Source organism: Salvelinus fontinalis, chromosome 19 (assembly GCF_029448725.1).
Source record: "Salvelinus fontinalis isolate EN_2023a chromosome 19, ASM2944872v1, whole genome shotgun sequence".
Taxonomy (NCBI): Eukaryota; Metazoa; Chordata; class Actinopteri; order Salmoniformes; family Salmonidae; genus Salvelinus; species Salvelinus fontinalis.
The window spans coordinates 23,327,546-23,399,634 of NC_074683.1; the positions used below are offsets into that span (position 1 = coordinate 23,327,546).

Consider the following 72,089-nt stretch of genomic DNA (forward strand, 5'->3'; position numbering starts at 1 on the left):
AATTAAATATATGGCAACTTTCAGGATGAATCAACAAATATATTTAGTGTGTAAAGCTCTCCAAATGTTATTTTATTATTCATAAATACTTTCCTAACCCTAAATAATATACAAGAGTATTTTTTTATTTACTAATTGGTGCTGAAAAGGAGACGAATGCATTTAGGCCTACATAGCTTTCTTCTATTGATCCCTAATATACTGAACCATTCTCTCCATATATTCTAGTGAGCATATTGAGAGAAAAAAAACACATTTAAAAGAATGTCTTTAGATAAATGTACTGAAACCCCTATGAAAACACCACGAGAAATTCTGTTGGCCAGCAATTGAGATATTTTTCAGCAGTTTAATTATATTTATTCAGCAGGTGCAAGGGAACCACACCTGCAAAGCATGTTACACACCTTCATACGGTAATTTGTTCTTAACTGACTTGCCTAGTTAAATAAAGGTAAAATAAAACATAATAAAAAATGTTTAAAAAAAGTCTGAAAGGCGTGCGTAAGAAAGGCGTACACTTCCTATGTTGGAATGAGTCCCTAGGAGACTGGGAGGGTAAACTAAAGGAAGGTTACACACAGAGTCTGTAGTTATACCCTGTCCTGATATACTAGTCTCTGTGGGAATGTGTGTGTCATATAGGAAGCTAGTTTGATATAAGCCAGTAAATCAGAGCACTGTTGGTAGATACATCACAGTGGGTATGGTTTGGCCATGAGCAGGGGCAAACTGGCTGGTCCGTTTTTAGCACATTTGGCTAACTTGGGTTTTTTGGGCAAAATGATCATTATCTGGCTAAGAATGGGGGCCTCAATTAATAAAATTGGTAATTTTGTTTGATGTGCCAGGGCCGATTTCTGGTCCCAGTCCGCCCCTGGCCATGAGAGTGTGTGTTGATTGTTTCGATAAGTCTGTGCTCTAGTTGAACAGGTGGTCATTTTTGTGTGTGTGCGTCTGTTTGTCTTTGTCTTCACTTTGCATAATTTCCACTGGGAAATCTACCTCCCACATGCACTGGGAGCAAGGGAAAACGAGGTAGCAGCAGCGAGAGAAGATGAAACACCACAGAGGAAGAATCTCTCTCACTCTCTGTCTCTCTTACCCGCTCTCACCGCCACATTCATCAGTATTGGTTTCAGTTGTACAGCCGTTTTATTGATGCATACCAGTGGGGGATTTAGGTATAAGTGACATGGGCAGCCGCCCAGGGTGGCATCTTGCCGAGGGCGGCACGGGGCGCCGCACAAAAAAACTAAACGGAATGGTGACATTTGTGCGATCGGTTTTCTATCGCTCATTTGCACGTCACGTCAATGATATCATGTCACCGTGTAGGACAATTAACCTTGTCGGAGTGTCCGCCCTGATTCTAGTTTGTGAGTCAGGCAGGCTACTGCCTGGGAAGGTCTCCCACTCAGAAGTACGAGATGGGGAGGGGGTGGGGGTAGGTTGACCTCAGCTCTCCTCACTGGAATCCTGAGGTAGGGGGAGCAGGGAATCTATCAAATAGCGCACCTCTAACTCTGTACAGTAGTAATGCAATTAGTAAAATCAGTCACACTACGGAATTATACCAAATAAACCACCATAAATAACCATAGTTTCACAGACATATTGTTGCATTTGTTTCTGGTTTGTGCGAAATCGTTAAGAATAATATAAAACCAGTCTGCACACCACCAAGGTGAATTGGTTTAGTCTTGACTCTTGGTTAACTGTGTTGAGGAATGGGTAATGCATTGATGCTCAAGTGCCAAATCAACACACATTTCTTTCTATTTGTCTTTGTTACTTCTTTTTGAAAGTCTTATTTTTGTATATATTTTTTATATTTATATAGTTTTAAATGTTATGATTATTTATTTGTTTTGTTCCAAATGTCTGATTAAAAAGTACAGTTAGTGCAGAATTGTGCTTTTTCTTTTTTTTTGGGGGGGGGGGGTGCTGAAGGGGGGGTTCGCCCAGGGAGCCATACAAGCTAGAACCGCCACTGATGCATACAAACCAATGACTGTAAGAAACACACAAACAGCGCACACTGAAAGACACACACACACATACTGTGCCCAGAAACACATACAGCAACGTGACGTATTGAGAGAGGTGATATATATGTATTGATAAAACATCACTCACCTCTAACAGTAACAAAGGCGGACAAACACCGTGAAATAGTGTGTGACTCACAGCCCAGCAGGTGGGACACAATCTAAAAGCACAATCTCTCTCAGATGGTGTCTGCTCCCTGGGGAAGTAACCCACAGCGTTGGGGAGAATTCCACAAAATACCTTCTGCTTGCTTTCACAAGAACTGAAAAGATCAGTTTCAGGCTGTGATTTACTGATGTTATTACCATGCAGGCTTTTTCCTTGGTCCTGGACCATCCAGTCAGGCAGGGATCAGGATATGTTTCACAGACACAGGATGCTACTCGATGCCACATGTCAAAATCACTCACACACACTGATAACTGATACGGACACATACACACACTGATGACACTTGTTTATGATTAAATAAAGTTTCCCATGGAGGGAAGGTTCTTTCTGTTCTGATCTGTGTACCAACCGGCATAAGGTTGCTATACATTTTCAAGAGGTCACTATGAACACTCATAGCGGTGCTACAGACACTCATAGCAGCACTATAAACACTCATAACACAGTGTGTGTGGGTTCACAGTGCCAGAGGGAGGAGGTTGGTTCATTTTCATCAGCCCATTCATCTGAAGAGTATGCAACAGGTCTAACCGCTTCACTAACCAATCACAGTCCAGCCTTGGTCATCAGTCTTTATCCAATCACAGTCTGGCGGTGAGGAGATTGTGAAAACAAAGATAATGGCAGGATGACAGATGAAGTGTTGGGTCTCAGCCATACAGGGTTGGGGTCAGGGTCATGGAGTAAGAGCTCAGGGGTCATGGTTGGTGCTGCTCCTGCAAGCTCACTAGTCTGCAGCTGGAGTCCCAGAGGCCAAGCTGGAGCCTGGGTTTGTAGGTGTTTGGTGATGACATCTCTGTGCGTCCATTGCTCCTGTAGCCCCCTCTCTCCCCTTCCAGAGACGGAGACAGAGCAGTGTAGAGGACCGTAGACGCTCCCTGGGACAGGCTCTGGGGACACAACAAACACTGTCAGAATGTTACACACACACACACACACACAAAGAGGCTGTTATACTAACAAACACACAACCAGCAGTGCTTCACTGGCATAAAGATACAGCTAGATATGCAGACTCACACCAAAAGCCTACAGTTTTTCTACAAAAACATTATTTTTTAACCTAATTCTACAGTGTGTGTGTGTTAATTTGATAGCGCTGAGAAGCCTGTGATTAATGTCACATTTGTAGTTACAGGGCAGAGGCTTCCCAAAGGTAACTTACTGAGGCAACTGCCTATAGTGATTACACTCTCTCACACACACACACACACACACACACACACACACACACACACACACACACACACACACACACACACACACACACACACACACACACACACACACACACACACACACACAAACACACACACACACAGCTGCCTCCTTCCATCCCATCCTCCAGACATTAACAGTGTCTCCAAGCCAAGTAATAATGCAACACATTCTAAAATAACCCCACTAAAATAAACAACCACTGCTTATTAAGCAAACCATCAAATGTTTTACAACTACATTTTCAGATGAAACACGTGTGTGTGTGTGTTTGAGAGTCATGGGATAATGATTTATGCATTCAGAATTTTCCCTCTTAATCTTGACAAGTTCTCTCTCTCCGTCTAACTTTGCCTATATACTGACTTAGTGAAATGCCACAGGACACATTTTAAGATACTTATTCTGTAATTAGCTTCTTGAATAAATCATTCAGATTTCTTCTGAAAACTTTGACAGTAGTGTCAGTGATGCTCAAGTTAGTTTGGGGAATTGTCACTTATGTCCTCCCTTTATTTAGATACTGGATTAGTAATGTGTGTACCCTAAAGAGCAGGCGTGTGATGGCTGTCTGTGCAAGACGACCGAGGGGGAAGAGGTGACGGTAGAGCCACGTGTCGACCATCCCAGGGTCCACTGCACATGAGCTCACTGGAAACCCTCTTCTATTCAGCCTCTGTTGCAGGTGGGACAAAAATAAGACCCGCGCCAGCTTGGGACAAATAATAATGTCTAAACAGAGAAAGATGTTGAGAAAAGTGGGAGTGGGGAGAAATAAGGAGAGGTGGAGTGTGTTTATGTGTGTGTGCGCGTGCGTGAGTGCGCATGCGTGTGTGCGCGTGTGCATATGAGTGTCATGTGCAGCAGTAGGCCCCACCTCTTGAAGGTCTGGATGAATTGCCTGACTGACAGCAAAGACGCCAAATCCAATTGCTCAAACTCCACTGAGTACAGAAAACACGCACACAGCAGTCACTTAAATACACTACACAGGACATACACATATTTATTTATTAGAAATGTTGCAGGATGAAATCTCTTGAGATGCACCATCTAATTTTCAACAGTATATTCAACAGTATATACATATACTGTACACACGAATAGATTGTCCTTTGGGCAGATCATCTGAGCTCACACATAAACACTCACGCACACTCACGCACACACACCCTTACAAAACGAAACCATGTCAAACAGCTGTTTTCACATGTCGAGCTTAAATTTCACGTGAAAACATATTTTCACATGTATTACATTTTGAATTCACACATTAACACCACCATTTCACATATAAGGAGAATAACATGTTTTCACCTCACATGTAAATTGCCGTTTCACGTGTGAGAATCGGATATGCAAATCTTTCACATGGGAAAATGTAATTGCAAATTCCCATGTGAAAATCAATCACGTGATATAATCTAATTCTCAGATTCATATGTGAAAAACTTTCACGTGATTGTTTTTCACATGGGAACTTGCAATTCCACATGTGAAAGTGAAAATCACATTTGCAGTGTCATATGTAAGAAAACTCCACATTTACTCCAATGTTTGTAAACAAAGTAATGTTGTAACGGTTTTCCTCCTCCTCTTCATCCGAAGAGGAGGAGCAGGGATTAAACCAAAATGCAGCGTCTTGAGTTGACATATTTATTTACAGAAAAGACGAAAGACACGAACTTGACTATAAACTAACAAAACAACAAAACGGAGTAGACAAACCTGGACATGCGAACTCACATACAACGCAGAACTCACGAACAGGAAAATAGACTACACAAAAGAACGATATACAAAAACAAACCGAACAGTCCCGTATGGTGCGACAAACACTGACACAGGAGACAACCACCCACAACGAACACTGTGAAACAACCTACCTAAATATGACTCTCAATTAGAGGAACGCCAAACACCTGCCTCTAATTAAGAGCCATACCAGGCAACCCTTAAACCAACATAAAAACAGAAAACATAGAATGCCCACCCAAACTCACGTCCTGACCAACTAACACATACAACAAACTAACAGAAATAGGTCAGGAACGTGACAAATGTAAAAAAGCAAAAAACTTTATAGCCTAAAAACATGATTAAAACTATAATTTTGATATCATGGCTTGTCAGTCCTTGCATCCATAGCATAGTCTATGGATTTGAGAGTGGTTGCATTTCTACAGCCTCATCCCTCAGCTGTTTACAGAACTGTGGCGGGGATAACACTTTGTTAATGTTTCAATGAAGGATTGCTGCTTTAAACACCTTTAATAGAGTCATAGTGTTATTATATGGTGCAATACTCTAGCGTGAGTTACCTTTATGCCATTAATATCAAGCAAAACAACTGAAGTCGGGAACAACGTTCTTAGTATTGCAAACAAAAATAATGATATTAAAAGCAAAACATAAACCCAAAACTTTTGATAAGAAAACATTACAAGGAAATCATTAAATGCGAGAGTCAATTACAGTGGCAAGAAAAGTATGTAAACCCAGGAAATACCTGTATATCTGCATAGATTAGTCATAACGTCTCTCAGCCTAACATTCTCCTTCAAAATGTCTTGATAAACTTGGGAATTAATTTTTCCGTCGATGATAGCAAGCTGTCCAGGCCCTGAGGCAGAAAAGCAGCCCCAAACCATGACGCTCCCTACACCATACAGTTGGGATGAGGTTTTGATGTTGCTGTGCCTTTTTTTCTCCACACAGTGTTGTGTGTTCCTTCCACAGAATATTTTGCCAGTAGTGCTGTGGAACATCCAGGTGCACTTTTGCAAACTTTAGATGTGCAGCAATGTTTTTTTTGGACAGCAGTGGCTTCTTCCATGGTGTCATCCCTTGAACACCATTATTGTTCAGTGTTTTACGTATCGTAGACTCATCACAAGAGATGTTAGCATCTTCCAGAGATTTCTGTAAGTCTGTAAGTCTTTAGCTGACACTCCAGGATTCTTCTTAACCTCATTGAGCATTCTGCACTGTGCTCTTGCAGTCATCTTTGCAGGACGGCCACTCCTAGAGAGAGTAGCAACAGTGCTGAACTTTCTCCATTTACAGACAATTTGTCTTACCGTGGACTGATGAACATCAAGGCTTTTAGAGATACTTTTGTAAACCTTTCCAGCTTTATGCAAATCAACACTTCTTAATCTTAGGTCTTCTGAGGTTTCTTTTGTTCGAGGCATGGTTCACATCAGGCAATGCTTCTTGTGAATAGCAAACTCAAATTGTGTGAGTTTTTTATAGGTCAAGGCAGCTCTAACCAACATCTCCAATCTCGGACTCCAGACTCCAGGGTTCACATACTTTTCCTAACCTACACTGTGAATGTTTAAATGATGTATTCAATATAGACAACAACAATACAATCCTTTGTGTGTTATTAGTTTAAGCACACTATGTTTGTCTATTGTTGTGACTTAGATGAAGATCAGATCAAATGTGATGACCAATTTATGCAGAAATCCAGGTAATTCCAAAGGGTTCACATACTTTTTCTTGCCACTGTAATGGTAAAATATTTTTATAATGCAATTATATAAAACGCCTCTCTTTTTCCTGAAATTTCTCCCATCTTTGGTTATGTTACCCTGGCCTTTAATGTCACTGCCTTTTCACCAGTTGCAAGTTTTGCCACATTAATTCCATCAAGGTCTTGAGGGAAAAACACATGAAAAATGTACATGTGAAACTTCACTAGTGACATGATTTTTTAATGTGTTTTTGTAAGGGAGGGTGCATGCATGCCCGCGCGCGCACGCGCACGCGCACGCGCACGCACACGCACACGCACACGCACACGCACACGCACACGCACACGCACACGCACACGCACACGCACACGCACACGCACACGCACACACACACACACACACACACACACACACACACACACACACACACACACACACACACCAGGAGCTAGAGGAAGTTTGGTGAGAAGCTCTTGCCTCACATAATAATAAACCTTCTGTCAGATTGTCATTCAGAAACACAAACGCGCATGCAAGTGCATACACTCCTCCCTACCCCCACCTCATCGCCCCATCGGCACATTGTCATTCAGAGGACAGAGCTAGATGCTGCTCACTTCCCACCCACTCCCTCCCCCTACCAACTCACCCCCATCAATCAGAGCACTGTCACACTGCCCTCCCATTCCCTAACACCCCTCAACGCCATCCTCTTAGTCTTAACGAAGAGAAATCGATCCTGCAACAGTCCCAGCCTGGAAATCAACTTCAATGACGCCCTCTCTACCTTAACTGACGTGACGCACTAGAGCAGAGGGTAATTCTGTCTTATAACTAGGGAATGATTTCTACCTTTGAAAAGGTGTGTTCACTCTCCAGCCAATCAGTAATATCCAGAGCCAAGGAGACACAAAACCAAACAGGGTTGTGTGGACTGTGACCTTTGGCCTCTCTGTTCTCCTCACGAATCGTCTTCACAGTAGACACACCCTCCCGCTCATGCTGTCCAGCTAGAGAGAGAGAAGAGGGAAGAGAGGATACTGATGTATTTAAACTCCTAATTAAACACACCCAGTAAACACTCAGAGAGAGAGGGAGAGACACACACACACAAACATGCACCTGAACTATGTTAGGAATAATACATTCACACAAGTAGGCCTGTAGAGTACAGTATGGTGTGTTACTGTAGACCTACCTATGATAACGTGTGCCCCCAGTCTGGCCATGTGTCTTGCGGTCTCAAAGCAGATTCCCCTGATGCCTCCCATCACTATACCACCTCTGCCATGTTGTCTGGGTAGCTCTGGAGAAAGGAAATAAATAAAAGTGCAAATAGAATGGAGCAATAAACATGGTGCAAATCTTAGGGTGTTTTTATATACAGTGGGGAGAACAAGTTTTTGATACACTGCCGATTTTGCAGGTTTTCCTACTTACAAAGCATGTAGAGGTCTGTAATTTTTTATCATAGGTACACTTCAACTGTGAGAGACGGAATCTAAAAAAAAATCCAGAAAATCACAGTCGGAAGTTTACATACACTTAGGTTGGAGTCATTAAAACTTGTATTTCAACCACTCCACAAATTTTTTGTTAACAAACTACAATTTTGGCAAGTCGGTTAGGACATCTACTTTGTGCATGACACAAGTCATTTATCGAAACAATTGTTTACAGACAGATTATTTCACTTATAATTCACTGTATCACAATTCCGGTGGGTCAGAAGTTTACATACGCTAAGTTGACTGTGCCTTTAAACAGCTTGGAAAATTCCAGAAAAAGATGTCATGGCTTCAGAAGCTTCTGATAGGCTAATTGACAGGTGGAGGTGTAGCTGTGGATGTATTTCAAGGCCTACCTTCATACTCAGTGCCTCTTTGCTTGACATCATGGGAAAATCAAAAGAAATCAGCCAAGACCTCAGAAAATTAATTGTAGACCTCCACAAGTCTGGTTCATCCTTGGGAGCAATTTCCAAACGCCTGAAGGTACCATGTTCATCTGTACAAACAATAGTACGCAATTATAAACACCATGGAACCACGCAGTCGTCATACCTCTCAGGAAGGAGACGCGTTCTGTCTCATATAGATGAACGTACTTTGGTGCGAAAGTGCAAATCAATCCCAGAACAACAGCAAAGGACCTTGTGAAGATACTGGAGGAAACAGGTACAAAAGTATCTATATCCACAATAAAACGAGTCCTATATCGACATAACCTGGAAGGCCAGTCAGCAAGAAAGAAGCCACTGCTCCAAAACCGCCATATAAAAGCCAGACTATGGTTTGCATCTGCACATGAGGACAAAGATTGTACTTTTTGGAGAAATGTCCTCTGGTCTGATGAAATAAAATAGAACTGTTTGGCCATAATGACCATCGTTATGTTAGGAGGAAAAAGGGGGATGCTTGCAAGCCGAAGAACACCATCCCAACATGGGTGGCAGCATCATGTTGTGGGGGTGCTTTGCTGCAGGAGGGACTGGTGTACTTCACGAAATAGATGGCATCATGAGGATGGAAAATTATGTGGATATATTGAAGCAACATTTCAAGACATCAGTCAGGAAGTTAAAGCTTGGTCGCAAATGAGTTTTCCAAATGGACAATGACCCCAAGCATACTTCCAAAGTTGTGGCAAAATGGCTTAAGGACAACAAAGTCAAGGTATTGGAGTGGCCATCACAAAGCCCTGACCTCAATCCCATAGAAGATTTGTGGGCAGAACTGAAAAAGTGTGTGCGAGCAAGGAGGCCTACAAACCTGATTCAGTTACACCAGCTCTGTCAGGAGGAATGGGCCAAAATCAACCCAACTTATTGTGGGAAGCTTGTGGAAGGCTACCCGAAACATTTGACCTAAGTTAAACAGTTTAAAGGCAATGCTACCAAATACTAATTGACTGTTTGTAAACTTCTGACCCACTGGGAATGTGATGAAATAAATAAAAGCTGAAATAAATAATTCTCTCTACTATTATTCTGACATTTCACATTCTTAAAATAAAGTGGTGATCCTAACTGACTTAAGAAAGGGAATTTATACTTGGATTAAATGTCAGGAATTGTGAAAAACTGAGTTTAAATGTATTTGGTTAAGGTGTATGTAAACTTCCGACTTCAACTGTACATTTTGGAAGTTAATAGATTGCATTTAGTTAAAAGACAGTAATTGTAATCAGATGATACTATTAACCTCTCTAGGGTATGTGGGACAAAACGCAGAATAAAAATATAATTCATGCCTTACCTTTGACGAGCTTCTGTTGTTGGCACTCCAATATGTCCCATAAACATCACAAATGGTCCTTTTGTTCGATTAATTCCGTCGATATATGTCCAAAATGTCAATTTATTTGGCGCGTTTGACCCAGAAAAACACCGGTTCCAACTTGCTCAAACGTGACTACAAAATATATCAAAGGTTACCTGTAAACTTTGCCAAAAAATGTCAAACTACTTATGTCATACAACTTTAGGTATTTTTTAACGTTAATAATCCATAAAATTGAAGACGGGATGATCTGTGTTCAATACAGGATTTAAACCAACTATAGCTAGCTTTCTGGTCACGCACTTCTATCTAACAGGACACTTCAAGTGACTCTCGTTCAAGATCGCCGTACTTCTTCATTACACAAAGGAATAACCTCAACCAATTTCTCAAGACTGTTGACATCCAGTGGAAGCGGTAGGAACTGCAAGCAGGTCCCTTAGAAATCTGGTTTCCCAATGAAAGCTCATTGAAAAGAGAGTGACCTAAAAAAATAAATCTGAATGGTTTGTCCTCGGGGTTTCGCCTGCTAAATAAGTTCAGTTATACTCACAGACATGATTCAAACAGTTTTAGAAACTTCAGAGTGTTTTCTATCCAAATCTACTAATAATATGCATATCTTATCTTCTGGGGATGAGTAGGTGGCAGTTTAATTTAGGCATGCTTTTCATCCAAAATTACGAATGCTGCCCCCTACCCTAGAGAAGTTAACAAACAGTCTTCTCATGTGTTCTGCTAGTATATCTTCAACTTCTATGTCTACCTGTTTAGCTAAAATGTAATCCATCATTTAAAGAGATAGATCCTAGTAAACCAACTCTAGGGATAATATCTTGACCTCATATTTTAGCTACCATAATCGTGTCCGCCAAGTAAGTTGGGAACGCTTCTACTCATTTGCTATATTTATCTATTATAAAATTTTAAAAAATTAACTGGTTCGTTATCACATAGGCCACAACGTCTTTCCTAACCTGCAGTGTTTCATAACCTGCTCTACCATCCTTCCTCTAACCTGCTCTACCATCCTTCCTCTAACCTGCAGTGTTTCTTAACCTGCTCTACCATCCTTCCTCTAACCTGCTCTACCATCCTTCCTCTAACCTGCTCTACCATCCTTCCTCTAACCTGCAGTGTTTCTTAACCTGCTCTACCATCCTTCCTCTAACCTGCTCTACCATCCTTCCTCTAACCTGCAGTGTTTCTTAACCTGCTCTACCATCCTTCCTCTAACCTGCTCTACCATCCTTCCTCTAACCTGCTCTACCATCCTTCCTCTAACATGCTCTACCATCCTTCCTCTAACCTGCTCTACCATCCTTCCTCTAACCTGCTCTACCATCCTTCCTCTAACCTGCTCTACCATCCTTCCTCTAACCTGCTCTACCATCCTTCCTCTAACCTGCTCTACCATCCTTCCTCTAACCTGCTCTACCATCCTTCCTCTAACCTGCTCTACCATCCTTCCTCTAACCTGCTCTACCATCCTTCCTCTAACCTGCTCTACCATCCTTCCTCTAACCTGCTCTACCATCCTTCCTCTAACCTGCTCTACCATCCTTCCTCTAACCTGCTCTACCATCCTTCCTCTAACCTGCACTACCATCCTTCCTCTAACCTGCTCTACCATCCTTCCTCTAACCTGCTCTACCATCCTTCCTCTAACCTGCTCTACCATCCTTCCTCTAACCTGCACTACCGTCCTTCCTCTAACCTGCTCTACCATCCTTCCTCTAACCTGCTCTACCATCCTTCCTCTAACCTGCACTACCATCCTTCCTCTAACCTGCTCTACCATCCTTCCTCTAACCTGCAGTGTTTCTTAACCTGCTCTACCATCCTTCCTCTAACCTGCTCTACCATCCTTCCTCTAACCTGCTCTACCATCCTTCCTCTAACCTGCTCTACCATCCTTCCTATAACCTGCAGTGTATCCTAACCTGCTCTACCATCCTTACTCCCTGTTGACACCTGGCTCTGCCCATGTGTCAATATTGCTGCACATCTAAACAATGACTTTGGTAAGATTAGTAAATTATCCTTATGTCGGACCTTATCTTGTAGGATTGCCCCTTTAATTTTCCACATGCCCAATTCTCCCTGGGGCGTTCGTTCTTGGCTATCCTGTAACAATTCTCTGTCAAGTGTCTTATCTTCTTTAAGATTTATCTGTGCTGCTTTGTATGGTTTTAAATGCCTATGTGCTTGTCTGTGTAAATAGTAACCTTTCTCTCCTTTCTTATTTCGCAGGCTCTAGTCAATGCTACTATTTCTGTCCCCTATTTCTCGGTAGAGCTTTACACTCTGCCATCTAATCCTGTTTATATTTTAACTATGCTGGTCTCCACTCAGTAACTGTTATCTACCCATTCTGTGTCACTTCTATCTTCTCTCCTCATGCTACTCCCAAACCATCAAGGTCTCAGAAGTGGGGGGAGGGCTTCTCCGTCTGCCCTTCCTTCTATCTCTTTCTTATAACAGGCAGTATCAAATATGGGTTGTTTCCAAATATTGACTAAATGTCTCACTGTCTGCACTCATGGATTTTTTGAAAAATCAACATTTATCTGGATTACTCTCAATGATCCTGAATCACCACAGATGTCATATATCCCTGTCCTGTTGGCTTAGAATATGTCCTAAATACTTAACATAAGTCTACCATTATTAAACTTATTCTTGCTAACTTTATAACCGTGTTCAACAACAAAATATAATAATACTATTATATCAATTTCACAGCCTTTTTGTGTTAAATGTCTTACACTGCATACAACAACAGCTGACTACCTAAGGGAAAATAAAACTTTGCTAGATTACTAAGCATTACTTAAGCCAAAAGAGTGGGAGTTTCAAAATAACCTTTTGACAGTTTTTTATAAACCCACCTTCGCCCCGTTTTTAACTCATAATTCTCCATGAGAGTATTGCATAAAAAATACTACTACTGGTCAAAAGATAAAACAAAGTTTCAAATTACATAATCAGATCAAAATCCCTACTCTGAAACTCTCCACAAAGAAAAATGATTGTACCCTTATGGCCATAGGAAGAGAGACTTAAGGAAATCTACCCTTAATCAGAGGTTATGCCCTCTTCTTTCTTCTCATTGGTTAAAATTACAAATATGTCAAAGAACTATAAACTCCATCATAATTATCAATTACACAAATTACCTTAAATCAGTATTACAAATTACCTTAAATTCATTATTCAAATGGCCCTCCCGTGAGGCTGATCAGACTACAAAGGAAAGCCATGATAGAGGTAAAAAGTAATACCACCCCTCAAATAAGTGTTTCTTTCTATTATTAGACATATTAAAGAAACCGTCAAACATTTTCTACATGTTGTATCCCAGGTTCCCAGAACATTCCCTTATCAAAAGAATGTATGTGTTTAATTAAAACTCAGAAAATAAAACTTCTAAAATTCCATGTGTGTGTGTGTACCCCTTTAAGATATCGTGGCTCTAGAAAAAATGGAAATCTCTTCAATCCCCTAGGTTAAAAACAATCAAAACATTTCCAGGCCTTTTCAATTTGGTAGAAATATGCCTCTATTTCACTCGCTCCCTTCAAGATTACAGCCCCAGAAAACATTCCAAAGAGAGACAATGAAACACTCCTTTTCCCAGGAAAAAAACAAACCCACACCCACTTGGTCAGCATTTCATTATAGTACACCGATTCAGAAACCCAACCGTTGACTACAAACAAAACCTAATAATAATGATAATTCCATTGTACTCCCTCCAATCATTAGTTTTAAACTTCCTCAATGGTTATATGTACTTGATTGAACATGCGCTACCCTTGGATTCAATACTGTACTTCAAATCTATGAAATTCCCCTACTTAACATATTACTTGACTAGTTTGGCCCAAGCTTGCTTTGCAACATTAAAACCCATTCATTCTGTCTGCAAACAGTCACTCAAAGTGCTTGATAGGAATACCCTGCCATTAGACACACACAACTGTGATTAACGTGCACTGTCCCTGTAAAATAAAATGAACTCAACCTGCAATCCCCTTTACTGACCTGACATGGTTCCACGTAATGGAAACAGATTATAATGTTAGAATACATTAACTTCCTGTTCAAATTCACTGGTGTTACCTAAACAATCAAACCAAGAATCAACAACCAGAAACTATCACAAAACTTTTACGATTCAACTATTCAGACCTGAATCCCTTACAGCCAAATATAGCCCAGTGAGCACGACTAACTCACCTATTCTTTCCAGTAGGCGAAAATATAGCCCCTACTCTAACAACGTTCTGCCTTACCTCTATCGTAAGAGTAAAACCAAACTTTTCAACTTTCTCTTCTCTTTCGGCTTCACACTTCTGAAATGTCCAAGACTTAAAAGTAACATGTAAATCGTCAAAATGTATAACCTACATAGTCAATCCATAAGAATGAAAACAAGTTTCGGTGGGCACAACTTTATCGCAATTATCTCTCCGCTATTATTTAGAATTCTTTAGATTTAGGTAACTGTCTCTTCTATGATTCAGTAATTTAAATACGACTCCATTCTCAATACGTTATTCCAGACGTAATACATTGAAATCACCTCGCTATTATTTAGAATGAATTAGTCTTTCAATTTAACCTAAACAAGCTATTAAAACGTTCAGTTTATATCTTAAACAATCACTAACAACCGTATCTTTCCAGGCAAAACATATCAATAGTTTAATTACAATCAGAATCCCAAATGTTTGTCTATTGGTGCATAGGCTGGAATACGAAACTGGGTCTCCCTCGTGGTAGGTGAGAATTATACCGCTTGTCCACCAAAGCTATTAGAATACAGAAGACTCCTCGCAAATAACTCTATTAATAATTGTCTGTAGTCATAAAATCCTACCGAGTCCTACCGAGACAATTCCCAGAAAATAGCCATAATTTAAAGGTCCAGGCATTTCTCCAGCAATGATTCTCCTTACTATCTCTCTCTTCCTTTCCTCTCTTGACTTTTTTCACTCTCTCTATCTCCTACTCAGAATTTAGGAATAATTACTATTGTGACTTTTGATAAGTTATTAGGTCTCACACTCACATTTTCCCCTGCTGATATTCTTCTTATAACTTTCTCTCACCCTTTCTCTACACTTGCCTTCTTGCCTTCTTTTCCGGGCTTCAGACAGCCAGGTATCTAACCCTCGACCTGCTGTTTCCCTTGACTATCTACACATGTCTTATGTATCTACTTTATAATTTATTAAATTTTTTCTACATATAGACGTCTCTCAAATTCGTACTTCTTTCTCCATTTTGGGCATGAGATTTACCTCTCATCCCCGGTTAATTCCGGGACCTCCTTTGAGGATTTACCTCCCATTATTAGTTAAAACCTTGTTCTCTCTGCTTATTCTCATCCTTTCTACATTCTTTATGCATTTGTGTAATCATAGACTCCAATTTCCCCACGTCCAGGCGACCTTCAAACCCATATCTTTCTCCATTTTAGGCCATAATCGATATTTCGTTTATCTTTTAACCCCATACATCGTTCATCGCCCGTAAGTTTTCCACATCCCTTAGAACCTTTACTTCCCATTTTAACCTGGTTTTGTTGTGTTATGACTATTAATTTGGATCTATGATTAGGTTACCTCATTTTGTTTAATTCAAATCTCTCGCCTCTCCTCCTTTTTGGACTTTATTTCAGTATTGTCTTTTGAATTGGATCTATGGTCAATTCACTCTTGTTAATTGACCATTTGAGTTATTTTGTTCGCATAGAATTACCGTCCTATCTCACAAAACCTATTTTATATCCTCGCCTCTCCTCAATTTAGGACTTTATTTAGGTATGTCTTTTGAATCGGATCTATGGTTAATTAACCATTTAAATTATCCTATTTGCCCAAAATCACCGTCCTATCTCACAGCACCTATTTTATATCCCTTGTTAATAACCTCTCTGCCTTTTCTCACAGACCTCAATTATTAAGCTAGTTTTATTTATGGTAGTGCATATGTACCTCAGGTCTTCGCGGACCTGATTGATTTCGTTATACACAAAGTATAAACCGTCACGGTGAATCTGTTTAGAATACCTATGTTCCTATCCTTGATTAATTCTAGGTGTTTAGAATATCAAGTCCAAGATGTCTTAAAATATTCCCCCAAATTCGTGAATAAAGATTTACTGACGTTAGTCTTGCAGGCTGGGAAAAGCAATGTTGGTTGGATTCCGTCACTGTCTCTGTCGACCTTAGATACAGTGGGGAGATATTTGATACACTGCCGATTTTGCAGGTTTTCCTACTTACAAAGCATGTAGAGGTCTGTCATTTTTATCATAGGTACACTTCAACTGTGAGAGACGGAATCTAAAACAGAAATCCAGAAAATCACATTGTATGATTTTTAAGTAATTCCTTTGCATTTTATTGCATGACATAAGTATTTGATACATCAGAAAAGCAGAACTTAATATTTGGTACGGAAACCTTTGTTTGCAATTACAGAGATCATACGTTTCCTGTAGTTCTTGACCAGGTTTGCACACACTGCAGCAGGGATTTTGGCCCACTCCTCCATACAGACCTTCTCCAGATCCTTCAGGTTTCGGGGCTGTCGCTGGGCAATACGGAATTTCAGCTCCCTCCAAAGATTTTCTATGGGGTTGAGATCTGGAGACTGGCTAGGCCACTCCAGGACCTTGAAATGCTTCTTACAAAGCCACTCCTTCGTTGCCCGGGCGGTGTGTTTCGGGTCGTTGTCATGCTGAAAGACCCAGCCACGTTTCATCTTCAATGCCCTTGCTGATGGAAGGAGGTTTTCACTCAAAATCTCACGATACATGGCCCCATTCATTCTTTCCTTTACACGGATCAGTCGCCCTGGTCCTTTGCAGAAAAACAGCCCCAAAGCATGATGTTTCCACCCCCATGCTTCACAGTAGGTATGGTGTTCTTTGGATGCAACTCAGCATTCTTTGTCCTCCAAACACGACAAGTTGAGTTTTTACCAAAAGGTTCTATTTTGGTTTCATCTGACCATATGACATTCTCCCAATCTTCTTCTGGATCATCCAAATGCTCTCTAGCAAACTTCAGACGGGCCTGGACATGTACTGGCTTAAGCAGGGGGACACGTTTGGCACTGCAGGATTTGAGTCCCTGGCGGCGTAGTGTGTTACTGATAGTAGGCTTTGTTACTTTGGTCCCAGCTCTCTGCAGGTCATTCACTAGGTCCCTCCCGTGTGGTTCTGGGATTTTTGCTCACCGTTCTTGTGATCATTTTGACCCCACGGGGTGAGATCTTGCGTGGAGCCCCAGATCGAGGGAGATTATCAGTGGTCTTGTATGTCTTCCATTTCCTGATAATTGCTCCCACAGTTGATTTCCTCAAACCAAGCTGCTTACCTATTGCAGATTCAGTCTTCCCAGCCTGGTGCAGGTCTACGATTTTGTTTCTGGTGTCCTTTGACTGCTCTTTGGTCTTGGCCATAGTGGAGTTTGGAGTGTGACTGTTTGAGGTCGTGGACAGGTGTCTTTTATACTGATAACAAGTTCAAACAGGTGCCATTAATACAGGTAACGAGTGGAGGACAGAGGAGCCTCTTAAAGAAGAAGTTACAGGTCTGTGAGAGCCAGAAATCTTGCTTGTTTGTAGGTGACCAAATACTTATTTTCCACCATAATTTGCAAATAAATTCATTAAACATCCTACAATGTGATTTTCTGGATTTTTTTTCTCATTTTGTCTGTCAAAGTTGAAGTGCACCTATGATGAAAGTTACAGGCCTCTCTCATCTTTTTAAGTGGGAGAACTTGCACAATTGGTGGCTGACTAAATACTTTTTTTCCCCACTCTACATTGTTTAATCTGCAACATGTTTCATAAATTTCTGCGAGCCTAACAGTTTCTCCCCTCCACAGGTGAAGACAGAATGTCCTGTAAGGAACACAGTAGTCCAGCTTGTCTGTCGATAGCTCCTCTTGTCATTTGTTTCCCACTTGCACCCTGCTTACCTACTAAAAAGGAACAAAAGGTCCTTGTTCTAATTCTGACTAAAACTACACACATCATTGGTTATAGTTTTATGATTCTAATACATTTCATACAATTATATGGTTTCAGAGTGGAATTATTTAATAATTTTCTTTAAACATCTAAATTATTTTATCAGTAACAGAATAAATAGCAGAAGAATAACTGCAGATAAATTATGCTGTAATTGAAAATTGTACACCCAATCTCGGCAACTGCCTCTAGAATAGAATTGAGTTAGTGTACAAAATCTATTCTATGTTGTGATTCTCACCAAATATGTTGTCTTCTCAGACTATTCAAACCCCACCATCAATAAACAGCTTATGAAGCTCTATTAGCCGATAGATCACATATTGAAAACAAATAGTCTGAACTGAAAACTCCACTCATATTTTGGAATTTCTGTGCATCCTTGACAATTGCTAATCAATATCCAAAAACAGCACACGTTTCTTTCTGCGAACCTGCACATGATCTTCTTCTCTCATTTGTGACACCAATGTGAGGGGTTATGGCAGGGGAAATGGTGTTGCAGTAGTCTAGTGTGTGGTGAGGGAATAAACTGGGGAGCTTTGTGTTCACATTGCCCTAAAAAAGGGAACCGGACCGCGGAATTCAAGTGAACTGAACTCAGACCACCTCTCGAGATGGTGTGTTTGTGTGTGTGCGCATGCTCAGTAGTAGAGTTGGGACAAAATAATTAGAGTGAACCGTGAATTATTCTACAGTATATAATTATATGATTTGGACAGTAGTTTACAACATGATTGACATGATAGTTTAGTATGTGTGTGACAGGCCTTAGCTCACAGGCTTAACAATTCCCTTTACATAGGGTGCGCAATGTGCAGGCTTTAGTTTCAACCCAATCTTGTCCACATGAATCGGGGCTATGCAAGTAGTGTGCAGTTTGAACCCGTTTAAATATGCTTTGTGTTGTAATCACAACAGACAAATGTATACAGTACTAATCAAACCTACTCATTCCAAGGTTTTTCTTTATTTTTACTATTTTCTACATTGTAAAATAATAGTGAAGAAATCAAAACGATGAAATAGCACATATGGAATCGTATAGTAACCATAAAAGTGTTAAACAAATCAAAATATATTTTAAATCTGTGAGTCTTCAAAGTAGCCACCATGACATACAGTATTTGCACACTCCTGGAATTCTCTCAACCAGCTTCTTGATGTAGTCACATGGAATGCATTTCAATTAACAAGTGTGCCTTGTTAAAAATTAATCTGTGGAATTTCTTTCCTTCTTAGTTCATTGAGCCAATCAGTTGTGTTGTGACAAGGTAGGGATGGTATCCAGAAGGTAGCCCTATTTGGTAAAAGACCAAGCCCATATTATGGAAAGAACAGCTCAAATAAGCAAAGAAAAACAACAGTCCATCATTACTTTAAGACATGAAGGTCACTCAATCCGGATGATTCCAAAAACAGTCGCAAAAACCGTCAAGCGCTATGATGAACCTGGCTCTCATCAGGACCGCCACATGAAAGGAAGAGTTACCTCTGCTGCAGAAGATAAGTTAATTTGAGTTACCAGCCTCAAAAATTGCAGCCCAAATAAATGCTTCACAGAGTTCAAGTAACAGACACATCTCAACATCAACTGTTCAGAGGAGACTGCGTGAATCAGGCCTTCATGGTCAAATTACTGCAAAGAAACCACTACTAAAGGACACCAATAAGAAGAAGAGACTTGCTTGGGTCAAGAAACATGAGCAATGGACATTAGACCGGTGGAAATCTGTCTTTTGTCTGATGAGTCCAAATGTGAGATTTTTGGTTCCAGAGTAGGTAAACGGATGCTCTCCGCATTTGTGGTTCACACCGTGAGGCATGGAGGAGGAGTTGTGATGGTGTGGGGTTTTGCTGGTGACACTGATTTATTTAGAATTCTATTTAACCAGCATGGCTACCACAGCATTCTGCAGCGATACACCATCCCATCTGGTTTGTGCTTAGTGGGACTATCATTTGTTTTTCAACAGGACAATGACCCAACACACCTCCAGGCTCTGCAAGGGCTATTTGACCATGGAGGAGAGTGATGGAGTGCTGCATCAGATGACCTAGCCTCCACAATCACCCAACCTCGACCCAATTGAGATGGTTTGGGATGAGTTGGACCACAGAGTGAAGGAAAAGCAGCCAACAAGTGTTCAGCATATGTGGGAACTCCTTCAAACTGTTGGAAAAGCATTCCAGGTGAAGCTGGTTGAGAGAATGCCAAGAGTGTGTCATCAAGGCAAAGGGTGGCTACTTTGAAGAATATAAAATCAAAAATATATTTGGATTTATTTGGCACTTTTTTGGTTGCTACATAATTCCATATGTGTTATTTCATAGTTGTGATGTTTTCACTATTATTCTACAATTTAGAAAAAATAAAGAAAAACCCTTGAATGAGTAGGTGTGTTTAAATTTTTTACTGGTACAGTATAGTTAAGTAAACTTCTCTATGCATGTTGTTAACCAGCACCTCAAGTACAAGATCCTAAGTAACAATTGGTTGCAGTTCCCTGTGTAACATTAATATGAGTAACATCACTGCCTGGTATGGCAACTGCTCAGCATCAGACCGTAAGGCGCTACAGAAGGTAATGCGTACGGCCCAGTAAATCAATGGGGCCAAGCTTCCTGCCATCCAGTCCTACATACTAGGTGGTGTCAGAGGAAGGCCCAAATAATTGGCAAAGACTCCAGTCACCCAATTCATAGACTGTTGAACAATTAATCAAATGGCCACCCGGACTATTTGCATTGACACCCCTCCCATTCGTTTTTACAGTGCCGCTACTCACTGTTTATTATCTAAGCATAGTCCCTTTACCCCTACCTACTGGACATGTAAAATTACCTCAACTAACCTGTACCCCCGCACATTGATTCGGTATATAGCCTGTATATAGCCTCATTATTGTTATTCTATTGTGTTACTTGATTACATTTTGAAAATGTTTTACTTTAGTTTCTTTTGTACTGTAAATATTTTCTTAACTCTATTTTATTAAAACTGCATTGTTGATTAAGGGCTTGTAAGTAAGCATTTCACGGTAAGATCTAACTGTTGTATTCGGCGCATGTGACAAATAAAATGTGATTTGATCAATATTGCTACATGTTCTTTTTTTTATTTTCTTTTTTTTTTAGAAGAGAGGCAGACTGTATCTAACTTTGGCTTTTAGTCCATGTCTGCAATACATTGGAATTTGAACTGAACGGTTGTTTAATGTCTGACTGTCCATTACATTATGTTTTTATTTTATTTACATTCACACCAAGTCTTTCAGGTGTGTAGGTCTTCGGATGGCCCTACCAGACCTTGTGTGGGGAGTGTTGATTACATCAGGAGGTGCTTGACCTGAGATGTTTGGATCTTATTGTTGAGGTGCAGCGTCCACCTCTAGGTTGTGTTCCGCACCCTGCTGGGCATCAGCTGGTGCTCTGTTTACTGGCTCTGTGCCAGGCTCCTCAACAGTGAGGAAATCCTCTATTTCTATTTCCTCAAGGTGTTTCCTGTTCCTCCTGAAGACTTGTCCCTGTCCTGTCTTCACCTCGTAGGACCTTTGCGCCACAGGTCTGATTACTGTGGCTCTCTGCCACCACTGTTTCTGACCTGTGAGTGGTTGAACTCTCACCCTGTCATCTTGTTGCAGCACTGTTAGATCCTTAGCAGAGGTGTTGTAGTACTTTGCCTGTCTCTGCTGTCTTTCTTTGAACTTCTCCTGCTGACAGTTTGTCATCACCGGTCTCAGTAGATTTTCACTCATTACCAGTAGTGTCTTTGTATCTCTCCCCATGAGCGCCATTACAGGGCTGCTGTATGTTCCTTGTGATGGGTATTTCTGTGATCCAACATGGCCAGGTATGGGTCAGTACCTGCTCTCTTTCCTTTTGCCATTAGTCTTTAGTTTTCACAGCCAATTCAACTTTCTCATTACTTTTCAGGTATTCTGGAGATTATTGTCACGAGAATTATGTTCTCAGTGTTCATAACTCAATTCAATTAAACTACTCAGTCTGCAACCCAGAATCTGTAAGATACTGGTTGAATGAAACAGACGGAGGCCCAGCTACGATAGTCAGAAAGTTTATTTCCGAGAGCTCTAGTCCGTTGTACAAAACCATTCATTTTATACTGGCTCCTTACTTACATTCACACACTAACATTAGGTATCCTACGCACATACATACACACACAAACAGTAGGTATCCTACGCACATACTGTCCTACTACCCAGCCGTCAAAGATTAGGGAGACAGCCGTGAGAATCACTCCCCGTTCTCCCTCAAGATAGGGAGACCGTGGGAAGTACTTCCCGTCCTCTCAGCAATCTCTCAGAGGCCCCTAGCCAGGTCGGCACTGAATTTTGCTCAGACAGTCTGTGTTTAAGATACTATAAAAACATATTGTACCGATATATTGTTTTACCCTAATTCTGCAACATGTTTCATAATCCTCTGCAAGCCTAACAGTTTCTCCCCTCCCCGGGTGGAGACAGAATGTCCTGTAAGTGCAACGCTCGTCGTGGGTGGAAGAAGAGGAGGACCAATGCGCAGCGTGGTAAGTGTCCATATTGATTTAATAGGAATACTGAACACTGAACAAAAACAATAAAACGATAAAACAAACAGTCCTGTACGGTGAAGCAAAAACACAGAACAGAAAATAATCACCCACAAAACACACTGAAAACAGGTTACCTAAATATGGCTCCCAATCAGAGACAACGACTGACACCTGCCTCTGATTGAGAACCATACTAGGCCCAACACATAGAAATCTACCAACAGAACAAAAACATAGAAAAACAACATAGAATGCCCACCCCAACTCACGCCCTGACCAAACTAAAATAAAGACATACAAAGGAACAAAGGTCAGAACGTGACAGTAAGGAACACAGTGGTCCAGCTTGTCTGTCGATAGCTCCTCTTGTCATTTGTTTCCCACATGCACCCTGCTTACCTACTAAAAAGGAACCAAAGGTCCTTGTTCTAATTCTGTCTAAAACTACACACATCATTAGTTATACTTTTACTGACTAAAACTACATACATCATTAATAATAATTGTATGATCCTAATCAATTTCATACAATTATATGGTTTCAGGGTGGAATATTCTAATCATTACTTTAAGCATATAAATTCCGGTAACAATTATGTTTTGTGTTTGAAGTCGTAAGCCTTGCTGAAAGAGTACTGGGGGCCATTGTCTGAGTAAAGGATGTCAGGTATCCCATAGCGTGCAAAGTGTGTTTTCGGTTTTGGAATGACCTTTTTCGACTGTGTGTTCTCCAAATGGTCCACTTCCCAACAGTTTGAGAGGTATTCAACTGTGACCATGTGGTCTCTGTCGTTGATGTGGAACAGGTCAATCCCTATTTTTCCCCATGGAGCTTTGGTGCTTCGTGTGGCCTCAGCATCTCTTTCTGCTGCTTCACACCCCATGCTGTGCAGGTGATACATTGTTCCATTCATGCCTGGCCAGTAGACACACTTGCGAGCTCTTCTCAGACATCCCTCAATTCCTGTGTGAGGAATGGATTCTCTGCATTATCTCTGACCTGAGGGCAGCAGGCACAACGACTCGCTCACCTCTGAAGATAACAACATTTTGCACACTCGGCTCATCTCTGTTGTGAAAATACATGGCTACTTCAAAGGGTACATGTTCTTTCACTTCAGGCACCCCTGCAGGATCAACATTTTCAGTGTCTGGAGCTCCTGGTCCAGATCAGTGTCTCTCTGAATGGCCTTTAGTCTCTTGGTTGACACAGGCAGGTCGGGCAGCACCACTTGTCTTCCAGGAACGTATGGGAGACTGACCTTGTAGTTTTGGAGTCTCATGATCATGCGTTGTAGTCTTTTTAGTCGGTTGAGGAGAGGCTTTGTCATGATGCTCTCTAAAGGCTTGTGATCTGACTGCACTTCCACAGTTCGTCCATATGTGAATTTTTGGAACCTCTTCATGCCAAACACCACTGAAAACAGCTCCTTCTCTATCTGTGCATACCTCTTTTCAGTCTGTCAGGACTCTGCTGGCATATGCTATTGGTTGTCCTCCCTGCATCAAGGCTGCTCCTAACCCACTTTCTGAAGCATCACATTGTAGTACAAGCTGTTCTGTTGGGTTGTAGCATTTCAGCACAGGGGTCTGTGCAATGGTATCCCTGATTTTTCTTGAAAGCCATCTTGTGTCTCTCTGACCACTCCCACAGTGAGTCCTTGTGTGTTAGCTGAAGCAGTGGCTCACAGAACTCCGTTGTGTGGCTGCAGAACTTGGCTAGGTAGTTTACCATGCCCAGGAAGCGCTGCACCCCCTGCACCTCTGTAGGCCTAGGCATCTGTCTGATGGCTGTCACTTTTCCTGGGTCCACTTTCAACCCCTCTGATGTTAGCAGGTGGTCAATGTAGGGCACGTCCTTCAGCCTGAGCTGCAGCTTCGCCAGATTCAGCTTGATATTGAGCTTCCTGCATCTGTCCAGGAGCAATCTCAGGTTCTTGTCATGGTCCAGAGTCGCTGCTTCATCATTGTCTCCTTCTCCCACAATCAGGATGCCATCTGCAAGGATTTTGACTCCTGGAAGACCTTCCATTGCCTGGTTCAACTTCCTCTGAAAGATCTCTGGGGCTGGAATGATTCCCATTGGCATGCGCAGCCACCTGTAGCGTCCCATGGGAGTAGAGAATGTGGTGAGATAGCTGGATTCATACTCCAGTTCCACATGCCAAAATCAGTTTTTCACATCACAAACAGGTGCTCTGTTCAGGTCTGGCAGCACGTCTTCAATAGTGGGAAGTGGGTAATGGCTCCTCTAGAGCGCCTTGAGAGGTTTTAGATCAATACACACTCTTAGTTTTTCAGACGGTTTCTGCACTACAATCAGGCTGCTAATCCAATCTGGGCTTTTTTCAACTGATTTTATCATCCTTCTTTTCTCTAGACCACCAAGCTCCTCTTCGAGTGGTTTATATAGCGCTACTGGCACTCTTCTCTTTGGCAGCTGGACATGAGCTGGACTCGCTCATCCATTTCCAGCTTCAGTTTGCCGGGTAAGCAGCCGTCTCCCTGGAATACATCAGCATAATCCTGTTTTATTTGCTCTTTAGTCCAGGATCCTGTTGTTTTCTTGATGGCCAGGATGGTGTGATGCTGCACTGTAATCAACTCCATTGTATGGATAGCCTTACTGCCTAGAATGGGCCTGTGCACGTTATTATTGACTACGATGAACTGAACTCTGTAGGTTTTCTTATTACGTGGACTGATCACTTTAAGTGTACACTTCCCCAGAGTACTCTTGTTATACATCACCAATACCCGACTGTGAGGTTTGCAGGGATAACATTACAACTAGCACCACAATCTAGCTGAAATCTGACTTACTTTTGTCACCCAGCATGGTTGTTAAGAGAGCTGCATTGGGGTCTGTAGTTTTCTCCTGAACCACGTTGATGCTCTCTGACTTTGGCCCTAGTGTGATGCAGAGAACATTGCAGATGACCTATATGGCACAGCTGTCAATGTTTTGGTCCTTAAATGAAACTGGTATATATTTTATATTTTCTTTAACCAGTTTTGGTCTTTAATGCAGGGCCAACGGACAAGTTCCTTACTTTTTACCCCTTCCACTTGCCTCTTCCATTTTTGTGGTGATGCTGCAATTAGTTGGTTGAAATGTTGGGTAGAGCAGACTTTTCCATATATATTTGTGTTAGCTGCATGTGTGACATAACTCCACCAGTCCTATTTATGATATAATTTACAAATATTATAACTTTTATAAAGATAAAATATATATAATTAAATGTATTTATTTATTTTTATTTCACCTTTATTTAACCAGGTAGGCCAGTTGAGAACAAGTTCTCATTTACAACTGCGACCTGGCCAAGATAAAGCAAAGCAGTGCGACAAAAACAACAACACAGAGTTACACATGGGATAAACAAAGGTACAGTCAATAACACAATAGAAAATCTGTATACAGTGTGTGCAAATGAAGTAAGGAGGTAAGGCAATAAATAGGCCATAGTGGCGAAGTAATTAAAATTGAGCAATTTACACTGGAGTGATAGATGTGCAGATGAGGATGTGCAAGTAGAAATACTGGGGTGCAAAAGAGCAGAAAAAAACAAAAACAAATATGGGGATGAGGTAGGTAGTTAGTTGGATGGGCTATTTACAGATGGGCTGTGTACAGCTGCAGCGATCGGTAAGCTGCTCTGATAGCCGATGCTTGAAGTTAGTGAGGGAGATATAAGTCTCCAACTTCAGTGATTTTTGCAATTCGTTCCAGTCATTTGCAGCAGAGAACTGGAAGGAAAGGCGGCCAAAGGAGGTGTTGGCTTTGGGGATGACCAGTGAAATATACCTGCTGGAGCGCATGCTACGGTGTTGCTACGGTGACCAGTGAGCTGAGATAAGGCGGGGCTTTACCTAGCAAAGACTTGTAGATGATCTGGAGCCAGTGGGTTTGGCGACAAATATGTAGCAAGGACCAGCCAACGTGAACATGCAGGTCACAATGGTGGGTAGTATATGGGGCTTTGGTGACAAAATGGATGGCACTGTGATAGACTGCATCCAATTTGCTGAGTAGAGTGTTGGAGGCTATTTTTTAAATTACAAGTCTAGTCAGTTTTAAGTCTAGTCAGTTTTACGAGGGTATGTTTGGCAGCATGAGTGAAGGAGGCTTTGTTGCAAAATAGGAAGCCGATTCTAGATTTAATTTTGGATTGGAGATGCTTAATATGAGTCTGGAAGGAGAGTTTACAGTGTAGCCAGACACCTAGGTATTTATCAATTAGTATATTTGAGTTTAACCACAATATTTGTTGTATTATTTGTTCTGTCTTTACTGGTGGATTAAAATGAAATTGCAACCATCTTTCTACGGCTTGTTTAAAAAAATAACGATATTTTGGAGATTAGTTTTCAAATAACCGTAAGTGGGCGGTTGGAATCTGAATAAAGGGAAAAATGCCATTCTTGAACATGGGATGAGACTAATTTAAGTATAACGTTTGTATGACTGACGCCTTTAACGAGAGGTCTAATGCTTTAATATTTTATAATTTATGCCCTCCGAATTCATATTCATAATATAAATGTACCCTTTTAATTTTGTCTCGCTTGCCATTCCAAATTAAATTGAATATTGTTTGCTCATTTCAGTGGTCCCGTGTGGCTCAGTTGGTAGAGCATGTCGCTTGCAACGCCAGGGTTGTGGGTTCATTTCCCATGGGGGGACCAGGGTTCAATTCCCACGGGGGGACCAGGATGAATATGTATGAACTTTCCAATTTGTAAGTCGCTCTGGATAAGAGCATCTGCTAAATGACTTAAATGTAAATGTAATGTAAATGTAAAAAACAGGTCTCTAGGTGTAGGCAAAACCATAAGAAAATAGGTGAACTGTGACATAACTAAAGAGTTCCGCGTATAGACAGGTGTTTTCCTTTCCATGGTAGCAAGATCGTATCTTTCTTTTTACATTTATTGGAGTGAGATCATTTTTTTCTTTCGGGATATGTTTACCGAGTATGTCCACATCCCGTCAGACCATTTTATTGGTAAACTATCTGGTAATGTGAAAGTTGCATTTTTTTGTGATCCAATACGTAATATAATAGATTTATCATAATTTGGGTTTAATCCAGAGAGGTTAGAAAAAGTAGATCCTCTGATCCTCTAGATCCTCTGAGGCTGTGGATGGATTCTAATTGTGGATTTAAAAGAAAATATGAATCATCAGCGTACAATGACACCTTTGTTTTTAAGCCTTGGATTTCTAATCCCTTAATATTATTGTTGGATCTGATTTTAACAGCTAACATTTTGATGGTAATAATAAATAGATATGTCAATAGTGGACAACGTTGTTTTACTCCTTTGACAGTTTAAAACTTCATGAGAAGTAGCCATTATTTACTATTTTACACCTAGGGTTACTATACATAACTTTAACATTTTATAAGAGATTCTCCAACATTGAAATATTCCAGGCATTTATATATATTCTACTTTGTAGAATTATAGTGAATAACTTAAAACTACGAAATAACACATAAGGAATCATGTAGTAACCAAAAAAGTGTTGCACAAATGAAAATATATTTGAGATTTGAGATTCTTCAAAGTAGCCATCGTTTGCCTTGATGACAGCTTTACACACGCTTGCAAAGCATGCCATTCCATGAGCGCAGCATTTATTTTTCAACTCGAAACAATGAGCCCAATCAGCCCTCCATGACAACAAAATCATAAACAACAGAGTAGGGCTGGCTAATAAATCCTTAATTTTGGGGTCATGCTCAGGTAAAACAATTTGGCTAATCTATACTTCCATATTTCCAGGTCCTATTGTTGAAGATCAAGGGGTATAACATTTATTGAAATTACTGGAATTCTAATAGAGTTTGGTTTTTAATGTAAAAATATAATTTAATTGTATTATTATACGTAGTAGAAAGCGACGGGTTAGAAGAAGCCTACATAAACAACTCATAAAGTAAAATGTAACATCCATATATGGCCACTATGTAAACTTTAACATTGATTTATCCCTCAATAGATGTCTTTCTAATCTAAAAGTAGCGGAATTTAATCAGATTACGTTACTGAGTTTGGGTAATCCAAAAGTTACGTTACCGATTACAATTTTATACGGGTAACTTGTAACTGTAATGGATTACATTTAGAAAGTAACATACCCAACCTTTCTTTACTGGTATGCCATTCAGCCCTGGACTTTTCCCAGACTTAAAGGCTTTAATTGCACCAAGAAGTTCCTCCTATGTAAGACTTAACCTGCGTGTGTGTATTTTATTTATTAGGATCCCCATTAGCGAAAATAGACATTACAGACAAAAGACTTAACAATTTACATACATTGAGAAAGAGAGAGAGAGTGTGAGTGAGTAAGTGAGTGAGTAAGTGAGCTTCTAGGTTGAGGGTCAGTGAGGTGGCCCACCCCTTTGTATTGGAAATCGCATCTCACACATGACTGTGGGATTATTTAGGATGATGGGACAGTATTGTGATAGCTTCGCGGGCGTGTACACACACACTATCGCATGCACACATGAATACATACACAACCACATTTTCACATAATCACACAAATGAACACGAAACACACACATCCCTTCGGATTGTGATTATTATTCAGCAATGTGTACTAATAAGATCATAGACAGACTTATCACAGCTCTGTGTGTGTGTGTGTGTGTGTGTGTGTGTGTGTGTGTGTGTGTGTGTGTGTGTGTGTGTGTGTGTGTGTGTGTGTGTGTGTGTGTGTGTGTGTGTGTGTGTGTGTGTGTGTGTGCGTGTGCGTGTGCGTGTGCGTGTGCGTGTGCGTGTGTGTGTGTGTGTGTGTGTGTGTGTGTGCTACATGTCGCATAACTCAAAGATAAGTACAGTGGACATGGAGCATGACAGGACTTGAGGGTATGTGTGCTATCCAGCCCAGAGAATACATTCAGCTTAACCCAGGTCTAAGAACTTCCAATGGCTAATGGAGCCTCGAAGCCCTGGGCTAAGGGAGGTTTGAAAGTGGAATAACCCCAACCTTAGCCCAGGGTTTAGCCGGACCTGCTCCAGATTAGGGTTAGTAGTACCGACTTTTAGAATCTTTCCCCGGAAATCACCCAAGACAACCAGTGTGGCCCTGTGGTTTGGTCTAGTGGTTACTGCCAACACCTTTGGTGTATGTACATCAATATGATCGAGTGTTGGATTGAATCACCGTCCCACCACTATTCCCACACACAACCTTCTCTTTCTATTACCTGGCTGTTTCTACTCTCTTTATCATAAAACATTTAAAAATGTGGGCTTCAGGGAACACGTGTGAGTCGACCTTTAACCCTGGTCAGCGTTAGTCCTTGAGTTAACAAATACCTGTGTGCAAGGAGGGTAAACTAGCCCTGGGACAGTTTTAGCCTGGGTTAAAGAGATTGAGAAGGAGGTACCGTCTGTAAGGAAGGAGAAAGGAGGGAGAAAGAGAGGGGGTGACAGAGGGAGAGGAAGGAATATCTACCTCAATGACCTCTTACCCCTGCCATCGACAGTGTATATAGCCAAGTTATCATTACTCATTGTGTATTCCTTGTGTTATTATTTTTTCTATCATTTAACATTTCTTCTCTGCATTGTTGGGAAGGGCCCATAACTAAGCATTTTACTGTTATTCTACACCTGTTGTTTACGAAGTGTGTGACAAATACAACTTGATTTGATTTGAAGGGCGTAAAGAAGGAGATGGAGTGACAGAAGGAGAGAGGGGGAGGGAAGGAGAGGATAATGACAAGTCACATCACAGGGACCTTGAGCTCATAGCACAGACAAAGAGGAAACCGTGGTGGACCACTTTATACTGACATCTCAAAAAATACTATGAGTCACACACAGTACAGGACTCTGGCTCTACCACTGAATGTTTGATAATAATAACTACAGAGTACGAGTATGATGACACAGACGGTTTGTGTGTGTGTTTGTGTGTGTGTATGTAGACCATCTATAGTTGACCATGATAGGTTGACCGGCCTGACTCCTAGAGAAGCAACTTCAATCACTCGTAGCCCAGTCAGAACACTGTCTATGTCGAAGCTCATCTGTATAAAATAATGGAGCCTGTTCCATGTTGACTTGATGAACTATGTTTTTTTGTGTGAAAATATTTCATATTTCACAGACTGTCTCACATACCATAACCTAGTTGTAGTGTTAGTAATCTAAAGACATCTGTTCCCGAAACTGTCATCTTCCTGTGTGACACGTACACTTAGTCTCGGCCCATGTTATCTCCACACACACAAGGATGGACCGCTTCACTGACCCTCAATCTAGAAATACACTATCTTACACACACTCGCGCACACATGCACACGCACACACACACATCCACACACACAGAGAAGGGCGGCTATATGTTGTGTCCTTGATGTGTCCTTCAGCCCCTCATGTTGCTATTCTGGATGGTTTATCTGTTTCTTCCAGGCAGGATAGAAGCCGTTATTCTGTTAGTCAGTTTATACAGGTTCAGCTGGATCAGAACACTGTCGGACTGTTGATCTATTTATACTTTCTTTAAGTCGGCCTATTATTTAAGTATATGGACAAATACAATTAAACATTTCAAGGGTGTGTGAGGTATTTTCTATAGACACATTGATTTATCTTGAGCATTGAATGTCCCCAAGAACACAGTGGCCTCTATCATTCTTAAATGGAAGATGTTCGGAACCACCAAGACTCCTCCTAGAGCTGACCGCCCGGCAGCAATCGGGGGAGAAGGGCCTTGGTCAGGGAGGTGACCAAGAACCTGATGGTCACCCTGACAGAGCTCTAGAGTTCCTCTGTGGAGATGAAATAAACTTCCAGAAGGACAACCATCTCTGCAGCGCTCCACCAATCAGGCCTTTATGGTAGAGTGGCCAGACGGAAGCCACTCCTCAGTAAAAAGCACATGACAGCCTCCTTGGAGTTTGCCAAAAGGCACCTAAAGACTCTCAAACCATGAGAAACAAGATTCTCTAGTCTGATGAAACTGACTGGGGCAAAGTTTCACCTTCCAACAGGACAACAACCCTAAGAACACAGACAAGACAACACAGGAGTATCTTCAGGACAAGTCTCTGAATGTCCTCGAGTGGCCCTCCCAGACCCCGGACTTGAACGTGATCCAACATCTGAAAATAGATGTGCAGCAAAGCTCCCCATCCAACTTGACAGAGCTTGAGACGATCTGCAGAGAAGAATGGGAGAAACTCCACAAATACAGGTGTGCCAAGCTTGTAGTATCATACCCAAGAAGACTAGGATGCTGTAATCGCTGCCAACGGTGCTTCTCACACACACACACTCAGACACACACACTGCCAGTGGTGGATATGCCTAAAGGTGTATTATGTATTGAATTCAACCACGCAACATTGACTCAGCATGGCTATGACGATTAGAGGAATAAATGGCATGCTCATTGCTATTCTTGTAACAAATGTATTTGGGTGCAGGGTTGTAAAGGGATATGATAGAAGATATTAATCCCACACTGAAAGACATATTTTGTATTGGGCAGCAGCAGTCACAAACGAACGCGTTTGTCAGCGTCAGGGTATAGAGTACCAGCGACAAACATCAAATTATTAATGCATGACACAAGAAAAGCTCAGGTAAGAAATTGGATTCAATAGGGTGGAGAACAATCTTGTTTTTTTTATCTTCTTGTTTGATCGTGTTAGTCGGCAGGTAGCGTAGTAGTTAAAAGCGTTAAGACAGTAACCGAAAGGTCACTGGTTCTAAATACCAAGCCGACTATGTGAACGTTGCTCTGTAAAAATGTTCGATGTTAATGCCAATGTCAGATCATATAGGACTATGCAGCTCATATGCTCAACACACGCATGCACGGGCGAACACACACACACACACACACACACACGCACACACGCACACACGCACACACGCACACACGCACGCACACGCACGCACACGCACGCACACGCACACACACACACACACACACACACACACACACACACACACACACACACACACACACACACACACACACACACACACAGCGATGATACATTGGTATCGCCACAGCCCAAACTTGCCCACTGGGACAGCTCCGGTTCCCTCGCAGTGTCATTGCCTGTTCTCGTGCGCTCATCTGGTATTCTATCCGCTGCCTCTCTGCTCAAACTTGAGAAGATAACAGAACATTCCTGTCGGGGGGACATTGTGTCACCTTAGGCCAGGGGTGTCAAACTCATTCCACGGAGGGCCTAGTGTCTGCAGGTTTTTGGTTTTTCCTTTCAATAAAGCCCTAGACAACCAGGTGTGGGGAGTTCCTAACTAATTAGTGATGTTAATTCATCAATCAAGTACAAGGGAGGAGCGAAAACCCGCAGACACTCGGCCCTCCGTGGAATGAGTTTGACACCTGTGCCTTAGGCTCTGTGGCCAGCCCACATACTGTTACTGTTATTTTGGGGAATTACATGCGAATAAGACCCCAATAAACCAAAACGAAGACACATTTATGCTCCTCGTTTTGTATTGTGAATGGCCGAAAAATATATATAATATATATAATTCCCAACTGACCTTCTTGCCAGGTTTCTATCTCCAAAAAGAGAATTTTAGCCTCAAGACACATCTGGTAAATAAGATTATACACACATTTCATAACGGACTGGAACCTGGAGGCGCAACCGGGAACCAGGTTATGCGCGGGACTGTGTCTGTTTCTGTTTCACTTGTTCTGACACTACAGAGCCACACACATACACACAAACACAGGAACGTGAAGCAGACGAGACGCGCTGACTTACCAGGGTGACCCTCTTTCAGACGGGTCTCTCTCCACCGTTAGGTTATTCGTTAGGTTATTCGGTGGTGTTCCCGATGTTAATCAGATCAGATGCCGTGGTCGCAGTCCACGTCTCTACAGATGTACCAGAGGATCACATAGAGGATGAGGAGGATGGCGAAGATGAACAGAGCTACTAGAATAGCCTTGTTCACTGGAGAGAGAAACGACTGCATGACAGAGCTCATCGGCAGACAGTGTGTGACAGCACTGAGTGTGTGTGTGTAGGTTTCTGTGTATGTGTTTCCACGCTAAGTGTCTCAAAAACACACTTCTCTGCTCTCTGCCAGCATTAACTGTTGAGAATAGACGTGCGGAATCCTCACACAATTATTCACACAGTCACCTAAACACCCACACACCCACAAGCAAGCAGCTCGGGCAGAAATCCATAAATCCACCAGAAGTCTGCTCTGTTACATAGTCGTTATGAATCCGCTGTCTCTGTCTATTAAACAAAACGGTATCTCCATGTATGAAATTCACAGTCAACAATACTGATGAATCCAACAATGAACATAGTGATGGATAAAGACTAAATAAAACATCTCAAATCAATCAGAACACATTTGAATCGGAGGATCTCCAAGTTGCGAGCTGCTGTTGCTGCTTGCTGCGCTCTGTTAGCGAGTCGCAAAGAAAACCAATTGATTAGTATTCCTATCCTCTCCGTGAGGCGTGCATGTGGTGAACTCGGTTAAAAGTGCCCGAGGGCGACCAGCAGGCAGCACACGCTGTGAGGGGCTTGGTAATAATGATAATAATAACACGGCCCTGTCTTGACTCGAGGCTATAGAAATATCTGTGGCTATATATTCGCTCTGTGAGTAGCTAGTAACATAATAGGGTTGTATGTTTATCATATTGTATTATAACAGATCGCACAGCTAGGATACTTTTTTTCATGCTAGCAACAACATTCGTTCAGTTGAACATGATTAAGATTTAGTTCAGAGATCTATGTAATTCATTAGTATAGGCCTATATTTATAGATGTATTTTTCGGTCATCAACATTAGCCTATTCATTTCATTGGAACAATTCGGATAAGCTGATAGCCTAATGGTTAGGCTACCATCAATAATGATCTAAATAGGATATCTTATTTGGTGTAAACAGATTAAAATGAAAAGCCATATAAATAAAACAATGATCAGCATGGTGCCTGTTTAGGGTTCGTAGAGCGTAGACATTCATCAGAATGTGACTCTTCTTAATGACCTATATTATAAGAGCGGCATGCACCAATTCAGCGTTCATTAATCTCAGTACTTTAATGAAGCACTAGATGGCGACAACAGGCTGCTGTTTCCATATAGTAGCCTCTCCAAGTTACACTAATCACACTACCATTGAGGTAGTCCTACCCAGGGCCGGCTCTAGCCTTTTGGGGGCCCTAAGCAAGATTTGGGCGAAGAAAAAATGTCTCAGTTTTAAAGCACGTTTTCTGCAACTCTACACATTTAGCCATGGGGAGGAGATCATTTTTCAATTGTGTAAAAAAAAAAATGCAATTCTACTCATTTTGCCATGGGGCAGAGAGATATTTTTGCAGTTCTACAAATTTTGCCACGGGGCGAAGAGAACATTTTGACATTTTCTAAAACATTTCATGCAATTCTACAAATTTTGCCATGGGGCAGAGGGAAAATGTAGCAGTTTTAAAGCTAATTTCCTGCAATGCTACACATTTTACCATGACATATGCTATGTTAATGTTATCTGAGTAGGACTAACTAACAAAATCAATGTGGGCCCCCTGGAGGTCAGGGTCCATGTGTCACGAATACTACCGAAGGTGGCTCCCCTTCCTGTTCGGGTGGCGCTCGGCGGTCGTCGTCGGCGGTCTACTAGCTGCCACCGATCCCTTTTTCCTTTTCGTTTGTTTTTGTCTAATTGTTTTCACCTGTTCCTTGTTGGGGTTTTGGGATGGGTGCTATTTAGGTTCATTTTGCCCGGTAGTGTTTGTGTGGGCTTATTGGTTGTTACGTGTGGTGATGTTTCGTGTCTGTTTTGTTTTTTTTGCTGTCCAGTGTTTGTAACAAGGTTTGGGGTTGTGTTTTGGGCATTCACCCATGTTTGGACCTGTTACGTTTTCGAAGGAAATTAAAGTGTTTTCCCGTACATTTCGCTCTCAGCAGTTGACTCCTCATTCATTTCACTCACCCATCGTTACACCAGGTATACCCTGTGTGCCCGTTTGGCATTCGTCCATCATAACTACAAGTTTAGATAACTGGCTAGACTAATTTACCAATCTAAAAACTGTTAGCTGACATGGCTAATTGAGTGCATGAGAGCATCAGCTGTTCTGGATGACTGTGTGATCACTCTTTCCGCAGCCGATGTGAGTAAGACCTTTAAACAGGTCAACATTCACAAGGCCACAGGGCCAGACGGATTACGAGGACGTGTACTCCGAGCATGCGCTGACCAATTGGCAAGTGTCTTCACTGACATTTTCAACTTCTCCCTGTCTGAGTCTGTAATACCAACATGTTTCAAGCAGACCACCATAGTCCCTGTGCCCAAGAACACTAAGGTAACCTGCCTAAATGACTACACATGTAGCCATGAAGTGCTTTGAAAGGCTGGTCATGACTCACATCAACACCATTATCCCAGAATCCCTAGACCCACTCCAATTTGCATACCGCCCCAACAGATTCACAGATGATGCCATCTCAATTGCACTCCACACTGCCCTTTCCCACCTGGACAAAAGGAACACCTATGTGAGAATGCTATTCATTGACTAATGCTCAGTGTTCAACACCATAGTGCCCTCAAAGCTCATCACCAAGCTAAGGACTCTGGGACTAAACACCTCCCTCTGAAACTGGATCCTGGACTTCCTGACGGGCTGCCCCCAGGTGGTCAGGGTAGGTAGCAACACATCCACCACGCTGATCTCACACGGGGGCCCCTCAGGGGTGCGTGCTCAGTCCCCTCCTGTACTACCTGTTCACTCATGACTGCACGACCAGGCACATCTCCAACACCATCATTAAGTTTGTCGATGACACAACAGTGGTAAGCCTGATCACCAACAACAACGAGACAGCATGTAGGGAGGAGGTCAGAGACCTGGCCCTGAGGTGCCAGGACAACAACCTCTCCCTCAATGTGATCAAGACTAAGGAGATTATTGTGGACTACAGGAAAAGGAGGACTGAGCACGCCCCCATTCTCATCGACGGGGCTGAGGTGGAGCAGGTCGAGAGCTTCTAGTTCCTTGGTGTCCACATCACCAACAAACTAACATGGTCCAAGGACACCAAGACAGTCATGAAGAGAGCACAACAAAACCTATTCCCCCTCAGGAGACTGAAAAGATTTGGCATGGGTCCTCAGATCCTCAAAAGGTTCTACAGCTGCACCATTGAGAGCATCCTGACTGGTTGCGTCACTGCCTGGTATGGCAACTGCTCGGCCTCCGACCGCAAGGCACTTCAGAGGGTAGTGTGTACGGCCCAATACATAATTTGGGCAAATCTTCCTGCCATCCAGGACCTCTATACCAGGCGGTGTCAGAGGAAGGCCCTAAAAATTGTCAAAGACTCCAGTCACCCTAGTCATAGACTGTTCTCTCTGGTACCGCACGGCAAGCGGTAGCGCCAAGTCTAGGTCTAAGAGGCTTCTAAACAGCTTCTACCCTCAAGCCATAAGACTACTGAACATCTAATCAAATGGCTACCCAGACTATTTGCATTGCCCCCCCCCCCTCTATTTTATGCTGCTGCTATTCTCTGTTATTATCTATGCATAAGTCATTTTCTTAACTCTACCTACATGTATATATTACCTTAATTACTACGACTAATCGGTGCCCCCGCACATTGACTCTGTACCGGTACCCCTGTATATAGCCTCGTTACTTTTATTTCTTATTTTTGTAGATATTTTTCTTAAAACTGCATTGTTGGTTAAGGGTTTGTAGATAAGCATTTCACTGTAAGGTCTACACCTGTTGTATTCGGCTCATGTGACAAATACAATTTGATTTGATTTGATTCGATTCGATGTAATCTGTTACTCCCCAACCCTGCCACTCAACTATCAGTTACTCTGTCCCAGCCACACCCCAGACAAAGACACACCCCTAAAGTTGGGTCCATGTACAGACAAAAGAATACATGAGAAGATTGGAGCTGCAGCAGAGGAGAAGGCAACATGAGAATATAGCCATCGCACATCATACCACATCATACACATAGCTAGTATACATTACCAGAAACATCATCACCATCATCATTACTACTTTTATTATTTTATTCTCACTATTCAATAGAAAAGTTTAAAACTCCAGTTTTGTAATTCAGAACCCTGTTCCCATGATGTCATACCTGTGGATTCTCCTGCTGGGCAGTTTGGTGATTGGAGCCAAGACACAAGGTAAGCACTTTTACATCCACTAATGTACTTTGGTAAGCACTTTTACAACTAGTTTTATGGTGCTTTACGTTTCTGTTTCTACTTGAGAGAAGTCGGTTAAAGGCCCAATGCAGCCGTTTTTATCTCAATATCAAATCCTTTCTGGGTAACAATTAAGTACCTTACTGTGATTGTTTTCCATTAAAATGGTCAAAAATGGTTTCTTAGCAATGAGCAATTTCTCAAGCAAGAATTTAGCTAGGACTGTCTGAGAGTGGTCCGAGTGGGGAGGGGAAACTGAAAACTAGCTGTCATTGGCAGAGGTTTGGAACTCTCTTTATTAGTGGTCTATTAACTCATTTACTGCCTGGTGATGTCACCAGGCAGGCCAAAACGCCATCCCACCAAAACAGGCAGAAATTTCAGCCAATCTTTTAAAAAAGCTCTTAGGGGAGAGTGGGGTAAGTTGAGCCACCCTTGTTTCTAGGAAAACATACACAAAATGTATCATTTGACAAAATATTTAGAACGGGGTCCATATGGATGAAGTGGCAAGCAATTTACCTCCAAAAAACGATTTTCACCAAGTCAAATGAATTTATTGTGTTGGAGGTTTCATGATGCTTGTATCTAAAACAAAGTAGATAATTTTAAGATTCTTCTATACATCAGTTGGGGTCTATAAGCTTTAATATGAGGTCCTAAACCTAGCATGAAAATGCATCCTTGTAGCTGTGTTGTCTAATATAGTCAAAATGTTTGCCTTTGGGGTAAGTTGAGCCAGTGGCCATGGGGTAAAATGAGGCAATGGATGAACCAATGACAAGTTGAGCAAATTAAAGTATTTTCTTCCCAGGCATAATGCAAGGCATTATCTCTGGGATATGAGGTGACAACAGGGTGTGGCCTATGTTAAAAGTGTTTTAAATAGTTTAGTGTTTGTTAGGTGTAAACCTGTGTTAAAATATTATAAAAATTATTAAGAGGCATGAAAGCCATTGTGATGGTGTTGAATTGTGTTTGGTTAATAAAGATAAACATGGTTTTAAAAAGGTAGTGGTAATATTGTATTCAGTACAGAAATGTGTAGGTGGCTTATTAACTTACCCTGTCCCGCGGCTCAACAAGTTGTGCCAAGAGACCACTTTTTTTGGACAAGCTATGTTTTTAATACTGTAATGTTTACATGAATTCTGGCAGTGGTGGAAAAAGTACACAAATTTCATACTTGAGTAAAAGTATAGATACCTTTATTTGAAAGTTACTCAAGTAAAAGTGAAAGTCACCCAGTAAAATACTACTTGAGTAAAAGTCTAAAAGTATTTAGTTCTATATATACTTAAGTATCAAAAGTACATTTAATTGCTAAGATATATTTAAGTATCAAAAGTAAAAGTATAAATCATTTCAAATTCCTTATATTTCTTGTTTTAAAATATACGGATAGCCAGGGGAACACTCCAACAATCATATATCATTTACAAACTATGCATTTGTGTTTAGTGAGTCTGCCAGATCAGAGGCAGTAGGGATGACAATGTGTTCTCTTGCGTGAATTGGACCATTTTCCTGTCCTGCTAAGCATTCAACATGTAATGAGTACTTTTGGGTGTCAGGTAAAATGTATGGAGCAAAAAGCACATCATTTTCTTTGGGAATGTAGTGAAGTTAAAGTAAAAGTTGTCAAAAATATAAATAGTAAATTAAAGTACAGATATCCCCAAAAAACGACTTATGTACCACTTTAAAGTATTTTTACTTAAGTACTTTAGACCACTGAATTCTAATTATATGTTGATATCTTTGTTAGAAAGAATATTTCCCTTGACGGAGTGATGCTGAATGTAAAAGAGGGCTCAACTTTTTGATTTAACCTTCAGGCAAGTCAGTTAAGAACATATTCTTATTTGCAATGAAGGCCTAGGAACAGTGGGTCAACTGCCTTGTTCAGGGGCAGAACGACAGATTTTTACCTTGTCAGCTCGGGGACAGCCTTTCGGTTACTGGCCCAACACTCTAACCACTAGCCTACCTGCCTACTCAAACTTACCCTACTTTCCCCTACACTAAAATGGAATTATCATAATGTTCACAATTTCACAGTATTATTCCAACCGCATAGTGTGGAAATATACACGGAGTGTACAAAACATTAGGAACACCTGCTCATTCCATGACATAGACTGACCAGCTGAATACAGGTGAAAGGCATGATCCCTTATTGATGTCACTTCTTAAATCCATTTCAGATAGTGTAGATGAAGGGGCAGAGACACGTTAAAGAAGGACTTTTAAGCCTTGAGACAATTGAGACATGGATTGTGTATGTTTGCCATTCAGAGGGTGAATGGCCAAGACAAAATATTTAAGTGCCTTTGAAAGGGGGATGGTAATGTGTGCTAGGCGCACCAGTTTGAGTGTGTCAAGAACTGCAACACTGCTGGGTTTTTCATGCTCAACAGTTTCCCGTGTGTATCAAGAATGGTCCACCACCCAAAGGACATCCAGCCAACTTGACACAACTGTGGGAAGCATTGGAGTCAACATGGGCTAGCATCCCTGTGGAACACTTTCGACACCTTATAGAGTCCGTGCCCTGAAAAATTGAGGCTGTTCTGAGGGCAAAAGGGGGTGCAACTCAATATTAGGAAGGTGTTCCTAAGGTTTTGTACACTCAGTGTATATAAAACACAGGAAAATCACGTTTTGGAATTCACTGGGTCTTTAAGTACAAACCTTTCACACCTGCTACTTCTAGTACATCATGTCTGTGTCACGCCCTGGCCTTAGTATTCTTTGTTTTCTTTATTATTTTAGTTAGGTCAGGGTGTGACATGGGGAATGTTTGTGTTTTGTTGGTTTTGGGTGTTTTTTATGGTAAAGGGGTTGTTGGGTATAGTATATGGGTTTGTGTTGAGTACATGTGTCTAGCGTTGTCTATGTATGCTTAGTTGTCTAGGAGAGTCTATGGTTACCTGAATGAGTTCCCAATTAGAGACAGCTGATTTCGGTTGTCTCTGATTGGGAGCCTTATTTAGGGTAGCCATAGGCTTTCATTGGTTGTGAGTAGTTGTCTATGTGATACGTTTGTAGCCAGTGTGTGCACATCGTTGTTTAGCTTCACGATCGTTTTGTTTAGTGTTTAAGTGTTTTTGTTTCGTGTGCCTTCTTCGTTAATAAAAAGGAGATGGCTTATTTTCCTAAAGCTGCGTTTTGGTCCGTCAATCCACCACACGATCGTGACAGAACTACTCACCATTACAGGACCAAGCGGCATGGAAAGCGGCAACAGGACCCACCTACACAGGATTCGTGGACATGGGAGGAGATACTGGATGGTAAGGGGCCGTGGGCACAACCGGGAGAATATCGCCTTCCTCGTGAAGAGCTGGAGGCAGCTAAAGCCGAGAGGAGGCGATATGAGGAGGCAGCACGGAGACAAGGCTGGAAGCCTGTGAGTACAACCCAAAAATTTCTTGGGGGGGGCCTTAAAGGGAGTGTGGCGAAGTCAGGTAGGAAACCTGCGCCTACTCCCTGTACTTACCGTGGAGAGCGAGAGTACGGGCAGACACCGTGTTACGCAGTAGAGCGCACGGTGTCTCCTGTACGCGTGCATAGCCCGGTTCGGTACATTTCAGCTCCACGTATCGGCCGGGCTAGACTGAGCGTTGAGCCGTATGTCATGAAGCCGGCCCAACGCATCTGGTCACCAGTGCGTCTCCTCGGGCCGGCGTACATAGCACCAGCCTTACGCATGGTGTCCCCGGTTCGCCTACATAGGCCGGTGCGGGTTATTCCACCTCCCCGCACTGGTCAGGCGACGGGGAGCATACAACCAGGTAAGGTTGGGCAGGCTCGGCGCTCAAGGGAGCCAGTACGCCTGCACGGTCCGGTATTTCCGGCGCCACCTCCCCGCCCCAATCCAGTACCACCAGTGCCTCCTCCACGCACTAGCCATATGGTGCGTGTCTCCAGCCCTTTACCACCAGTGCCTAAACCACGCACCAAGCCTCCTGTGTGTCCCCAGAGTCCTGTGCGTCCTGTTGCTGCTCCCCGCACTAGCCCTGAGATGCGTGTCCCCAGCCCGGTGCCACCAGTTCCGGCACCACGCACCAGGTCTACAGTGCGCCTCAGCCGGCAGGAGTCTGCCGTCTGCACAGCGATGACTGAACTGCCCGTCTGCCAAGCGCCATCTGAGCCATCCGTCTCCCCAGCGCCATCTGAGCCATCCGTCTCCCCAGCGCCATCTGAGCCATCCGTCTCCCCAGCGCCATCTGAGCCATCCGTCTCCCCAGCGCCATCTGAGCCATCCGTCTCCCCAGCGCCATCTGAGCCATCCGTCTGCAATGAGCCTGCAAAGCCGCCCGTCTGCCATGAGCCTGCAAAGCCGCCCGTCTGCCATGAGCCTACTGAGCCGTCCGCCAGACAGGAGCCGCTAGAGCCGTCCGCCAGACAGGAGCCGCTAGAGCCGTCCGCCAGACAGGAGCCGCTAGAGCCGTCCGCCAGACAGGAGCCGCTAGAGCCGTCCGCCAGACAGGAGCCGCTAGAGCCGTCCGCCAGACAGGAGCCGCTAGAGCCGTCCGCCAGACAGGAGCCGCTAGAGCCGCCCGCCAGACAGGAGCCGCTAGAGCCGCCCGCCAGACAGGAGCCGCTAGAGCCGCCCGCCAGACAGGAGCCGCTAGAGCCGCCCGCCAGACAGGAGCCGCTAGAGCCGCCCGCCAGACAGGAGCCGCTAGAGCCGCCAGCCAGACAGGAGCCGCTAGAGCCGCCAGCCAGACAGGAGCCGCTAGAGCCGCCAGCCAGACAGGAGCCGCTAGAGCCGCCAGCCAGACAGGAGCCGCTAGAGCCGCCAGCCAGACAGGAGCCGCTAGAGCCGCCAACCAGACAGGATCTGCCAGAGCCGCCAACCAGACAGGATCTGCCAGATCAGTCAGCCAGCCATGAGCAGCCAGATCAGTCAGCCAGCCATGAGCAGCCAGATCAGTCAGCCAGCCATGAGCAGCCAGATCAGTCAGCCAGCCATGAGCAGCCAGATCAGTCAGCCAGCCATGAGCAGCCAGATCCGTCAGCCAGCCATGAGCAGCCAGATCCGTCAGCCAGCCATGAGCAGCCAGATCCGTCAGCCAGCCATGAGCAGCCAGATCCGTCAGCCAGCCATGAGCAGCCAGATCCGTCAGCCAGCCATGAGCAGCCAGATCCGTCAGCCAGCCATGAGCAGCCAGATCCGTCAGCCAGCCATGAGCAGCCAGATCCGTCAGCCAGCCATGAGCAGCCAGATCCGTCAGCTAGCCATGAGCAGCCAGATCCGTCAGCCAGCCATGGGCCATCCCTCAGTCCGGAGCTGCAGTCCCTCAGTCCGGAGCTGCAGTCCCTCAGTCCGGAGCTGCAGTCCCTCAGTCCGGAGCTGCAGTCCCTCAGTCCGGAGCTGCAGTCCCTCAGTCCGGAGCTGCCCCTTATCCTGGTGCTGCCCCTTATCCTGGTGCTGCCCCTGACCCTGGTGCTGACCCTGGTGCTGCCCCTGACCCTGGTACTGCCCCTTACCCTGGTACTGCCCCTTACCCTGGTACTGCCCCTTAGTCCGGAGCTGCCCCTTAGTCCGAAACTGCCCCTTAATGCAATGGGGTTAATGTGGAGGGGGGTCATTTGGAGGAAGCTAAGGAGGTGGTTAGGGACTGTGGTGACGTGGGGACCACGACCAGAGCCGGAGCCGCCACCGTGGATGGAAGCCCACCCAGACCCTCCCCTAGACTGGTTAATGGTGCGCCCGGAGTTCGCACCTTAAGGGGGGGGTTATGTCACGCCCTGGCCTTAGTATTCTTTGTTTTCTTTATTATTTTAGTTAGGTCAGGGTGTGACATGGGGAATGTTTGTGTTTTGTTGGTTTTGGGTGTTTTTTATGGTAAAGGGGTTGTTGGGTATAGTATATGGGTTTGTGTTGAGTACATGTGTCTAGCGTTGTCTATGTATGCTTAGTTGTCTAGGAGAGTCTATGGTTACCTGAATGAGTTCCCAATTAGAGACAGCTGATTTCGGTTGTCTCTGATTGGGAGCCTTATTTAGGGTAGCCATAGGCTTTCATTGGTTGTGAGTAGTTGTCTATGTGATACGTTTGTAGCCAGTGTGTGCACATCGTTGTTTAGCTTCACGATCGTTTTCTTGTTTTGTTTAGTGTTTAAGTGTTTTTGTTTCGTGTGCCTTCTTCGTTAATAAAAAGGAGATGGCTTATTTTCCTAAAGCTGCGTTTTGGTCCGTCAATCCACCACACGATCGTGACAGTCTGTCTATCTGTACCTGAGGCTGAAATGCAGAATTAAAAAAATATGCTTATAAACCCGATCTGATTTATCATTAAATTATGTAAAATGTTATTTACCAAGATATGATGCTGGTGTGTAGATGTGTTCTACTGTATGTATGTATGTATATATGTATATGTATATGTATGTATATATATATATATATATATATATATATGTCCACACGCTATAGAATAGACACATGCAGTAGGCCACAACCTATAGGTGTCACGTTCCTGACCTGTTTTCTCTTGTTTTATGTCTTTATTGGTCAGGGCGTGAGTGTTGGGTGGGCAGTCTATGTTTTCTATTTCTGTGGGGTTTTGTGTTCGGCCTGGTATGATTCTCAATTAGAGACAGGTGTGTATCGTTTGTCTCTGATTGAGAGTCATACTAAGGCAGCCAGGGTTTCACTGGTGTTTTGTGGGTGTTTGTTTCCTGTGTTAGCATTTGGGCCACACAGGACTGTTGCAGGTTAGTCACGTTTGTTGTTTTGTTAATTTGTAGTGTTTGTTGGTTTGCCATTAAAATCATGAATACCTCCTACTCCGCATCTTGGTCCGATCCATGCTCCTCCTCGTCTGAGGAGGAGAACGACATTGACAACCTTTACAATAGGACTATATATATCTATATATATTAGTCCTATAGGTTGTGGCCTACTGCATGTGTCTATTCTATAGCGTGTGGACACTGGTAGAAATGTGTTTAATAAAACATTTTGTGACAACTGCTGATGTAAAAAGGGCTTTATCAAACAGCACTTACACTAAAAGGGTATTATCATATTTTTCACAGGCAAATTTACATTCAATGATGAGACCGCCCATTTCCAAATGACAGAGGCAAATGCAGCACATTGCAATGCTCGCAGTTCTACCTCCAGTTACTGCAGGTGGATTGAGCACCACGCTCAACAATGCCTGCCGAAGCTGATAGCAAATTAACAAATACATTTAAAAAATGTCAACATTAAGACACAATCACTAAAAGTAACTCATCAAGGAGATTAAGTAAAACTCATATAGGCCTATGTTTACATCATTAAACCAAATTATTTTTATGGTTATTCTTGTTTCCCTGGACTTACTTTAATTGTGTAAATTTGAATATAGGAAATTACATATACTCAATAATATTGTGTCTAAATTGTTGCCTTTTTAAAGTAGATTCAACACATGTTTTACAGTGTACTGAGAATGTGTCATCTAATGCACATTTGTGTTTCCCGCCATTTGTTCATTTTGCTACATCCCATCCCCTTCTTTGATCATCAGCTGATTATCAGTTGTTGTAAAACACACATGGATCTGAACATACTATTATTTTCCTCAATATTGTGCAGCGAATTCTACTAGATATAAGGGTGAAATTAGTATGACATCTTGGCATTTAAAGCATGCTATATTTTTAAAATGTCACATGCTATAAAACTTTCAGTTTTTACATACCAAAAATGGCTTCTATTTAGAACGCAGGTATGCGTATTCCTATATAGACATGTCCTACATTCCTACATGTCTTCATGTAAAGACAGGAGCAGCAGTAACTATTCTAAATCAGTGGTTCCGTAGAATTTTCAAGATCCGTAGTTCTGTGAACCACCTGGATTCTACTGTGAACCTCCAGATAATCCCCCATGCAGGACCGAGTTTGGGAATCCTTGTTCTACCTCACCTGAACATTACCTGTCAACCACCTCACGCATTGGCAAGGTTACCCACACAATTACTCATTAACTCTCACAGCTTATTGTACTGTATAGATTCCATACAAGCTCTAACAGTCTCATGTCAGAATTAGACGTTCATCCATGTTTCTCAAATGTCCAATTTTGAAGTTGTTCCAAACAAAGTGTTTAAGGTTAAGTTTAGGCATTAACTCAGAATTCTTAAGTTTAGACATTAACTCAGAATTCTTAAGTTTAGACATTAACTCAGAATTCTTAAGTTTAGGCATTAACTCAGAATTCTTAAGTTTAGGCATTAACTCAGAATTCTTAAGTTTAGGCATTAACTCAGAATTCTTAAGTTTAGGCATTAACTCAGAATTCTTAAGTTTAGGCATTAACTCAGAATTCTTAAGTTTAGGCATTAACTCTGAATGGTTAAGTGTTAAGGTTTTGGGTAAGCTTAAAACCCCAAAATATAAAAAAATTACTTTCTGTCGCTGAATTCGAACATGCAACCTTTGGAGGCAGATGCAAAACTGAAACCTACTTGAAGGTAATAGAGCTCACTGTTGCACCTATTGGCTGGTTTCCAAGTTGAATAGTGACTTGCTTGACTCTGCGCTGCGTGTGTAAAATGGAGCCCATGTTGTGTATTCTCTTTAGGTTCCTATGGCAATGACAAGTTACAGTATATTACAGTCTGTTACAGTTTATTATAGTATGTTACAGTATATTACAGTCTGTTACAGTATAGTATAGTATGTTACAGTATATTACAGTCTGTTACAGTATATTATAGTATGTTACAGTATATTACAGTCTGTTACAGTATATTATAGTATGTTACAGTATATTACAGTCTGTTACTGAATGTCAGAGTCAGAACTGCCCATGTAGTTAAACTCCTTGAGTTGTAGTTTGCCTGCTTTTATTACAGCACTGTGTAGGGGAGGGTCTGCTCTCTCTCTCATTCTCTTGACTCTGTGTGTTTGTGTGGATGTGTGTGTGTGTGTGTGGTGTAACTCTGCCAATATCAGCCAGCCTCCTATAGTTCCTATAGGTAAAGCCCTCGCTCTGTAATGTTGTGGAACCTCCAAACACAAACATCATGTTCTCTTCTCTTCCCTAGGTTGACTATTTAACACACACAGAATATAGGAAGGAGGCTGTCTATTTGACATACACATGGAATATAGGAGTGATGCTGTCTATTTAACACACACACACAGAATTTAGGAGGGAGGCTGTCTATTTCACACACACACACACACAGACACACACACAGAATTTTTAGATTTGACCTTTATTTAACTAGGCAAGTCAGTTTAGAACAAATTCTTATTTTCAATGACGGCCTAGGAACGGTGGATTAACTGCCTTCTTCAGGGGCAGAACGACAGATTTTTACCTTGTCAGCTCGGAGATTCAATTTTGCAACCTTTCGGTTACTAGTCCAACGCACTAACCACTAGACTACCTGCCGCCTCAATATAGGAGGGAGGCTGTCTATTTAACACACACATGGAATATAGGGGGGAGGCTGTCTATTAAACACACGCACACACAAATGGAATATAGGAGGGAGGCTGTCTATTTAACATGCACACACACATGGAATATAGGAGGGAGGCTGTCTATTTAACATACACATGGAATATAGGGGGGAGGCTGTCTATTTAACACACGCACACACAAATGGAATATAGGAGGGAGGCTGTCTATTTAACACACAAACACACACACAAATGGAATATAGGAGGGAGGCTGTTTATTTAACACACAAACACACACACAAGTGGAATATAGGAGGGAGGCTGTTTATTTAACACACAAACACACACACAAATGGAATATAGGAGGGAGGCTGTTTATTTAACACAAGAATGGAACATAGGAGGGAGGCTGTCTATTTAACACACACATGGAATATAGGAGGGAGGCTGTCTATTTAACAAACATGAAATATAGGAGGGAGGCTGTCTATTTAACACACACACACACACATGGAATATAGGAGGGAAGCTGTCTATTTTACACACACACACATGGAATAAAGGAGGGAGGCTGTCTATTTAAGACACAAACACATGGAATATAGGAGGGAGGCTGTCTATTTAACACACACACACATGGAATATAGGAGGGAGGCTGTCTAACACACACACACATGGAATATAGGAGGGAGGCTGTTTATTTAACACACACACACACACACACATGGAAAATAGGAGGGAGGCTGTCTATTTAACACACACACACATGGAATATAGGAGGGAGGCTGTCTATTTAACACACACACACACACACACACACACACACACACACACACACACACACACACACACACACACACACACACACACACACACACATGGAATATAGGAGGGAGGCTGTCTATTTAACACACACACACATGGAATATAGGAGGGGGGCTGTCTATTTTAACACACACATGGAATATAGGAGGGGGGCTGTCTATTTAGCACACAAATGGAATATAGGAGGGGGGCTGTCTCTTTAACACACAAATGGAATATAGGAGGGGGGCTGTCTCTTTAACACACAAATGGAATATAGGAGGGGGGCTGTCTATTTGACATACACATGGAATATAGGGGGGAGGCTGTCTATTTAACACACACACACACACACACACACACATGGAATATAGGAGGGAGGCTGTCTATTTAACACACACACACATGGAATATAAGAGCGGGCTGTCTATTTAACACACACACACATGGAAAATAGGAGGGAGGTTGTCTATTTAACACACACACACACATGGAATATAGGAGGGAGGCTGTCTATTTAACACACACACACACACACACACACACACACACACATGGAATATAGGAGCGGGCTGTCTATTTAACACACACACACACACACACACACGCACACATGGAATATAGGAGGGAGGCTGTCTATTTAACACACACACACATGGAATATAGGAGCGGGCTGTCTATTTAACACACACACACATGGAAAATAGGAGGGAGGTTGTCTATTTAACACACACACACACATGGAATATAGGAGGGAGGCTGTCTATTTAACACACACACACACACACACACACACACACACACACACATGGAATATAGGAGGGAGGCTGTCTATTTAACACACACACACATGGAATATAGGAGCGGGCTGTCTATTTAACACACACACACATGGAAAATAGGAGGGAGGTTGTCTATTTAACACACACACACACACATGGAATATAGGAGGGAGGCTGTCTATTTAACACACACACACACACATGGAATATAGGAGGGAGGCTGTCTATTTAACACACACACACACACACACACACACACACACACACACACACACACACACGCACACACACACACACACACACACACACACACACACACACACACACACACACACACACACACACACACACACACACACACACACACACACACACACACACATGGAATATAGGAGGGGGGCTGTCTATTTAACACACAAATGGAATATAGGAGGGAGGCTGTCTATTTAACACACAAATGGAATATAGGAGGGGGGCTGTCTCTTCAACACACAAATGGAATATAGGAGGGGGGCTGTCTATTTGACATACACATGGAATATAGGAGGGGGGCTGTCTATTTAACACACACATGGAACATAGGAGGGAGGCTGTCTATTTAACACACACACGCATGGAATATAGGAGGGGGGCTGTCTATTTAACACACACATAGAATATAGGAGGGAGGCTGTCTATTTAACACACACACGGAATATAGGAGGGAGGCTGTCTATTTAACACACAAGTGGAATATAGGAGGGGGGCTGTCTTTTTAACACACACATGGAATACAGGGGGGAGGCTGTCTATTTAACACACACACACACACACACACACACACACACACACACACACACACACACACACACACACACACACACACACACACACACACACACACACACGTGGAATATAGGAAGGAGGCTATATGTATTAAACACATGCACACTCGCATGCATGCACACACACACACACAAGTCATTCATCTAAGAAAAACTCTGATATCAGAGGAGAACAGCAACACGCTATATAATTGTATGTGGATCCCCCACCCACATGTATGTGCAGTATGTTTAAGGTACAGTAGTCTTAATGAACAGTATGTATTAGGTAAAGTAGTCTTAATGAACAGTAGTCTTAAGAAACAGTATGTTTAAGGTACAGTAGTCTTAATGAACTGTAGTCTTAAGGAACAGTAGTCTTAATGAACAGTAGTCTTAAGGAACAGTAGTCTTAATGAACAGTAGTCTTAATGAACAGTATGTATTAGGTACAGTAGTCTTAATGAACAGTATGTATTAGGTACAGTAGTCTTAATGAACTGTAGTCTTAAGGAACAGTAGTCTTAATGAACAGTAGTCTTAATGAACAGTATGTATTAGGTACAGTAGTCTTAATGAACAGTAGTCTTAATGAACAGTATGTATTAGGTACAGTAGTCTTAATGAACAGTATGTATTAGGTACAGTAGTCTTAAGGAACAGTAAGTCTTAATGAACAGTAGTCTTAATGAACAGTATGTATTAGGTACAGTAGTCTTAATGAACAGTATTTATTAGGTACAGTAGTCTTAATGAACAGTAGTCTTAATGAACAGTAGTCTTAATGAACAGTATGTATTAGGTACAGTAGTCTTAATGAACAGTAGTCTTAATGAACAGTATGTATTAGGTACAGTAGTCTTAATGAACAGTATGTATTAGGTACAGTAGTCTTAATGAACAGTAGTCTTAATGAACAGTAGTCTTAATGAACAGTAGTCTTAAGGAACAGTATGTTTAAGGTACAGTAGTCTTAATAAACAGTATGTTTAAGGTACAGTAGTCTTAAGGAACAGTAGTCTTAATGAACAGTATGTATTAGGTAAGGTAGTCTTAAGGAACAGTAGTCTTAATGAACAGTATGTATTAGGTACAGTAGTCTTAATGAACAGTAGTCTTAATAAACAGTAGTCTTAATGAACAGTATGTATTAGGTACAGTAGTCTTAATGAACAGTATGTATTAGGTACAGTAGTCTTAAGGAACAGTATGTTTAAGGTACAGTATGTATTAGGTACAGTAGTCTTAAGGAACAGTATGTATTAGGTAAGGTAGTCTTAAGGAACAGTAGTCTTAATGAACAGTAGTCTTAAGGAACAGTAGTCTTAATGAACAGTAGTCTTAATGAACAGTATGTATTAGGTACAGTAGTCTTAATGAACAGTATGTATTAGGTACAGTAGTCTTAATGAACAGTAGTCTTAATGAACAGTAGTCTTAATGAACAGTATGTATTAGGTACAGTAGTCTTAATGAACAGTAGTCTTAATGAACAGTATGTATTAGGTACAGTAGTCTTAATGAACAGTAGTCTTAATGAACAGTATGTATTAGGTACAGTAGTCTTAATGAACAGTAGTCTTAATGAACAGTAGTCTTAATGAACAGTATGTATAAGGTACAGTAGTCTTAATGAACAGTAGTCTTAATGAACAGTATGTTTTAGGTACAGTAGTCTTAATGAACAGTATGTATAAGGTACAGTAGTCTTAATGAACAGTAGTCTTAATGAACAGTGTGTATTTGGTACAGTAGTCTTAAGGAACAGTAGTCTTAATGAACAGTAGTCTTAAGGAACAGTAGTCTTAATGAACAGTAGTGTTAATGAACAGTAGTCTTAATGAACAGTAGTCTTAAGGAACAGTAGTCTTAAGGAACAGTATGTATTAGGTACAGTAGTCTTAATGAACAGTATGTATAAGGTACAGTAGTCTTAATGAACAGTAGTCTTAATGAACAGTATGTATTAGGTACAGTAGTCTTAATGAACAGTAGTGTTAATGAACAGTAGTCTTAATGAACAGTAGTCTTAAGGAACAGTAGTCTTAAGGAACAGTATGTATTAGGTACAGTAGTCTAAATGAATAATAGTCTTAATGAACAGTGTGTATTTGGAACCGTAGTCTTAAGGAACCGTAGTCTTAAGGAACAGTAGTCTTAATGAACAGTAGTCTTAATGAACAGTATGTATTAGGTACAGTAGTCTTAATGAACAGTATGTATTAGGTACAGTAGTCTTAATGAACAGTAGTCTTAATGAACAGTATGTATTAGGTACAGTAGTCTTAATGAACAGTAGTATTAATGAACAGTAGTCTTAATGAACCGTAGTTTTAAGGAACAGTAGTCTTAATGAACAGTAGTCTTAATGAACAGTATGTATTAGGTACAGTAGTCTTAATGAACAGTAGTCTTAAGGAACATTATGTATTAGGTACAGTAGTCTTAATGAACAGTAGTCTTCAGGAACAGTATGTATTAGGTACAGTAGTCTTAATGAACAGTAGTCTTAAGGAACAGTATGTATTAGGTACAGTAGTCTTAATGAACAGTAGTCTTAATGAACAGTAGTCTTAATGAACCGTAGTCTTAAGGAACAGTAGTCTTAATGAACAGTAGTCTTAAGGAACAGTATGTATTAGGTACAGTAGTCTTAATGAACAGTAGTCTTAATGAACAGTAGTCTTAATGAACAGTAGTCTTGAGGAACAGTATGTATTAGGTACAGTAGTCTTAATGAACAGTAGTCTTAAGGAACAGTATGTATTAGGTACAGTAGTCTTAATGAACAGTAGTCTTAATGAACAGTAGTCTTAATGAACCGTAGTCTTAAGGAACAGTAGTCTTAATGAACAGTAGTCTTAAGGAACAGTATGTATTAGGTACAGTAGTCTTAATGAACAGTAGTCTTAAGGAACAGTATGTATTAGGTACAGTAGTCTTAATGAACAGTAGTCTTAATGAACAGTAGTCTTAAGGAACAGTATGTATTAGGTACAGTAGTCTTAATGAACAGTAGTCTTAAGGAACAGTATGTATTAGGTACAGTAGTCTTAATGAACAGTAGTCTTAATGAATAGTAGTCTTAAGGAACAGTAGTCTTAATGAACAGTAGTCTTAATGAACAGTATGTATAAGGTACAGTAGTCTTAATGAACAGTAGTCTTAAGGAACAGTATATATTAGGTAAAGTAGTCTTAATGAACAGTAGTCTTAATGAACAGTAGTCTTAATGAACAGTAGTCTTAAGGAACAGTATGTATTAGGTACAGTAGTCTTAATGAACAGTATGTATTAGGTACAGTAGTCTTAATGAACAGTAGTCTTAATGAACAGTAGTCTTAATGAACCGTAGTCTTAAGGAACAGTAGTCTTAATGAACAGTAGTCTTAAGGAACAGTATGTATTAGGTACGGTAGTCTTAATGAACAGTATGTATTAGGTACAGTAGTCTTAATGAACCGTAGTCTTAAGGAACAGTAGTCTTAATGAACAGTATGTATTAGGTACAGTAGTCTTAAGGAACAGTAGTCTTAATGAACAGTATGTATTAGGTACAGTAGTCTTAATGAACCGTAGTCTTAAGGAACAGTAGTCTTAATGAACAGTAGTCTTAATGAACAGTAGTCTTAAGGAACAGTATGTATTAGGTACGGTAGTCTTAATGAACAGTATGTATTAGGTACAGTAGTCTTAATGAACAGTAGTCTTAAGGAACAGTATGTATTAGGTACAGTAGTCTTAATGAACAGTAGTCTTAAGGAACAGTATGTATTAGGTACGGTAGTCTTAATGAACAGTATGTATTAGGTACAGTAGTCTTAAGGAACAGTAGTCTTAATGAACAGTATGTATTAGGTACAGTAGTCTTAATGAACAGTAGTCTTAAGGAACAGTAGTCTTAATGAACAGTAGTCTTAAGGAACAGTATGTATTAGGTACAGTAGTCTTAAGGAACAGTAGTCTTAATGAACAGTATGTATTAGGTACAGTAGTCTTAATGAACAGTAGTCTTAAGGAACAGTAGTCTTAATGAACAGTAGTCTTAAGGAACAGTATGTATTAGGTACAGTAGTCTTAATGAACAGTAGTCTTAAGGAACAGTAGTCTTAATGAACAGTAGTCTTAAGGAACAGTATGTATTAGGTACAGTAGTCTTAAGTCCCTGTCTCTCTTTTCCTGAAGAAACTCCCACATACAGTACAGTACAAACATATTATGACATGCCTGCCTTGGTCATTGTGGATGGATTGTGTTTCAGGACTATTGATTCTGTTCTTTAGAACAGGGATGGGCAACTCCAGTCTCTGAGGGCCATAGAGTGTATAGTCTTTGTTCCAACCCAGCTCGAACACCTCATTCAACTGGTCAGCTATTCAGTGTGGCCCGTTAAATCAGAAGGTGGATCAGTAGTAGGGCTGAAACAAAAGCCTGCACACACTGTGTCCCACTAGGGCCAGCTGGCCATGCCTGGTTGAGAAAAAGAAGAGGGTTGGAGTGAGAAGGTAGTCTGCTGTTTCGCCTCTACACTCTCTGGCACAATGCTGCACCTTACTTACAATAGGGGAATGTCACTGCCCCCTATGACTGCAACACACACACACACACACACACACACACACACACACACACACACACACACACACACACACACACACACACACACACACACACACACACACACACACACACACACACACACACACACACACACACACACACACACACAAGAGTAGTCCTGCCATCTGAAAGTCGACGTCTGTCTGAATATTTATTGATGATGTTATAAAATTTGATGTGGGACACCATACCTGCTGCCTGCTAAAGGAAAAGTATGTTCCTCTCTCCAGAAGACCCTGCTGCTGAGCCAGAAACAAAGGAAGCAGAGGCAGAAGCAGCAGGGCCCGGGGCAGAAGCAGAGGACGTAGCCGTAGAGGAGGTCCCAGCAGCTGAGGAGGCTCCGACAGAAGAAGTGGAGGAGGCTGCAGAAGAGGAGGAGGCTGCAGAGGAGGAGGCTGCAAGTTCTGAGGTGGCTCCGACTACAGACCCAGAGGCTGCAGCTGCAGAAGGGGAGGCTCCGGCTACAAAGCATGAGGCTGCAACAGCAGAAGGAGAGGCTCCGACAGAGGACACAGAAGTAGTAGAAAAACCAGCAGTGGAAGTAGAGGTGGCCCCTGAAGCTGAGCCAGAACCAGGTGAGCCACACACACACACGCGCACATACGCGCGCACACACACACACACACAGTTGTTAACGGTTATTGTTGTGTTTCGAAGCGGAGGCGGCAGAACCAGAAGCTGAGGAACCTGCTGTAGAAGAGGAAGCTGCAGGTCAGACACCCCATATAACTATAGTACATTCATGGCCTTTGCATGTCTGTTAAGTGTATGTGACCCGTTTCCATTCATTTAGCTGTATGGTAGTGTTGTGTATTAACGAGTTCTTGGATCCGTTTGTCCTTACTTTTGGGGATCTAGAGTGGAGGGGCGGGAGGTTCAGGTGAAGTCGGTGGGGAGAGTCAATTTAGTTTGCCTTCTGAGGACTCTGACTGACAGAGTCAACAGCCTGCCACAGCAACAGATCCTGACATTCTAGCCAATGACCTTTTAGAGTTCCCACAGGACAATGTAGAAGTTCAATTATAGACAAAATGTATGTTGGAATGCAAGGCCAAGGTGTCCTGAAAGAAGTCTTAAACTGTTGAAATCAAACTGTATATCCAAATATATTGATACTGTGATTCTGCCAGTGTGTAGGCCTCAATGCACTCTCCTCTAACAGTGTAAATTCAAATTAATTGATATTAGTTTTCTCCTTCAAAATACACACGCTGGCGTATACACTCACACCCACACACCCATCCATCTCTGTGTAGTTCTTACTTTATTATGAAATGTGTGTTTAATGCCTAGATTCACTCCGGACCGTGGAAGATCGACTTCATGGCTCACTTCACATTTAAAGATCATTTACGATTGAGCCGGCATAATGAGTTCAGCCGCCCCCACATTCCCATGTTCACAGAGACTGCATGCACGGAAAACGCTGCAATGCAGTCGAACATGGGAACATAGCCTTTAAAGGGCGGCTGAACTCACCGTTTTTGCCTGGGCTTGCTCCTAGGTTTGCTGCTGCTCATTAAAAATGCTTTTATTTGCTTCATGGGGTGTGGTTCGATGTGGGTGTGCTATGATCGCTATATCGTACCCTGGAAGTTATTGTTGTTTGTCCCTCTTGAATCCCACCCTCAAAATAGTTTATTAATTGAAGATACACTATATATACAAAGGTATGTGGACACCCCTTAAAATGAGTAGATTCGGCTATTTCAGTCACACCCGTTGCTGACAGGTGTATCTGGAGTGGTGTAAAGCTCGTATTGAACTCTGGAGCAGTGGAAACGCGTTCTTTGGAGTGATGAATCACACTTCACCATCTGGCAGTCCGATGGATTAATCTGGGTCTACCTGTCTGAATGCATAGTGACAACTGTAAAGTTTGATGGAGGAGGAATAATGGTCCATACAGAAGTGGTTTGTTAAGATCAGTGTGAAAGAACTTGACTGGCCTGTACAGAGCCCTGATCTCAACCCCATCGAACACCCTTGGGATGAATTGGAACGCCGACTGCGAGACAGGCCTAATCGCCCAACATCAGTGCCCAACCTCACTAACGCTCTTGTGGCTGAATGGAAGCAAGTCCCCTTCAGCAATATCCAGGGGAAAGCTTTCCCAGAAGAGTGGAGACTGTTATAGCAGCAAAGGGGGACCAACTCTATATTAATGCCCATGATTTTGGAATGAGATGTTTGACGAGCAGGGGTCCACATACTTTTGGTCATGTAGTGTAAATCAATAAATCTGTAATACATTTTGACGTTTCTGTCAAGGAGGTCTTAGTCTTGAAATTGTACATTGTGCTAAGGTGTTTTGTGCAGTATTTCTGAAGTAAAAATGTTTTGCATGAAAACGAGTCAATGCAGACACTATCGAGTCAGCTGATGCGGTGCTAAGCTAACTCACCATTGCTTAGACACATGTTGTTAGTACGGACTGATTTCTGAGAATAGGTCTACAACTTCATCAGCAAGCTGTTAAACTATCCTTCATAAAGGACAAGCTACACACTGTTTATCAGTGCCCAAAATCAACAGCTAGCTAAGTTCCATTTTTGTCAATGAAGCTATCTAGTAGCTAGCAGCCACATTGATCAGGCAGGCTACGTTAGCTAAACCAGCTTGTGTGCTTCGGTGCAGTTTTGTTTTTACAACTTTCTCACTATCTATTACCATCTAGTTGGCAGTGTTTCATAGGGAATCATGCTACAGAACAGGTTGTGATTGGACACAAGACGCTCGCAAATAGATTTTAAATTTTGGAATATTGACAATTGGCATCTGTCTAAATTCTCATTTTGCCCAAAACAGTGGCAGATTCGAGTGATCACTGTCACATCAGCAAGTGGCCACTCGATAAAGGGCTTAGGGGCCACGTGTCCTTTCAACATAACAATGGCAAGGTGTTTTCTTATGTTAACAAGTCTGAGGCGCTGCATAATGGGCAGGTCTGTCTCAATGTCTGTAGGTTCTGCTATTATTAGAAAGAGTGCAATCAGCGCAGCTGTTTCTCTGTGCATGACTATTCTCCCTCGGCGTTACCATCCCCGTGTTATTGGGCATCATTGAAATCAAAACCCAACCCTCAAATATCCAATGTATCTCGGAACGGAACAGATTCCCTAAATCTTATAAATCTCAGTTTTGGAAGATACTGACTTTATAACCAGAATTATGCTATTTACACTTTGTGTAAATATAGGATGTTTCCAACCAGTTAAGTTGTTTTTCGAGTTTAGCTGCCCTTTAGAAGGTGCATCGCCGAAAAAGGGCGATCAGATTAAATCCCGGCCTAAATCACGGTTTAGATCTGTTGTCTGTGAGTGATAAGAGTGATGGGTTAAAATAGTATTACTGTAATAAGTATAACATTGTTTTAATGGAACTTTGCCAATGATGTCCTCTCAGTATAGTCATGGTATCTGATAAAGGTCTGTTTGTTTCTCAGAGTCGGAAGCGGCGCCTGCACCAGAAGACGGAGGTAAAACACAGCGTCAACACATTCACACCCCTCCTACCTGTAAACCCCTGATCTATTATCCATCACCTCTCACCTGCACACATCTACAGTTAGACATTGACAGTGGTGTTCATTAGGCCCAAAACACAAAACACTTGAAATGGAAAAATGGAAATATATAGCTCAGGTAGTACCTGCTCTGTTTTCAAAGCGTATGCTGAACAAACAACTCTGCCTCTCAGACAGTCATCAATCAACCTGCATGTGCTGCTTATATTTATCTGTGATCTGTGTTTATGTCTGTTTCCATTGCAGGTGAACTAGATCTGTCTGAAGCTGTTGAACCAGGTAAGGATGGTTTACTTACTATGGTACTGTCAATACCAAACATATCAGTATTCCCCTCTGCATTTATAAGACTGCAGATTTGTGATGAGACAGTATAGATGGTTTACTATAGAACTATTAGAAAAAAACAGTTACTGTGTTTCAGAAGCTCTGTTATCAGACTTTCGTGAGGTGGCATTTATTAATGTTAGGTAATCCAGCTCACCTTCCACTGCTGCAGTTACAGCTAGGCCTACAACATTGGAGTCACAGATACCACTAGTCTGTGCAGTCTCTAGTGCTACTGTAGTCCTCTATGTGTTTAGCTTGGCCATTAAAGCAGCAGTCCTATCTGTACTGACATCCATTCCAGGGCAGTCATCTATGTTCTCATCCTCAAGGGACATTCCACCTGTTCTCTCCAGTTCTGGATGTTGTTCTTTACCATAATGACTGCCACAGGCTGGTTCTGTCAACAATCAGAATAGATACACCCGCGAGGTGTGACCATGCCCCAGAGTAGGGTACAGCTGTAGGGTACTCCCGTTACTCCAGTGTAATTAGCCTAGCTTTAGCGTCATCCTAAGCAAACTATTGACACGAGTCTTCAGCAGCCTCACATATCGTTATTAACATAATTGGCTGTTACAACAAATGATTTGCATGATACTTATTCTGCCTCTCTAATTTGTTAACCGGCCTGCTAACACTGACAGTAAAGCTAATAAAGCTGTCGTATTATACTTTCGTCACTGTTTGCTTACTCCTAGATTTTTTGCCGGTTAGCTGACGTTAGCTGGCTGGCTAGCGAGAGAAGTTCATCTCAAACTAATTTGCTTGTCTTAGACATGTCACGTAACTACTTCCAGCCTTTGCCTGCCCTTGGAACGGTCTAGGTATATAGAAACGTTTATTCTTTTTGGCTTGCCTATATGTCCTTTCAACTTTCCAGAGACCAGCTGAAGAGACAACCCTACCAAATGGCTCAAAGTAGCCTATGGCAATATCTACACCTACATGGTGGAATCTCCAGGTTTGCATAAATATCCAAATACAGAAGAATATTATAGCTGTTATTTGGGCGGATAAAACTCACTAGTCCTTACTACAAGCTAACTTGCAAACTTCATGCAATTCACATAGCTAGTTGGATACAAACAAGTGTTAGCAACTTACCAGTGATGAAGTGCTTTGAACACACATAAATGTATCGAGTAACCGGATCAATCACATTTATTTATAAAGCCCTTTTTACATCAGCCGATGTCACAAAGTTCTATACAGAAACCCAGCCTAAAACCCCAAACAGCAAGCAATGAAGATGTAGAAGCACGGTGACTAGGATCACACAGCTTTCCATCATCAACGTGGCGTAACAGCCTGAAACCATGAGGTTCGTATAACCTGGCACTTGGGCAGTTGATGAAACTTCATTTGGTGGTCTTTTCTCCTACTATTGCTCAAACAAAACGGTACCTAAAAGCTTTTCGCATCTTAAAAGCAGGGTTAGTTAGCTAATTGAAGAAAGTACATTTCAATAGGCCCTTTGGCTGATAATCATGACATACATTCCATGCGACAGTCTGTTCATGCTAACATTTTTACGTTTAGAATGAAAGTGTTTTTAGGTATAATGTAGTTTGTTGATTAAGACGACATCAAAGTATTTAAAAAATGACCAACCAGCCTTGATATATATTAATTAATTAAGCAGGGTTTATTAAAAATGACATTTACAAACAAATAGAAGAACATGTTTCAGTATAATACAATACGCTATAAAAAAGATATACATTTATCAATAATGGCTGTAGATGACAAAAAGGCTTTCAACCGTCTTGAATGGCCTTTTCTAACTCACTGTGCAAGTCCTAATCCAGGCACTTGTCCTCTACCTTCTGGACTACTGCAACTCGCTGTTGGCTGGGCTCCCCGCTTGTGCCATTAACCCTCTGCAACTTATCCAGAACGCAGCAATCTGCCTGGTTTTCAACCTTCCCAAGTTCTCTTATGTCAACCCGCTCCTCCACACACTCAACTGGCTTCCAGTCGAAGCTCGCATCCTCTACAAGACTATGGTGCTTACCTATGGAACAGCAAGAGGAACTTCCCCTCCCTACCTTCAGGCTATGCTCAAACTCTACACCCCAACCCGAGCACTCCGTTCTGCCACCTCAGGTCTCTTGGCCCTCCCACCCCTACAAAAGAGCAGCTCCCGCTCAGCCCAATCTAAGCACTTCTCTGTCCTGGCACCTGGCAATGGTGGAACCAGCTTCCCCCTGAAGCTAGGACAGCATATCTTCCAAACAGTGTCTTAATCCTCCTCCTCACCTCAACCCCCCCCCCCAAAAAAATGCAGTACCAGCATTTGCACATGAACCGGCCCCCTTCCCCTTCCTCTGACTCTACTGATAGCTACTTTATTGAGGAAAAATGTACTTTCTCTGCCTGTGATATGTAGTTGTCCCACCTAGCTATCTGAAGATGAATGCCATAACTGTAAGTAACTCTGGATAAGAGCATTTTCTACATGACTGAAATGTAAAAAGTAAAGATCTACACAGCAATCCTTTAAGTGGACCACAAAAAAATATGAAGTACTTAGGATGTTTAAGAAGTGACAGACAACACAAACAGATAACTTTATCCAATTACTCAACAATATGAAAGCAGATTATTTAAACGGAAAAATTTCCCATAAATCTTACAGGTAGAATAAACCTCTACAGAATGGCATGATTTCCAAAGTTTTTATATCTATACTTGGCAATACCAATTACCTCACCAAAGACATTCTTTAAAAAAGTATACTCTGCCATAACATACTTTATATGGGCAAATAAAACTCAGAATAAAAAGGGACGTTTTACGTCTTTCTAAGTCAGAGGGTAGTTTTAACTGCTTAGATTTGGAATTGTATCAACTCACCACCCAGGGCTTGTACTTGAAACACATTGTTAAATGCACTAAAGAGGAACAATTGGTACATATTGAAGATACGCATGCTCACCCCCATAATCTTTTCTCGTGTCTATTTTCAAAGGATACAAGCTAAGAACATTATCAACTTCATAGTTAACACTATAACAACATGGAAGAAAATGAAATGGATTCTACAAGAACCACTATCACTCCCAAAAACAAAACCCGAAACAATCCTTGGGTAGCTTTCACAATTCACAGATAAATGGGTCCATATGGAAAACTAAAGGCATAGAAATCGGAAATGACTTGTTAGGAAATGCATTTATAGGAAAAATATATATTTCCATGACAGAATTAAAAATCAATTTTGGACTGGCCAATATAGATATACAAACCTTGCAGAGAGCCTATCCAACTGACTACATCTTAGAAATAAATATAAACTATTGGAACCAAGACATAAAAATTACTGATATTGGCACAAGATGGAGGGAATGATGGAACGTATCTAACGAAATTACAGGTAAAGAAAATGTACACTTAATCCAGTATAAATTAGTGTAGAATTTATTATACAAGATACAAAAATCACAAATTCTATAGCACAACGACAGAGTCATGTATTAAGTGTAAAACTAACAATAACTCAATAATCAATGCCTTCTGGGAATGATATAAAGTACAAAAGTTATCGGAGGAGTTAGAAAGTTGGCTGTCATCAGTATTACAATGTAAATGTGCTTTTAATCTGTCTGCTTATTTCAAAACGTCTTGTGACTCACCACCTGGATTTGGTATTATGTAGCAACAATTGAAATTGTGTTTTTTACATGGGATAAAAGTAGAGACTCAGAGCTACAAAATGGTATATCATACACTGCATTTGAGGAACAATGGGAAAGTAATTCTGCTTTGAAAGTTGATCAACTTGTAAACTCACTTTTGAGAAAATGGCCTATGAATATGTTGGTATCTAGTGAAAAGCTCTTCTTTGTCTACACCCATTCAGCATCTTTTACACCATCTTAAGCTTTAACCCACCCATCTCGTTTCGCTCTCGGAGCGTTCAGTGCGCACAGTAGATGCTCTGGCCAATGATTTGTTTACCTCTGGATAACATGAAAACAGCCTAACCAGCCAGTCAGAGAGTCATTCAGCCAGCCAGCTCTCACTCACGATTTTTTGCCTATGTTTACTGACACCGGCCATATTCAACGGGTGTTGTACTCTTTAGCTTAAGACTAGCTAGGTAAACAATGAACCTAGCTAGGTAAACTATGTGTAAGATCACACACATCATGTAACATTAGCTAACAAGCCAGCCATCTAACTTTACTTAGTTAATCAATTAACATAATGCCAAATCATGTTGTTACTACTCTGCATGAATCTGCTGGGAGCTAACCAACCATGTTCAATGTTAGCTAGCTAACATTAGGCTCTAACTAGCAAAGCAAACAGCTCTGGGATACGAATAATAAGGTCATACACGTAATGTTAGTTAGGAAGCCAGCCAGCTAAAGTTAGCTAGCTAGCTAACAGTACACGTTAGCCTAAAATGAAAACCCTTTTTCAAAAATTTGAAATGTGTAATATGTGAAAATGTAGCTAGCTAGACTATCTTACATCATCATGCATGATGGACTTGTCTCCCTGTCACAGATGCCATGGTTGCCCTTAGTTTGAAGATGTAATCCGGAGAGAGGTGTTTTCACCATCTTTAGTTATCATACTCTAATTCCACTGATTTTTAAACTCAATCCTCCAGAAAGTGGAGAGCAACACTTATGCAGCTTTACTACGCGATCTGTTTTTTTTAAAAGCCGCGTTCGACAGGATTACCAACTCAAACTGACCAGCTCAAATAGACAGAAGCCTTCTTTATGGCAGACCAATTCCGAACTCCGAACTCGGCAGGTCCAGCCCACTCATTATCTCAGCCAATCATGGCTAGTGGGAAGGCTTGTAATTTAACAATTTTATTCGTATTTAGAGATGGCATGTGTCACGAACCAGCTCGAAGCCCGTAACAAAAAGGGAGACAACGTGGAGATAAAGAATAACTAAATATATTCATAAGTAAATACAATTACCACTGGTGTGTGTTTGGTCAGTAGTCAGTAGTGTAAGTGAGTGGTCGCATGTATACATGTGATAATGAGGGGTGTTGAAAGGTGCCAACGCAAACAAACCAAATAACCACAAAAATGCCACAACCAAAATCTGTCTTTGTCTGCATGGAGAGAGTATCCTCAATGAGGATTCGATCTAACAACCTTTCGCGATGGGTTGGCTGATGCTCTTTTTGTCAATTGTCTTGAAAAAACATATACTGGAAATCATCCAATTCTCCCTCATTAAGACAATCGAACAATCATATGCTTCATTATCTGAATATTGAAAGAGCGTGAGAGACAGAGAGGAACAAAATGCTGAAATTTGAGGACGTGGCGGAGAGTAGTGCAGCCACTGGAGATGGGGGTGAGAACAGGTGGGTCTGGGCAGGGGTGATGTTGATGTTTGTGTTTGTCTGTATGTTGTTTTTTGTATGTGTATGTTTTGGTTTCTATTGTTTGAAAAAAAATTGTCAATAGAATCCACAACACATTTCTTTAAAGACTAACCAAGCATATCCAAAATGTTTAATTTGAATTATTTAAAAAAATGAATATTGCCGTTGACGGATTATGAGTAAAGTAGGAACAATTCACATAATAGTAACGGAAGTACCCTACGGCTGTACCCTACGGCACGTTAAGCCATGCCTCGCCGTGAGTATCACTAAGGTGCGTGTCTCAGTATTCCACTCCGGATACGGTTGCTAAGGAAGTAGGAGAGAGAGAGAGAGAGAGAGAGAGATAGTTAAAACGGCTGAAGGACAACAGAGTCTCTGTTCTTCTTTCTGTCTCACCTCTCTTCGATCCTCCCTAACAACACCTGTCTCACCTCTCCTCCATCCTTCCTTTACAGAAGCTGAGCCTGAAGCACAAGAGGAGAGCAAGCCCACAAAGGAGACACCCACGGGAGGGAAGAGCCGTCGAGGGGGCTCAGTTGGTTAGTATCTTATACTGGTGGTGGTGGCTACAAAACATACAATATGCAACCAGCCAGGGTAGAATAGTTAGCTGCAACACATACAATATGCAAACAGCCAGGCTAAAAGAGCTAGTTAATGCACAATATAGAACCAGGCAGGCTAGAAGAGCTGGCTAAAGCACAGTATAGAACCAGCCAGGCTAGAAGAGCTGGCTAAAGCACAATATAGAACCAGGCAGGTTAGAAGAGCAGCCTAAAGCACAATATAGAACCAGGCAGGCTAGAAGAGCTGGCTAAAGCACAATATAGAACCTGGCAAGCTAGAAGAGCTGGCTAAAGCACAATATAGAACCTGGCAGGCTAGAAGAGCTGGCTAAAGCACAATATAGAACCAGGCAGGTTAGAAGAGCAGCCTAAAGCACAATATAGAACCAGGCAGGCTAGAAGAGCTGGCTAAAGCACAATATAGAACCTGGCAAGCTAGAAGAGCTGGCTAAAGGACAATATAGAACCAGCCAGGCTAAAAGAGCTGGCTAAAGCACAATATAGAACCAGGCAGGCTAGAAGAGCTGGCTAAAGCACAGTATGGAACCAGGCAGGCTAGAAGAGCTGGCTAAAGCACAATATAGAACCTGGCAAGCTAGAAGAGCTGGCTAAAGGACAATATAGAACCTGGCAGGCTAAAAGAGCTGGCTAAAGCACAATATAGAACCAGGCAGGCTAGAAGAGCTGGCTAAAGCACAATATAGAACCAGGCAGGCTAGAAGAGCTGGCTAAAGCACAATATAGAACCAGGCAGGTTAGAAGAGCAGCCTAAAGCACAATATAGAACCAGGCAGGCTAGAAGAGCTGGCTAAAGCACAATATAGAACCTGGCAAGCTAGAAGAGTTGGCTAAAGGACAATATAGAACCTGGCAGGCTAAAAGAGCTGGCTAAAGCACAATATAGAACCAGGCAGGCTAAAAGAGCTGGCTAAAGCACAGTATGGAACCAGGCAGGCTAGAAGAGCTGGCTAAAGCACAATATAGAACCTGGCAAGCTAGAAGAGCTGGCTAAAGCACAATATAGAACCTGGCAAGCTAGAAGAGCTGGCTAAAGCACAATATAGAACCAGGCAGGCTAGAAGAGCTGGCTAAAGCACAATATAGAACCTGGCAAGCTAGAAGAGCTGGCTAAAGGACAATATAGAACCCTGGCAGGCTAAAAGAGCTGGCTAAAGCACAATATAGAACCAGGCAGGCTAGAAGAGCTGGCTAAAGCACAGTATGGAACCAGGCAGGCTAGAAGAGCTGGCTAAAGCACAGTATGGAACCAGACACATGTCTGTTAACTGAAACTTGAACTTGATCTACTCAATGTGAACATTCCTACATCATTATGCTGTGTCCTGTTGAATACACTCTGATGTGAAGCTACATATGGAGTCTATTAAAATATATTAAATGCTCAGGACTCATTGTGTTCTATGACAAATAAAGTGACTAATATACGGTAATGAATGAGTCACATGCTCCAGTCATTAATTGCTCATAATCACTACTATCCATATGCAAATATAAATGTTAGTTAAGTATGTGTGTGTTTGCGTGTAGATCTGGTCCTCTCCGAACTGGTTAGAGCAGAAAATCTATAGTAGTACTAGCCTCAGGGCATCAACTACATTACAGACACTATTTCCCTCCCTCCCCTCTCTTCCCAGCCCATACCGCAGAAGCAGAACGTAAGAGCTTTGCTTCCCTTAATGATATATTTAAGCAATAAGGCACAAGGGGGTGTGGTATATGGCCAATATACCACGGCTAAGGGCTGTTCTTATGCACAACGCAACGCGGAGTGCCTGGATATAGACATGGTAATATACCACAAACCCCAGAGGTGCCTTATTGCTATTATAAACTGCTTACCAACGTAATTAGCGCAGTAAAAATACTTTTTTTGTCATGTATACCACAGCTGTCAGCCAATCAGCATTCAGGGCTCAAACCACCCAGTTTATAATATGTGAATTATTGTGGGTGTGTTAGTGTGTGTGTGTTTCATTTGTGTGTGTTATGTTAATAATTGTGTGTTTCTGTCTATTCTCTTCTGAACAGGCACAGCGGAAGCTCAAGGTAAGTCCTTCTCCCTCCATCTGTCTTTTTCTCTGTGTCCATCCTGTGGAATGGTTTTTAGTTTCTATACTGTGGAATGGTTTTTAGTTTCTATACTGTGGAATGGTTTTTAGTTTCCATCCTGTGGAATGGTTTTTAGTTTCCATCCTGTGGAATGGTTTTTAGTTTCCATCCTGTGGAATGGTTTTTAGTTTCCATCCTGTGGAATGGTTTTTAGTTTCCATACTGTGGAATGGTTTTTAGTTTCCATCCTGTGGAATGGTTTTTAGTTTCCATCCTATGGAATGGTTTTTAGTTTCCATCCTGTGGAATGGTTTTTAGTTTCCATCCTGTGGAATGGTTTTTAGTTTCCATCCTGTGGAATGGTTTTTAGTTTCCATCCTGTGGAATGGTTTTTAGTTTCCATCCTGTGGAATGGTTTTTAGTTTCCATCCTGTGGAATGGTTTTTAGTTTCCATACTGTGGAATGGTTTTTAGTTTCCATCCTGTGGAATGGTTTTTAGTTTCCCATCCTGTAGAATGGTTTTTAGTTTCCATCTTATGGAATGGTTTTTAGTTTCCATCCTATGGAATGGTTTTTAGTTTCCATCCTATGGAGTGGTTTTTAGTTTCCATCCTATGGAATGGTTTTTAGTTTCCATACTGTGGAATGGTTTTTAGTTTCCATCCTATGGAATGGTTTTTAGTTTCCATCCTATGGAATGGTTTTTAGTTTCCATCCTATTGAATGGTTTTTAGTTTCCATCTTATGGAATGGTTTTTAGTTTCCATACTGTGGAATGGTTTTTAGTTTCCATACTGTGGAATGGTTTTTAGTTTCCATCCTGTGGAATGGTTTTTAGTTTCCATCCTGTGGAATGGTTTTTAGTTTCCATCCTGTGGAATGGTTTTTAGTTTCCATACTGTGGAATGGTTTTTAGTTTCCATCCTGTGGAATGGTTTTTAGTTTCCCATCCTGTGGAATGGTTTTTAGTTTCCATCCTATGGAATGGTTTTTAATTTCCATCCTATGGAATGGTTTTTAGTTTCCATCCTATGGAATGGTTTTTAGTTTCCATACTGTGGAGTGGTTTTTAGTTTCCATCCTATGGAGTGGTTTTTAGTTTCCATCCTATGTAATGGTTTTTAGTTTCCATACTGTGGAATGGTTTTTAGTTTCCATCCTATGGAATGGTTTTTAGTTTCCATCCTATGGAATGGTTTTTAGTTTCCATCCTATTGAATGGTTTTTAGTTTCCATCTTATGGAATGGTTTTTAGTTTCCATACTGTGGAATGGTTTTTAGTTTCCATACTGTGGAATGGTTTTTAGTTTCCATTCTATGGAATGGTTTTTAGTTTCCATCCTGTGGAATGGTTTTTAGTTTCCATACTGTGGAATGGTTTTTAGTTTCCATCCTGTGGAATGGTTTTTAGTTTCCATACTGTGGAATGGTTGTTAGTTTCCATCCTGTGGAATGGTTTTTAGTTTCCATCCTGTGGAATGGTTTTTAGTTTCCATCCTGTGGAATGTTTTTAGTTTCCATCCGGTGGAAGGGTTTTTAGTTTCCATACTGTGGAATGTTTTTAGTTTCCATACTGTGGAAGGGTTTTTAGTTTCCATCCTATGGAATGGTTTTTAGTTTCCATCCTGTGGAATGTTTTTAGTTTCCATCCTGTGGAAGGGTTTTTAGTTTCCATCCTGTGGAATGGTTGTTAGTTTCCATCCTGTGGAATGGTTGTTAGTTTCCATCCTGTGGAATGGTTTTTAGTTTCCATCCTATGGAATGGTTTTTAGTTTCCATACTGTGGAAGGTTTTTAGTTTCCATCCTATGGAATGGTTTTTAGTTTCCATCCTGTGGAATGGTTTTTATTTTCCATACTGTGGAATGGTTTTTAGTTTCCATACTGTGGAATGGTTTTTAGTTTCCATCCTGTGGAATGGTTTTTAGTTTCCATCCTGTGGAATGGTTTTTAGTTTCCATCCTGTGGAATGGTTTTTAGTTTCCATCCTGTGGAATGGTTTTTAGTTTCCATACTGTGGAATGGTTTTTAGTTTCCATCCTATGGAATGGTTTTTAGTTTCCATCCTGTGGAATTGTTTTTAGTTTCCATACTGTGGAAGCGTTTTTAGTTTCCATACTATGGAATGGTTTTTAGTTTCCATCCTGTGGAATGGTTTTTAGTTTCCATCCTGTGGAATGGTTTTTAGTTTCCATCCTGTGGAATGTTTTTTTTTTCCATCCTGTGGAATGGTTTTTAGTTTCCATCCTATGGAATGGTTTTTAGTTTCCATACTGTGGAATGGTTTTTAGTTTCCATCCTGTGGAACGGTTTTTAGTTTCCATCCTGTGGAATGGTTTTTAGTTTCCATCCTATGGAATTGTTTTTAGTTTCCATCCTGTGGAATGGTTTTTAGTTTCCATCCTGTGGAATGGTTTTTAGTTTCCATCCTGTGGAACGGTTTTTAGTTTCCATCCTGTGGAATGGTTTTTAGTTTTCATCCTATGGAATGGTTTTTCGTTTCCATACTGTGGAATGGTTTTTAGTTTCCATCCTGTGGAACGGTTTTTAGTTTCCATCCTGTGGAATGGTTTTTAGTTTCCATCCTGTGGAATGGTTTTTAGTTTCCATCCTATGGAATCGTTTTTAGTTTCCATCATATGGAATGGCTTTTAGTTTCCATCCTATGGAATGGTTTTTAGTTTCCATCCTATGGAATCGTTTTTAGTTTCCATACTGTGGAATGGTTTTTAGTTTACATCCTATGGAATCGTTTTTAGTTTCCATCCTATGGAATGGTTTTTAGTTTCCATACTGTGGAATGGTTTTTAGTTTACATCCTATGGAATGGTTTTTAGTTTACATCCTATGGAATGGTTTTTAGTTTCCATACTGATAGCGGGGATCAGTGATGGGAGCTAAGTGTCTTACCTGTCCTTTCTTGTCTCAGAGGGTTCTCTTCCCCACATTCCATTTCCATCGTGTGTGTGTGTGCATGTGTGTAGGTGTGTGTGTGCGCGTATGTGTGTGTGCGTATGTGCGTGTGAGGACACGATGTCCTCTCAGACACTACTGAGCACCTGCAGACGGTGTGCGTGGGGGGATGTGTAGTTTCTATAGTACCTGCCTAAACCGCCCACCTGCGAACGTTCCTCTCAAACATAACTGTCACCATGCAGTTCATTACTGAGAGCTATAACTACAGCAAACAGAACTCAAATTTCAACTTGTGCTATACGCTCTTTCATCATCTTACTCCTATCTTATCTTACTATCTGTTTCTTTCTCTCTCTCTCTCTGTCTGATTCTTTCTTTCTCTCTCTTTCTCTGTCTTTCTCTGTTTCTCTCCTCTCTCTCTCTCAATTCAATTCAATTCAATTTACTTTATTGACATGGCAAGTTCATTATTTGTCAAAGTATACATATCGAAAAATAAAAATAAAAATATTTATATCTATAAAAAAGAAATATATATAAACAAATAGTGGGACCAACAGCAATAATAATAGTAGTAGTGGAGTTGGGATTACAACTACAACAACAATATTAATCAGAACAACAATACATTAAAGCAATGGTAGTAGACCGGTGTCAACATCTCTCTCTCTCTCTCTCTCTCTCTCTCTCTCTCTCTCTCTCTCTCTCTCTTTCTCTTTCTCTTTCTCTTTCCCTTTCTCTTTCTCTTTCTCTCTCTCTTTCTCTTTCTTTCTCTCTTAAACACATTCAAAAGAAAAGAAACCCCCTCACCCTGTACTCTCAAAGTATCCCTTGTTTACTGTACTAAAGTGGGACTTCTGACAGTGGTGGAAAGGCAGAAAAGTTAAGTGATAGTTAGCAAGTGAAGTGTGCGGGGGGGGTTCCATTCATTTAAACTATGGTTGTTATTTCTTGTGTGTAGTGACTCTGTTGTGATGGTATTCTGCTGTGTCGTATTGTCTTACTGTATGTGGGAAGAGTTCGATTGACGCAGTGACAGAGTTAAGAACTGCATGTGTTGACAGAGTTAGTAGCTGTACCTGCTGACAGTTGTGTGGAGGGTAGTGTACTGACTGTAATTATTGGATGTATGTTTCAGAATACTCTCTGGCGTTAGAGACACATATTATAATGCACACACATACAACCTCGCCACATTTCACAAGGAACGCCACTGCTCTGGACACAAGCAGAGCCCTACAGTGTATGAACAGTATGTCTGGATGCAACATACTGTATGTCTGAATGAAACAGCATCACACTGCACTACCTGATATGAAATAAATCTGCTGTGAAAATACTGTAGAGAAGCACCTAATAGATCCACGCAACAAGCTGCATTAAAGGCAGTGTTATAACCAGTGTACTGTTGTCTCTATAGGGGCTAGCTCTGGCTCGGTTGTGAGCATTCTGTGTGCTATCGGCGTAGCGATCGTTGGAGCTGCCACCGGATACTTCGCCTATCAGAAGAAGAAGCTCTGTTTCAAGAACAGTGGAGGTGAGATACCATCAACTACATAATCTGCAGTCTGTTAATGTAGCTACATTCACCACTAGAGAGAGACAGATAAATGAATTCCCTGTCTCTCCATCAGGGGACGTAGTGAGTGCCCCTAAGGAGAAAGCTGAGACCCAGTCAGATCCCCAGGGTACGTAGTACGTAATGTCTTAATAAATCAAACAAATCAAACACTAGTCTGCTGTGCTGTGTTGTGTTTGTCCGGTGTTGTGTTTGTCCGGTGTTGTGATTGTCCGGTGTTGTGTTTGTCCGGTGTTGTGTTTGTCCGGTGTTGTGTTTGTCCGGTGTTGTGTTTGTTCGGTGTTGTGATTGTCCGGTGTTGTGATTGTCCGGTGTTGTGATTGTCCGGTGTTGTGATTGTCCGGTGTTGTGATTGTCCGGTGTTGTGTTTGTCCGGTGTTGTGTTTGTCCGGTGTTGTGTTTGTCCGGTGTTGTGTTCGTCCGGTGTTGTGTTCGTCCGGTGTTGTGTTCGTCCGGTGTTGTGATTGTCCGGTGTTGTGATTGTCCGGTGTTGTGTCTGTCCGGTGTTGTGTTTGTCCGGTGTTGTGTTTGTCCGGTGTTGTGTTTGTCCGGTGTTGTGTTTGTCCGGTGTTGTGTTTGTCCGGTGTTGTGATTGTCCGGTGTTGTGATTGTCCGGTGTTGTGTTTGTCCTGTGTTGTGATTGTCCGGTGTTAATCCAGCGTGTCCTTTTCTGGTTGCAGTTCTCAGCAACTTGCTGACTAATTCATCCTAGATCATCTGAGATTCCACTGGAAAAGAACCAGGACCAGCGGCAGAGTTTCCCATAACGCACGCACACAAATACACACACACGCATTCGCAAACACTCAAACACAGATTTGTCTCAATCTTTAGGCCTTGAACTGATATAGCTGTAAAACTGTGAGATAGTTGTGTGGGGTTATGAACCTTCAGCACCACGTTAGAGTGTGAGACCAATCAGTAGTATCTCTGTGTCTTCTAATGATCACATTTGTAATCTGTTTAAAGGGGTGACATTTTCTGTCCACTAAACCTCACCGAAACAATGTAGCCCTATTTTTCCTAATACTAGTACTGGGATGTACTGTACTGTAGCTCAGAACATCATTCTGTGGTGTCTATGAGAAGGCAGCACAATTTATATGGATCTAACGTAAACAATGTGTATAGGCACAGCTCATGATCATTAATTCCAAGGTTATTTTGGATAAAATGGCTCCTCTATTTGAAACCGTACCTTTGTTTGTTGTTGGTTTCTTTGCAATGATTTAGCCTGGTCCCATGTTGATT

General features: G+C 41.6%; 1 long non-coding RNA gene across 2 annotated transcripts; it reads right to left on the reverse strand.

The window, feature by feature from the left end:
* Positions 1 to 3,025: 3,025 nt before the first annotated feature.
* LOC129816509 (uncharacterized) lies at positions 3,026 to 34,348 on the reverse strand. 2 transcript variants are annotated; one of them, XR_008753562.1, is made up of 4 exons: positions 33,602 to 34,346; positions 8,122 to 8,229; positions 7,776 to 7,933; positions 3,026 to 3,113 (listed from the first exon to the last, which is right to left on the reverse strand). It is a non-coding gene; the product is annotated as an uncharacterized LOC129816509 (long non-coding RNA). The 2 variants fall into 2 exon arrangements; XR_008753563.1 differs by lacking the exon at positions 3,026 to 3,113 and adding an exon at positions 4,305 to 4,385 and having other exon boundaries at positions 33,602 to 34,348.
* Between the last annotated feature and the right edge of the window lie 37,741 nt (positions 34,349 to 72,089).